General features: G+C 45.4%; 1 protein-coding gene across 4 annotated transcripts; it reads right to left on the minus strand.

Annotated features, from left to right (window-relative positions):
- Positions 1-21,182: 21,182 nt before the first annotated feature.
- On the minus strand, positions 21,183-48,276 carry DPY30 (dpy-30 histone methyltransferase complex regulatory subunit). 4 transcript variants are annotated; one of them, XM_077486313.1, is made up of 5 exons: positions 48,160-48,276; positions 48,031-48,081; positions 47,910-47,957; positions 28,445-28,587; positions 21,183-21,437 (listed from the first exon to the last, which is right to left on the minus strand). In XM_077486313.1, exons 2-5 carry the CDS (start codon positions 48,067-48,069, stop codon positions 21,365-21,367), a joined length of 303 nt encoding a protein of 100 aa, XP_077342439.1. In that variant the 5' UTR covers positions 48,070-48,081; positions 48,160-48,276; the 3' UTR covers positions 21,183-21,364. The 4 variants fall into 4 exon arrangements, with proteins under 4 accessions (XP_077342439.1, XP_077342441.1, XP_077342442.1 ...); XM_077486315.1 differs by lacking the exon at positions 47,910-47,957 and having other exon boundaries at positions 48,160-48,259; XM_077486316.1 differs by lacking the exons at positions 47,910-47,957; positions 48,031-48,081 and having other exon boundaries at positions 48,160-48,201.
- Between the last annotated feature and the right edge of the window lie 15,660 nt (positions 48,277-63,936).

The following is a 63,936-nucleotide window of genomic DNA, read 5'->3' on the forward strand; positions in this document are numbered from 1 at the left end:
CCATAAGATATACTTGAGCTGTGATGACAGGGAGAAAGTCATGCCAAATGCATGTGTTGATGAACCCGATGCTAGGTGTGCAGGTGGTGGTAAATGCGATAGTGTGGGGACCTGGATCAGTGAAGTCAAAAATCCTACTGGGACTATACCAGGGACAGCATGCAGCCTGTATCCGAATACCGGTGATGTATCAAATAGTGTCCCCCATCAGATAGTGTCTGCCCTGTACTGCGCTTGCGCAGTACGGAGGACAAGGACATTCCGAAAGTCTCTGAAGATGCCCTCCATCTAAATGTACATAGAGCTAGAATAAAAAATAGGCAAGCGAAGCAAGCCTGTGCCCGAAGCGTGGCGAGCGAAGGCGCCGTTCTTCTTCTGAGATTTTCGGAGTCTCCTTCTCCTCTGGACACTATCCGATGGGCGACGGGCCGGACACTATCCGATGGCCGGACACTTTTTGACAGAACATCGGTGCCTGAGTGTGGTGTCATCCACTCGGAAGTCATGCCAGCCAGAGCAAAGTCAGCCTGGAGTTGAAACACAAGCATGCACCACCCCCTGCTGCGTCCTCAGCCAATGGGTAGCTTAAGCTGCCTCAATTCCTCCCACAGACATCACCCTGCACTATACCATGTACCGGCCTGCCCGTACAACAAACAGGCCAGAACTCTTATTATACGTGGCTCCTGTCCCGGTCTCACAGCCAAAAGGTTACAATAGCCTAGCTACTTCCCCATGGATGGAGGCTTTGGGGTGGGGTTTTTAACCCCCTAACTCCCCCTTACCTACGCCCCTGATTACAAAGAAGAAACGGGAATCCCCTAAATCTTTTATTTCCCTATGGTGCTGAAATCTCTACATTTACAAAAATTTTTTAACCAAACTAACTATGTAACTATGTAAGTCTACCTTCAATCCAAACAGACTTGCAGAGATGGATAAACGGACTAATTAAAGGGCTGAAATATTAAAAAAAGGGGTATACTACTTTGGGTTCCCCCCAGTGCAGTTATTGTGACCAAAAAATATTTTTTTCTGGTGATCATCGCTGAAGTATGAGATTTGCTAATCTGAATTTTGATCCTCCCTTCAGCTATTGCAAGGGTCTCCAAACAATGACCCGTTGGCCACATTCGACCCAATACAAGATTGTATCCAGCCCACAGCTAGGGTCGGTGGCATGTCCTTAATGTACACAGATTGAGAGTTAAGGTCAGCAGAGGCTGCCAATGGTCTCTGTTTCAACCTCCCCCTATGCAACAGGGGACTCTGATGGGGACGACTTTCATGTAAGGGAGAGCTTTAATGGGGACTTTGTTATAGAGATAGGCTGAATACCCCCTTGCTTAGGGGAAAAGTTTGGCCCTGAATACTGTACCCCAATAAAGTTCCCATTTTGAAGGCTTATATGCAAGTTATTGGGCATAAAAAGGGTATGAGGGCCTGGATACTGCCCTGGGGGTACATGTTTTTGATGAAAAAAAAAAATCAAAAAAATATTGTTTTTAAAGGAACAGTGATTTTGATGATTTTTTTTTTCACCACTCGGGAGAAAATAACTTCTACTGCAGAGGACTTCTCCTATTCAAGCCAGGGGCTGCAACCTGGAAGGGGTAAACCCCTAGTTACTAAAGACACTTTGCGAAGATACCTTGCTAAAAAATACTTTGCCAAGATCCTTTGGGCCATTACAGTTGCTAAAGTAAACTTGAGTTAAAGAAACTTTGCGAAGATACTTCATTGGGTAAACCCCTAGTTACTAAAGACACTTTGCGAAGATACCTTGCTAAAGACACTTTGCCAAGATCCTTTGGGCCGTGGGCCATTACAGTTGCTAAAGTAAACTTGAGTTAAAGACACTTTGCGAAGATACTTCATTAAGGACACTTTGCGAAGATTCTTTTGGGCCAGTGGGCCACTACAGTGTTGAGAGAAATTGGGCAGTGGCTCATTGTCTCTTCAAAGAATGGGGCACCAGAAACAAGGGCTTCCTTGAAGAGTTTTTACAAAAGCCTACAAGTAGGTAAACTGTTGCTAATGCCACGTACACACAACCAGACTTTCTGGCAGACTAGGTCCGACGGTCTTCCCGACGGACTTTCGGCGGAGTTCCGACAGACTTCCGAATGAACGGACTTGGACACACACGAATGCACTAAGTCCGTTGGAAAGTCCGTTCATTTTGAACGTGATAACGTAAGATGGGACTAAAAAAGAAAGTTCAATAGCCAGTAGCTAATAGCTTCCCTTGCATTGTATTTGGTCCGTCGGACCAGCATACAAACGGTTTTCCCGATAGGAGTTGAGTCCGTCAGACAGATTTGAAACATGTTCTATTTCTAGGTCGGTCTGATTTTTTTAAATGAAAAAAGATCGGATTAGCCCACACACGATCGGAATGTCAGACGGACTGATTCCGTCGGACCTAGTCTGCCGGAAAGTCCGGTCGTGTGTATGCGGCATAAGGCTCCAGCAATGACAGCTGGCCGCCAGTAGAAGATGTGTTGCCCCGGTGCTGCAGAAAGAGGGTCACTGAGCACCTCTTCATCCTAACTAATGGGTTTGGCTAATAGGAAAGTCAGTACCCTGGTATGTAAGAGGGACTTTGCCTATTATTAGCCATGTGGTTCCCATGGGAACAAATGCAGGATGTATTTAATTAGCTAGACTGATAGGTTGTTCTGTTTGTCTTTTACAGGAACACAACGGGACAACAGGTCAAGACTGAGTTGCTCTTAGCGGGCTGGACGCATCCACTATTTCTACGTGAAAGTTATTGATAGGTGTCTGTTTAGGTGAGAAAGTCACCTCTGCGTAGAGGACAGTCTCACTGTAAGTATGATAGACTGTACATTTGCTATACATTTGTGTTTTCTTTGCAGGCTTGCAAGGAGTCGTCATGCCTCAGCGGAGGTTGCCTATGGAAACATTATTGTACATATGTAAAAATGTTATTTCTAACGGAGTGTGTCAGGGGGCGTGTCCTATACCTACATACGTTTGCAAGTAGGTGTCCCTCATTCCCATCTCAAAATGTTGGGAGGTATGTATACACCCCTGATATGCACTCAACCCTACAAAAATATACGGGCCATTACAGGCATCAGATTAACTCCCCTTCTACTTCCAGCCCTCCAGGTTCTCCAGATGATCCCTCTCCGCTCCTCCATACACTCATATACCACAAATTCAGGTCCTACAATAACAAAGTGTGGAGAAAACAGGTATCCAAGTGTCCAAAGCTGAACAATTTGACAGAAGCTGTTGCGATTAAGTAAGTGAATGCAATATTGCAGAGAGAGCTGTCATAATGCTGGAGATCTACAAGAGCAAGATGTAAACAGCATTGCACAAAAACCCAGGACCTGACGGACCTTACACACGATGGAACTCTTCTCAGTCAATAGGTATTGGATAACCATGTAACGCATTTTGGGGGTCAAGCCCCCATTCTTATCATACTGCAGTCTGTGTGTATTGTTCTGTGCTTTGGTTCAGAGGACCGACACAGCACAGTATTGAACAAAATATCAATGTATGACAAAATAGGCAGCACTACAGGTATCTCAGTGGGTAATGACAAAAGCTGTAATCTCTAAAACTGCAAAGGTGTACAATGTTAGTAAGAAAATTGTAACTGCACTATAAATTATTATTAAAAACGTACCCAAAACCAATATTTACCTACGCTTACCTCAACATTCATCAATAGGTGGTAAGAAAATTGTTACCGCGCTATAAATGATTAAAAACATAACGAAAAATATACAGTATATGAAACCAGTATTTACCTATTCTGACCTCAAAAATCATCAATGGGCAGAGCTTTGTTGAGTGAAATCACTCCTCACAAGCCCATTCGCTCACAGTCATCGTTGCGGCTGGTGTCGGCGAAATGTATCAATACACGCACTATCATTCCTAGTATTGGGCATGACACTGGGGGGTTTATTTACTAAAGGCAATCCACTTTGCACTACAAGTTCACTGCAAGTACACTTGGAAGTGCCGTCGCTGTATATCTGAGGGGGCATGAAAGTAAAATAAAAAACTGCATTTTTGCTTGTACATGATTGGATGATAAAATCAGCAGAGCTTCCCCTCATTTCAGATCTTCCTCTCAGATCTAAAACGACTGCACTTCCAAGTGCACTTGCAGTGCACTTGTAGTGCAAAGTGGATTTGCCTTTAGTGAATCAAACCCATAACATGAGATGTAAGTGTGAATCTGTTTTAATTGAATAAATGGTAAAATATGATTTTTAATACAGCTTACCTGTAAAATCCTTTTCTTTGAAGTACATCACGGGACACAGAGCCATAGTAGTTACTATGTGGGTTATAGGCCACCTTCAGGTGATGGACACTGGCACGCCTTAAATTAAAAAGTGCACTTCCTATATAACCCCTCCCACTGGTAGGAATACCTCAGTTTTGTAGCAAAGCAATACACGTGTATACCAAAGAAGCGAGGAACCTCTGTGTCCCATGATGTACTTCAAAGAAAAGGATTTTACAGGTATAGTAAGCTGTATTAAAAATCATATTTTCTTATCGTACATTACGGGACACAGAGCCATAGTAGTTACTATGTGGGATATCCCATAGCAATGCCAAATGAAGGGAGGGAGACACAACAAAGTAGGACACCAAGAGACTAGAGGACTCATACTGCAGCCTGCAGTACACCGCACCCAAAGGCGATATCCTCACGCCTTTTAAATCTACTTGATAGAATCTGGTAAATCTATGGACTGAAGACCAAGTTGCGGCCTTGCATATCTGAGCCATGGAGGCTTGGTGATGCAATGCCCAAGAAGCACTAACAGCCCTGGTGGAGTGTGCTTTAACATGAAAAGGAGGAATTTTCCTCTTTAAACCATAAGCTTGAACAATTGCTTGAGGAATCCATTTAGAAATAGTAGATTTCAATGCTGCCTATCCTCTTTTAGGACTGTCTGGCAAACAACTACTCCTTGTTCTTGGCCACCATACAGTCCATGCACAGCAGATGAACGAAGCAGTAGGGGTGCAGCCAGGTGGACATAGCCAGGCTGCGGGACGCTCCAATTACAGACTGCCTCTGCACTGCATATGTCACAGCCAGAGATTGCATGCTCATTGGCTGCCGCCAGCTCCCCCCACCACCTCCTATGCTCCTTTTATCTGCCTTCTTATCCACTCCAACCATAGCCGCACACGTCACACAAGTAGGTGGGCTCACTTCGTCCCGAGCCCACTCTTTTTGAACCCAATTAGAGCCTCAGGCTCCAATCATGTGCTTCAAAAAAAAACTTGAAATCCATGTGTCCGGTGCCCTGCATGGAGATTAGGGGCCAGGCCCATGGAATAGGGGGGTGTATCCCCTGCTCCCCTAATGAGCGGGCCGCCACTGCTTAGTCCGTAGGGTTCAATATTGAGTTGGTCCACTCTTTGCAGCTAAAACAGCTTCAACTCTTCTGGGAAGGCAGTCCACAAGGTTTAGAAGTGCATACGTGCCAACAGTCCTGATTTTCCCGGGACAATCGCGATTTTGGGACCCTCATCCCGATTGGAGCTCGCCCCAATTAGATTCCTGGGATTTTGCTTTTGTCCTGGGAAAATTGGGAATGTTTTAGCAAAACGGTCGATGGGCTACAAAAGATGGCCCCCGCTGCCGCGAGGACTAATTCCTGTGTGTTCAGTGGAGAAAGGAGGGGCAGCCAATCGCTTCTTTCTTCAGTGTACAAGTAGATAATTCTCTTGTACGTTGAAGGCGATTGGTTTCATGGCTCGAAGGCCCCTCCCCTCTCCACTGAACAAGAAAGCCGGGAACTGAGTAGCTGTGGCGGAAGGAGACAGATGCGGCATGAAGGGCTTACGCTGCTGGGGGACACACAGATGGAGGGGCTCTGCTGCTGGGGGACATAGATGGAGGGGCTCCTCTGCTGGGTGACACACAGATGGAGGGGCTCCACTGCTGGGGTCACACAGATGCTAGGGAATACTGATGTAAGGAGGGGCTCCGCTGCTGGGGGACACGGATGTAGGGGGGACTCCACTGCTGGAAGACACTAATGTAAGGAGGGACTCCACTGCTGGGGGACACTGATGTAAGAAGGGACTCTACTGCTGGGGGACACTGATGTAAGGAGGGACTCTGCTGCTGGAGGACACTGATGTAAGGAGGGACTCCGCTGCTGAGGGACACACAGGTGTAAGGAGGGCTTAGCTTCTGGTGGACACTGATGTAAGGAGGGTCTCCACTGCTGGGGGACACTGATGTAAGGAGGGACTCATCCTGCTGGAGGACACTGATGTAAGGAGGGACTCCCATACTGGAGGACACTGATGTAAGGAGGGACTCCGCTGCTGGGGGACACACAGATGTAAGAAGGGGTTCCGCTGCTGGGGGACACTGATGTAAGAAGGGACTCCGCTGCTGGGGGACACACAGATGTAAGGAGGGGCTCTGCTGCTGGAGGACATTGATGTAAGGAGGGACTCTGCTGCTGGGGGACACAGATGGAGGGGCTCCACTGCTGGGGGACTTTGATGTAAGGAGTCAGATGCGGCATGAAGGGCTTACGCTGCTGGGGGACACACAGATGGAGGGGCTCTGCTGCTGGGGGACATAGATGGAGGGGCTCCTCTGCTGGGTGACACACAGATGGAGGGGCTCCACTGCTGGGGTCACACAGATGCTAGGGAATACTGATGTAAGGAGGGGCTTAGCTGCTGGGGGACATTGATGTAAGGAGGGACTCTACTGCTGGGGGACACTGATGTAAGGAGGGACTCTGCTGCTGGAGGACACTGATGTAAGGAGGGACTCCGCTGCTGAGGGACACACAGGTGTAAGGAGGGCTTAGCTGCTGGTGGACACTGATGTAAGGAGGGTCTCCACTGCTGGGGGACACTGATGTAAGGAGGGACTCATCCTGCTGGAGGACACTGATGTAAGGAGGGACTCCCATACTGGAGGACACTGATGTAAGGAGGGACTCCGCTGCTGGGGGACAAACAGATGTAAGAAGGGGTTCCGCTGCTGGGGGACACTGATGTAAGAAGGGACTCCGCTGCTGGGGGACACACAGATGTAAGGAGGGGCTCTGCTGCTGGAGGACATTGATGTAAGGAGGGACTCTGCTGCTGGGGGACACAGATGGAGGGGCTCCACTGCTGGGGGACTTTGATGTAAGGAGGGGCTCCCCTGCTGTAAGGAGGGACTCCGCTGCTGACGGACACACAGGTGTAAGGAGGGCTTAGCTGCTGGGGGACACTGATATAAGGAGGGTCTCCGCTGCTGGGGGACACTGATGTAAGGAGGAACTCATCCTGCTGGAGGACACTGATGTAAGGAGGGACTCCCATGCTGGAGGACACTGTTGTAAGGAGGGACTCCGCTGCTGGGGGAGACACAGATGTAAGAAGGGGCTCCGCTGCTGGGGGACACTGATGTAAGGAGGGACTCTGCTGCTGGGGGACACACAGATGTAAGGAGGGGCTCTGCTGCTGGAGGACATTGATGTAAGGAGGGACTCTGCTGCTGGGGGACACAAATGGAGGGGCTCCACTGCTGGGGGACTTTGATGTAAGGAGGGGCTCTGCTGCTGGAGACACAGATGTGAGGAGGGGCTCCGCTGATGGGGACACCAGATGTAAAGGAGTGCTCCACTGCCGGGGACACCAAATTTAAAGGATGGCTCTGCTGCCAGGGACACCAGATGTAAAGGAGGGCTCCGCTGCCAGAGACACCAGATGTAAAGGAGAGCTCCGCTTCCGGGGACACCAGATGTAAGGAGGGGCTCCGCTGCCAGGGACACAGACCTTTAAGGAGGGCCTCTGCTTCTGGGGACACCTGATGTAAGGACAGACTCTGTTGGGGGCACCTGATGTAAGGACGGACTCTGCTGGGGGCACCTGATGTAAGGACAGACTCTGCTGAGGGCACCTGATGCAAGGACGGACTCTGGTGCAGGCACCTGATGGCATCTGGTGGCAGTCGACCTGGCAGGTGACACACTCAGGGGTCCCACTGATTCTGGATTATAGTGAGTTGAATGATTTCATTCTATATTACCATGTAATAATACGCTTCAATCATCCTGACACCACAACAACCATGATGTTGGGATGATTGAAGCGCTAACACCAGGTGTTTGGAGTATCTTTATCTGCTGATTTGTTAAACTCTGGAATACATATTTCTATTGTGGTGTAGGATCTGGGCCTGCTGTCCCTCCATCCCTCTTTCCTTCCTTCTCTCTCCTTTCCTCCTTCTTTTACTCTCCCTCCCTCTTTTCCCCTTTCTTTCTCCATCTTTCATTCATCTCAGACTCTAACCACACCCCCATTTGAACCATGCCCATATAAGCCACGCTGGCAAAGCTGCTAGGCTGGCAGGGCTGTACTCTGAAGTACCTCAGAGGTGGGCAATCCAGCCCCATACTGTATAGGTCTCTCACTCCTGGTCACACACACAGACCGCCTGCTGGCAGGTTTTGAATGGCCTCCAGAGAGGCTGAAAAATGTCCACGCTGATCCTTCTATTACTGCTCCCAGCATGCAGTGCTGCACGCTTTGCATTGTCTGTATTGTAGCTCAGGGCTCATTCAGCTAACAGTCACTTCCTCCTCCAAACTATATCTCCCACAATGCTTTGCTGTGTTGCTTCTCAGGAATTAGAAGAAAATCCTAACAACATAGAGAAGACACTAGAGGGAGCCAAACTCATTTGAAATAATAACCGCTGTAATAACTATAGTAGCATAGATGCACTGTGACATCACATAGTGTTTTCCATGGAGATATACTGTACCTTTTTGTGTGTGTCATCACCAAATGTTGCCGTTTGGCTGCTGTTTTATTTTTTGAGTGTGAATGAAATACTTGTATAGCGCACAATGCAAACTGAATCGCCTCTAGTGTGCTTTTTTATTTATATATGAAAGGGTAAAGAGAGCACAGCCTAAACATACCAGTGCTAAAAGCGTACAGGAGAGGAGGCGAGAGCTGGGAGGAGGTGCAGAATGTGTACCCCCAATCCAGCTCCTCCTTCCTGCCTGTGCAAAGCTCCTGTACTGATGTTAAACAGCTGCTGGCTAGTTGAAACAGGATCACTGTCAGATCAGGACTGTGCTGGGATTTGGTTAACAATCCTTTGCTTTCATCTATGTTCTGTGAGTTTACACCCCTGACCACCTCGTCCCCAGTCAGCTCCTCTCCAGCAGAAAATGAAAGGTAAGGGGCTATTAAACAAACCCTGCAAAGTCCCAATATGACAGTGCACCCGTATTACCAAGGTGGTAGCACTCCCTGGTATGAATGGCTTTGAATATCTTTAGACCCACTGATCATGTATCGATAGGTTTGAAAAAAAAAAAAAAAATATATATATATATATATATATATATACACTTTCCAAAAGAATTGAGAAACCTGCCTTTACATGCACATGAACTTTAATGGTATCACAGTCTTAGACTGTAGGGTTCGGTATTGAGTTGGCCCACCCTTTGCAGCTATAACAGCTTCAACTCTTCTGGGACGGTTGTCCACAAGGTTTAGTAGTGTGTCTATGGGAATGAAAGTGAAAATCAAACAGATGGTGTTGCGCTACCTGAACTAGATATAAATATAAATATAAAGAGCCTAGTACTGGAAAAATTAAAATCTAGCTATAAATCAACTAGCCTATCTTAAATAGAAATTAAGGTGCCTTGTGCTAGTGTATTATAAAACTTAAATTCCAGAAATCATGTGTTTATATATCAACATAAGTAACTAAGTAAAAGGAAAAAATATTCCATAAAGTGCAAATGTTAAAACGTGCAATTCATAGTGCATGAACAAAATGATAAAATACAGTCTTTAGTGAAATTAAATAAAGTGCCAGTGATAGTTGGTTCCGTAATCTTCTTAAAAAATATAAAAAAGTTGTTAAATATGTATATAAGACAGTCTATATAAAAGCTGAAATAGGTGCTCAGTGACTTGTTCAGTGCTTCTCAAAAAGAAAAACAGGTGCCAGCAATCGTGTTGTAATTTCTGTGTCTCCAGTATACACGGCACACTAGGTGAAATGGCCCCTTACCTTACTGCTGTAAGGTAAACAGCAAATCAAGCAGCAAAAACAAGGGTCCAGGGATTCTATCCCAATTCCTAGCAGGTGGATATTGGTCCCCTCAGGTAGGTATTTTTCCTCTCAGATAGTTTCCATATAGATCTTTGGCTTCAGTATAACTCCCAGAGGTCTCATAGGAAAGATAGAGGTACACTCGGATGGTGAAGTACGTTCGTAAAATTTATTGTAACGATATATAAAAAGAGGTACTCACAAACATACGATAAAATACAGCTTTAAAAACGGACGAGCAATCCGCTCGTGTATGCGAACGTCACTTCCTATGGGAATGTTTGACCTACCCTCCAGAAGCACATTTGTGAGGTCAGGCACTGATGTTGGACGAGAAGGCCTGGTTAGCAGTCTCCACTGTAATTCATCCCAAAGGTGTTCTATCAGGTTGAGGTCAGGCCAGTCAAGTTTCTCCACCCCAAACTTGCTCATCTATGTCTTTATCAGACCTTGCTTTCTGTACTGGTCCAAATCATTTGGTGCAGGGGGGATTTACGGTGTGGGGTTGTTTTTGGCCCCTTAGTTCCAGTGAAGGGAACTCTTATGCTGTGTACACACGAGCGGAATGTCCGACAGAAAAAGTCAGACGGAATCTTTTCATTGTATATTCCGATCATGTGTATGCCTCATCAGGCTTTTTTTACGAAAATTCTGAGGGACCTAGAAATAGAACATGTTTTAAATCTTTCCGATGGAACCAATTCCTATCGGGAAAGCCGTTTGTCTGTATGCTGTTCTGACGGACCAAAAATAGAGCATGTGTGATAAAACTAGCGTTCGTATTGGAGCTAGCGCATTCCTCACGCTGCTAATTCTGTTATCTTTTAATGCAGAGTTTTCTTTTCTTCTTTAGAATGCTGGAAGTATGAAGTTGTTTTGCTGCTCCTATTCACACAGAGTTCTCAGAAACTTCTTTCTTAATCATTTATCCTCATAGCCCGATCTCCATAATAATGTTTACAATTATTTTTTATACTCATCATTTATAATTTTTTTATTTCACCAAGATTTATTTTACAATTACTAAAAATTATTTTCTAGTGATCTCCATATAATTAGTTTTTTTTTGGAGTGTCAAGTTACCACAATAACATTATTATCTTGTATTTTTTATTAACCTCAAGGAGGTTGTTGTTCCTTGTTAAGTTGACATTGTCTTTTTTAAATGTACCTGCCTACTCACAAACAAACTCTCCTTTTTTAATAAAAACACATAAGAAAGTATTTTGTGAAAATAAAACATCCATCTATTCTGGGTAACAAAATAAAGAGGAAGTCAACGCTAGACAAACTTTTGTAATTTGCGAAGCCTTTTGGCCCCCAGGGCACACATCAATAAGTCTGTGGAAAAGAAAATTGCAAGCTTGAGGAGTCCATATAATAGGGAGCACAATCTGGTCCAGGAATCCCAGAGACCAGGACCAGCAGCAGATGACATATCTGTCACCAGTTTGTGGTACTACAACAGCCTGCGTCTTCTATCAGACCAGACTGAACCCAGGCCATCACTTTCTTCTCTTCCCTGCAGCCTTCATTGAAGGCTGTGGCTCTGGTGGTGTACTTGTGGCAGGAGGAGGAGGAGGATGGGTGAGCTCACATATGTGGCTGTTCTCAGTCAGATGGCCCCTCAACTCCTTCTAAAGGGCATCAGAAAAAAAAATCCTCACAGAGGAGGCGTTGGCCCTTCTCCAATTCCAGCAACCTGGTGGCTAGATAGCAGCCATAGGCCTCTTTAGCGTTGGGGGGTGGGGGGCTCCTCAGGAAATGGCTGCCTTCCCTAATGAGGCTCCATCATTGTCCCCTTCCTGGGCCTTTTGGTGGTGGTAAGGCAGAGGGGAGGCACCTGGGATTGGGCGAGGCTCCTACTGGGCCCAGGCATCTCCTGGCAGACACTGGGCATGGCCTCCTCCTGGCTGACGCTTTCCAGACCCTCCTTTTGGCTGAGCTCATCCTGTGTATAAAAAAGGGACATAGTTGTAGTCTTTACTTCATCAATCACACACAACAAGGAGGAAAGCCCGGAGAACAGTGGCCAGTTTAACGCCATGTACTTCCATGTGCGTTACTGCCAGTTTAACACCATATAGTTCTGTGTGTGTTACTGCCAGTTTAACGCCATATCGTTTTGTGTGCATTAATGTTAGTTTAACGCCATATAGTTCTGCGTGTTACTGCCAGTTTAACCACTTCAATACAGGGCACTTAAACACCTTCCTGCCCAGACCAATTTTGAGCTTTCAGCGCTGTCGCACTTTGAATAACAATTGCGTGGTCATGCAACACTGTACCCAAATGAAATTTTTATCATTTTTTTCCCACAAATAGAGCTTTCTTTTAGTGGTATTTGATCACCTCTACGGTTTTTATTTTTTGCGCTACAAATAAAAAAATACCAAAAATGTTGAAAAAAAAAATGTTTTTTTTTTGTTTCAGTTTCAAAACTTTGTAAATAAGTACGTTTTCTCCTTCACTGATGGGGCTACACTGATGGGCACCGATAAGGCGGCACTGATGGGCACCAATGAAGTGGCACTGATGAGGTGGCATTGATGGGCACTGATAGGCAGCACTGATGGGCGACACGGATGGACACTGATAGGTGGCACAAATTGGCACTGATAGCTGGCACAGATGGGCCTGGATAGGCGGCACAGATGGGCATGGATAGGCGGCACAGGTGGGCATGGATAGGCGGCACAGGTGGGCACTCATAGGCGGCACAGGTGGGCACTCATAGGCGGCATTGGTGTTATACTGTACTAATGGATGCCAATCAGTGCCAAACAATAATGCATGCCAATCAGTGATGCCCATTGTGGGCACTGATTGGCATCCATTATGGGCACTGATTGGCATCCATTGTGCTGACTGGCATCCCTGGTGGTCTAGGGAGGATTACCTTTTCCCTGGTGGTCTGGTGGCGTCCCTGGTGGTCCAGTGTGGGCATCCTCGGAGGGGCTGTGCTGATAATCGATCAGCACAGACCCCCCCTGTCAGAGGAGCAGCCGATCGGCTCTCCTCTACTCTCGTCTGACAGACGCGAGTGAGGAAAAGCCGATCACCGGCTCTTCCCATTTACACTGTGATCAGCCGTGATTGGACACGGCTGATCACATGGTAAAGAGTCTCCGTCGGAGACTCTTTACCGAGATCGTAGTTGCCGGGTGTCAGACTGACACCCCTCGAAAACGATCGCCACGATGCGCGCCCCCGGGGGCGCGCAGTGGCTCATAATCCTGATCACGTCATATGACGTCCGATCAGGATTATGAAACCACTTTGCCACCGTCAATTGCCTATAGGGCGGGCGGCAAGTGGTTAATGCCATATGGTTTTGTGTGCATTACTGCCAGTTTAATGCCATATAATTGTGTACATCACTGTATGTGTGGTGCATTATATTGCAGTATATTATAGTGTATGCGTGGAGTGTGTCTGTGTAGTGTGAGTACTCAAATTAAAGTGCACCAAACAACTCTTTACATTGATTAAAGTGCATCCACGTACAGATTTCAACTTCTTCTTTATATTTGCATGTAAGCACCACCCCCTCCCTCCCAATAATGTCTGGGAAGACAACAAGGAGAGGCAGACATTCCCCTGGCACTGTAAGGGGGCCATCAACAAATGTGTCCACAGCCAAAGGTGGACATGATTGTCAGTCCTCAGGCAGGGCATCATTTCCTCTGTTTAGGGAGTTTGCCCATGGTATCAAGCCACAGCATGCAGAGGAGGTGGTGGACTGGCTTACTAAACCTGTCACACAAGAAGACAAGTGTGCAGTCCCCTGCAGTTGCCAGAGTGGATAAGCCTGCCTCCTTGTCCACATATATTCCTGCCATAGCCCCAACATCAGCGATTAAGGAATCAGCTGAGTTGACCACATCATCAGCCACTTGTTCCTTGATGATGCCCAGCCATTACTGGATTCAGATGTTGATTCTGAGGTTGAGAGTGACAGGAACATGAGCCTAGAGAGAGGGAGGAACACTGGTAGACAAATTGGCATTGATGTTTCCCAAGCCGCAGCATATTGCCAAGTTGTCTCCAGTGGTAATGATGAAGATGGAGATGATGATGTCACTGATGCAACCTGGGTGACAGATAGAACAGAGGAGAAAACTGAAGGTGAGGCAGCACAACCCCAAGGAGGCCTACATCAAGAAAGAGTAGAGGGCAGCCACCCTATTCCATCACATTCTGCAGCTGTTATCTCCCAGCCCACTCACCAAAGCTCAGCTATCTGGGCCTTTTTCAGCACATCTGCAGCAGATTGCACTGTTGCTATCTGCAAACTGTGACTCAGGCACATCAAATGTGGCAAAAACACCAACCATCTGCATATCATTGCAATATTTTTTTTGCCTTCAAGAGCACCTCTAAGAGTTACGATGGGAAGGCGCCCCCGACACCCAAAGAGTATTTTTTTTATCAAGAGTACCTCTATAGCAGTGATGGTGAACCTTGGCACCCCAGATGTTTTGGAACTACATTTGCCATGATGCTCAGGCACTCTGCAGTGTAGTTGAGCTTCATGGGAAATGTAGTTCCAAAACATATGGGGTGCCAAGGTTCGCCATCCCTGCTTTATAGGGTTTTTAGGCTGGGAAGGCGCCACAACACACAAAGACCAATTTTTACGCACCCGTTACTTCTATACAAATTCAAAGCGACACCAGAATGTATCCAAAAAATCTCTAATCTTGTTCCCAGTGCACTACATTGTGGCCTCATCACACACTGGCTCCCCAGCTGTTGCTGAGCAAAATAAAGGCAGCTTGCCGGGAAAATTACATTGTTCTGTCTTTATAAATGCAATTATTGCTGCAACAGATTCTAGACATGGTACAGATCTGCCACTTTGCAGGTAGACCAAGGGGCCCCCCAGGTACTATATTGGAAGGATTTTTTCATTTTTAGGCTTACACTTTAAAAATCCAAAAAAATCACTGCTCATTTAAAAATTACGTTTTCCACAAACTTTTCTTTGATTGATACATGTCCCCCAGGGCAGGACCCAGACCCCTATAACCACTGTATGCCCAATTACTTACATATATGCCTTCAAAATGGAAACTTTTGATTTTTGAGGTTCGGGCCCCATTGACTTTAATGGGGTTCGTTATTCAGGTCCAAACTTTTGCAGTGTTCGAAAGTTCTGGTGTCCGTTCGGCCCATCCCTACTCCTGAGACTGGTCATACTGTTCTAAAAATGCACACCACAAGACCACCAGATGTCAAACCTTCAGCTTTACTAAGTCCATCTGCTACTCCATAATTTGATCAAAGATTGTATGGCTCATAGCAGTGGGAAAAAGTTTGCAGTCAGGGTGTCCAAGCTGAGGTGTCCTCCCACACACCAATAGACAGTCATCAAAGAAGAGTGCTGTAAACAAGGCTTATCGCTGAAACTAGTGTGCTGCCGATTGTACTCACTGTGAAGGCTTGAAAATTAAATACGCTTGATGTTATGGAGTTGCCGGCTGCTTCTTTTATTCAATAACCATCTGCTACTTCAATCCCTCCTCCAGGTATTGGATACCACCACTTCTAGGAACAGTGAAGGAACACCTGGCACAAAACCTTAAAAACTGATGTCGGACCTTGCTAAGTACACAACCCACAGAGAACTAATAACACTAGTTTTATGAAGTTTGACGATTGCACAGAGGACTCTAGAAGCTGGAGATCCACCTCTAAAGGCAGTAGCCCAGGACCTTAGCATCCCACCTATGCATGAACTAGATTTGTTAATCAGATGGTTAGGTCCCCAGTCCTCAGACTGTTAGAAGACTTAACCGGAACAACCAGAGAAATCTTTCTGGATGTGCGCTGTTTTTGATGACCAAAGCAGTCATTTGCCATTTCAGAGTTTTTTGACATGTTCAAAATAAGAGGAGAAGTACTGCCCTACTTCCTGCACACATGTCCTGGCATGGTAGAACCACAGGCCTCTGCCTCGGAATGCATCATCTCAGACATAAAAGGAAGGAATTTATCTTTCTACACTCACCGAGTGCACTCAATGAGCCAGTAAATATCCATACATCAGAAGACACATTATTTATTATTATTATACAGGTTTTATATAGCGCCAACAGTTTGCTCACATGTTACACATGTTACATGTATGACTTTAAAGTGTTAAAAGGTTATAACCCGCAAGGTTTTTTTCTTTTGCCAGTTGTGTCCCATTTCGGAGATCTCCACTTCCTGTCCAACAGCCAAAACAAAAGAAGAGAGGAAATCACTGTGAAAGAATGCTGAGGTGTCACCAGTTTAACCAGAACTAGTGTGCCTATTGGACGATTTCTTCTCTATTCCTGTTCTAAAGTTAACCCACAATTTGGGATGTTCTTTTACTTTCTTTTTTGATAATAGTAAAACAGGACAATAGGGCACAGATAGTAATAAAACCTGACAGATGTTCTAATCCTTCTCCACTCCATCCAACAATGAAAAGAAAAAAAAATGCCTTTAGTGACACTTTAGGGTTCTAGACAAGTCCATATATACCACCATTTGAAGATATCTCCAAAAATGAGGCAAGTCAACACATTAAGCTGTATTTTAAACAGAACAGGGAGTGTGGAGTTGTGGATCTGAAGTGTTTTGGTGCACTCAGGAGTCATACCCACAACTACCTAAAAGCAAACAAAATATTTTACTGGCTATAATAAATCAAATTAGGGTGTGGCTGCAATATAAAAGTACAAACATGTATTACACATAAGAATTACGTGCTTCAAGCATGTAATTAAAAGGATTGATGTTTTTATCAGCGTTACTCTCAAAACCAAATAGAAAAGTATAACCCCTTCCCCACTGAGTAGTTTGTTGTGCATTATTATATGTCACTCGTGGTAATGCCTAGCTCTCCATGCCCTTTGTTTGAAAATGACCAGAACTGATTTTCCTCCTATTAACTCCTGGGGTTTTAGTATGAGGTTGTTGAACAGGCCAGGAGTTAGGCCCAGGTCAGTGTGTGTGTGTGTGTGTGTGTGTGTGTGTGTGTGTGTGTGTGTGTTAGAATATAGAATTAGAGACATTTTTGAGGCTCCCATGGAAAAATAGAGTATCAAACAAACTATTTATTCATATCCACAAACTGTATAGCCACCCACGCTCAAAACCTCAATTTGACTTACTCGCTTTGGGCAGTTGTGTGCAAGGTCCAAATCAACAGCATGTGATCTCAAATATCTAAACTCATAGTAGCGTTGCCTGATTGCCCTGGAAAAACATGTACAGTATATTTGTTAAAAATGGGAATAGATATATTACAGAGAGCTACTGTGTGCCATACCCTTTAAGAAGAATCTGGGACAATGCATAAAATCTTCCATTTGTTCAAAAACACAATATAAATTTCTTATGTTTCGGTACAGAACACCTGCCACACTACATACCTATAATCCACCTAAGGTGATGCAAAAAACCCTGAAGACAAATTATATCATATTGCTAATGTCCCAAGATTCAAATCACATTTGGGGATGATGGCAGGTGTTCTGTCCCAAAATAATAAGGATCTGTTTATCTCTATTAAGGTTGGTTAGTTAGAGACAAATAAGGAAGACAGGATTGATAAAGCTTTATTGAACCCATTAACTTATACTGTATATGGATCAATATATTTGGTAAGTTTAGAAAAGTGACATTTTTGGAAGAACCTTTTGGATATATTTACCTGCTGGGGATAGAGGTGTTTCATTTATATTTGGAGAGCTGGACAGTTTGGGATTGCAACCCTCCAGGGGGTGGGGGTATATTGTTCTGGCTGCTGTGACACTTGGTATAGAGACACTTGTGTGCTGGGAAATATTTGATCAAGTTTCAAACCTCCATTGCATTTAGGTTTACCACTGTACCAAAAATCACCCTAATGTTATAGATTGGCTGCTCAATGAGTTAAGAGAAGGATGGGTGGGAGACTTGCTGCTCATTCTCCATGGTTGTACTTTCTATAAAACAGCTTTTAAAAATATTTCTTATGTTTTACAAAAACAATAGACCATGGCATGAAAGACTACAGTAAAAATAAAAAGGTCAAGAAATTCTGTCTTTATCTAGCAGTGAGTGAATTTCCCTAATCAAATCTTTTGACAGTGATAAATAATGTAAAAAATTTTACACCGAATGGCATCCACTCATGAGCCATTGTGTACTATTGTGATTACTGTGACCAGTGATCACAAGGACGACAAGCCACCATTTGTTTACAACTGACATGTGATCCCTGTTATTGGTCACAGCAATCACACAGGATCTAGGCTGTGCATATCGGCCCCATACGATGATCTGCATTACACTGTGGGGCCCCTAGGGCACATACGAGGCGTGCGAGCTGGAGGACGACATATGACATCCACCCGGGATAACAGAGCCCCCGCCAGACCATATTATCACAATAGGCTGGGCAGGAAGGAATTAATAGTTTTGTTTGGGTCAAGAAGGCCCAAACTATTTCACTACTAAGAAATGCAGCCTGGCAGCCGCTACCCCCCCACCCCCCATGGAAGCACATTCAGTCACCAGGACATGTACATGCAGCAAAAGCCTTATTGGCTTCTGATGCTGCTGTTCAGGGGATTTGAGGAGCTTGTGCGTTACAGTTAAAAGTACAACTATAGATTTCATTTGACTTTAAATAGTTAAATTTGAGTCAAGCTGGCACTAACTGTTTCCTTTACATGCAACATCAACCTCTCAACCTTCCAATCAAGATCTTGTACTGATTCATAAAATACAAAACTTCCTGTGAATGAGCAGAGCGCAGGACAATTATAATTTGTTCCTTGAAAAGGGATGGAAAACCTCATATCACTGTCAGAACACAGGGCTGTAAATAGTATATACAGCACTGACAGTGGCCAGGTATTAGTATAGGAAATAGTTAATTTAGGTAACTTAGCTGATACTCGCATAATACCCTGTACAGAAGCAGTAGAAGCCAATCAGGCCTGACAGTAAACATGCCTGTAGGTGGAAAAAAAAAAAGCAGAAAAATTACATCATTATTGGTGGACTTAGGTTTCAGTGCTCTTGAGCAAGCAGCGCTGATGCTCCAATACAGAGTATCTGGCTCTGCCGTCAGACAAGGGTGCCTAGATCATAGCACCAGTTGTGTGAACATACCCCTGGACTGTGTCAGAACAGCATCTTTACTGCATCTGGTAGTTAAAGGGGAAGCTAGTACTGGCAGATTCACCCAGCCCAAAATGGCCTAAAGAGGGAGAAGAGGAAAAAAAAAAAAGTATTGACGAAAAAGAAGAGGTGTAAGCCATTTGACAAAATGACACAAACAGATGGCAGCTAATATTTTCATGTGGGTGTAATCTAAACTAAATGTATGCCCCACATTGTCGAAATTAACCACTTCCCAACCACACATTTACTGCGGCAGGGTGGCCACTCTGTGCCAGATCACATACCTACTGCATGGTAGTCTGGAACATATGCAGCCAGCGACCTGCTCCCACTGATCACACAAAGCGGGTACTGCAAACGCGATGTGAGCCAGCACCAGCAGACTGTTTAGTAGAGGGAGGACGTATGTAAACAAGGGAGACCGCCATTCTGTCCTTAGGGAAGTAAAGCACTTGCTAGGAACACATTAAACCCTTTGATCGCCACTGCTGTAAACCCCTTTTCTGCCAGTGTCATTAGTACAGCGCATAATATATATATATATATTTTTTTTTTTAAGCACCGATAACTGTATTAGTGTCACTGGTCCCCAAAAAGTGTCAGTTAGGTGTCCGATTTGTCTGTCGCAATATCGCAGTTTATAAGTTGACGGTCATCATTACTAGTTAAACAAAACACCCATAGATTGGAAGCGCTTTTACTGTTGTGCGGAAAAAATAAATAAAAAAAAAAAAAAAAAAAGGCCTGGTCATGAAGGGGGGGGGGGGTAAATATTCCAGTGGGTAAGGGCCAGTTGATATGTAAATGAACGTAAACAAAAGGCTTCACACTCTGTACAAGGTTGGTATGCAAGAGTGAATGCACACGTTGGGGGGGGGGGGAATGGGAACTAGTCAAGTAAAGTATGTTCGGCTTGAACTACTCAGTCTTGTATTAATATATAAAATGTATAAACCCCTAAACATTCATATGTACCTTTTTTATAGATTTCCCATATAAAAACTTAACACCCTAGCTTTATTATTGTCATCTTGAACAGGAGATATCCTGCCATCCAAGTAAGTAGTAATATGTCCTATGGAACCAGGTCTATGACAGGCTAGGAATTCTCTTGGGCGTCAATATCTCAATGCTCCCCAGTGGAGCACTGCTCAACTCTAAACCAGACAAGCTTTTCAAACATCAACTTAGACTTGCAACCCATATTTTTATGGCCACACTAATATCGCCATTTACTATTGGGTGGCTGTTGGATTCCCTCTCTGGCAGCAGTACAAACCAAAACATCTGGATGGTCATTAACAAACTGACAGCTAAACTTACTGATGCCTAGCTTTCATAAAAACTTGGGACCTGTTGATAAAAAATTTTTTGAACATAGAATTTTGACGGCTGACGACTGGATTCATGAGACCTAGACACATCAATGAGCTTTAGTCCTAAGAACTTCTGCAATGCTCGTGCCCATACTGCCACTCCTCCCTCATGTCTCTGCTTTTTCTTCCCTCCCTTTCTCTACCACTAGTTATACCTCTAGGAGGTTATGATGGAGCCTTGGAAGGGCCCCAAGATACCTTATCACTCTCCTCTGATCTTACAATAATTATCTAGACATTTGGAAGTTGATCACTTGATAGCTGGCCTGCATGCCAAACAAGTGTCTGTTATCCTTCAATGACTATGTATTAGCTACACTCAAACCAATAAAAATTATTGAACAGAAGTAGTAAAATGTCTGTCACATCCACAAACATACAGTAGCTGCAGCCCTAGGAGACATTTTATTACAGAAAGGTGTCAGAAACGTGAATTTCTAGCAAAAGTGATGGAAAAAAAGCTTGAGAGATGCATCTCTTGGCATTGACCCACATGTAAAATGTTGCAAAAAACCTTGGCCAATCCAGAATCTTGCCCATTAAGCTTTAACATTGATGTTTTATTTTACATATTAAAAGAAAAAAAAAAGAAAAATGCACAGGGGTATGGGGAACAAAATGTAAAAATATCAAATAAAAACAGCTGAAACATAGTTTGGTGGAATTAGTCCTTTGCTGCAGGGCATGATGTACTGTGGTCAGAGTGAATCCCAAAACTTTATTAGCTTCTGTCTTCAAACTGAGTCTTATTCTTTAAGAGGTAAGATGCTAAGAATTCTATTGGATTTGGGGGTCTGTAAAGAAAGAAAAAAAAAAAAAAAAGAAAAATTACATTTGTATACCTTTAACTAAAAGTATAAAACAAACCCACACACACAGAAAGCAAGTTACATTTCAAAACCATAACATTGTGAAGTGTATGTATAGATATTATGGCAATACAGTGATGTAAACTATCATGATTGCTACTAAACTTTATTCAAGGATTATATTTGTTTAGTCAATGAAAGTGTACCAGCCTATAAAAGATCAAGGCAAAGAACACTTTGAGGAGTTTACTAAAACAGGAGTAGACAGAATCTAGGGCAGCTGCGCATTGTAACCAGTTAGCTTCCAAGGTCACCCTGTTCAGTTAAAGTGGATGTAAACCCAATTCATGAAATTTCAGCTGGGTACATATCTGTGTTGTTTTCTTATCTCTCCCCAAGTCTTTTGTGCCGTAGCTCTGTTATGAGCCTAACACCCCTTTCACACTGGGGCGTTTTTCAGGCGCTTGAGCGTTAAAAAAAAAAAAGTGCCTGAAAGAAGTCTCATCTGCAATCTCAATGTGAAAGCCCAAGTGCTTTCACACTAAGCCACTGTGCTGGAAGGGCATCAAAGTCCTGCAAGCAGCTTCTTTGCAGCATTGCAAAGAAGCTGCCTGCAGGACTTTATTTTTTTTTTTTTTTTTTTTTTTTTTTTACGTCCTGCCAGCACAGTGCCTCAGTGTAAAAAGCACTCGGGCTTTCACACTGGGATTGCAGATGAGGCTTTTTCTGGCACTTTAACGCTAAAGCGCCTGAAAAATGCCCCAGTGTGAAAGGGGTCTTATAACTTCACACATTTTCCAAGACAGGAGATAGAAATGTGTGTCAGGGGAGGTTGCTAATCTAAGACCAGACCTCTGCACATTCCTTTCTTCCCCTGCCTGTGAGGAGAGGGGTGTGTGCCTTTCCACCAATCAGCTGTCTTGGCTGTATGTCCAGGCTTCACCGCAGTGTTAACCAGGAAGAGAACATTCCCCAACATGAAGAGCACTTTCTTTCTAAAAGGATATATACAGATGTAGACAGCAGATATACATTTAAAACTTAGAGACGAAACTAATCTCCTGCTATATCATTAAACTTAAAAAAAAAAAACCCCATCAGCTAGAATTACTAGTATTAGGGCACTTTTCCAGGCATCCAGAAGTGTCCTTACCCGAGCAGATTCTTCAATCGGCTGCTGGCGCCGACATCTTGACTAAGGGAAACCGGCCGTGAAGCCTTGCAGCTTCACAGCCGGTTTCCCATTGTGCATGCACAAAATACACTGTGCTTTGCGAATGGGCTGCAGAGCTCCAGGACCTGTGAAGTGTCCCAGAAGACAGCGGAGAAAAGGTGAAGCTCCTCTTTAAAACAAATGTATATGCAATAATCTCACAGGTTCTAGCCCAGACCAAACAGCAGTTTGGCAAAATAAAAAAACCACCACACACACACACACACATCACTGGAGTTGGAAAAAGGATCACCCCCTCCCCCCCAAATTACTTGGAACCTCAATTAGGTGTAGCTAATCACCTTCTCAATGGCACTCAACTGATCCGCTGTGGTTATTTTCATTAGCTCAGCATGAAAAGAGATTTACTGGAGCATTACAGTTCCTGACAGTGCAACTGAAGGAAACAATCAACCATCGGTGGCAAGGCACAGTCAAAAGATCTCCAGAATAAAGTTGTGAACACACGACAGGAGATGGATACAAAAAAAAAAAAAAAGTAAAAGGTTTTAATCGATGCCTTGAAGCACAGTGAAGTCTATTAAGAAGTGGAAGGTATTTGGTACAACACAGACCCTCTCCCTGGATAAGGACGTCACACCAAACTGGAAGAAAGAACCAGGTGGAAATGAGTTAGAGAGGCTACCAAGAGCCCTACAGGAACTCTGAAACAATTGCAGGAATTTGTGACAAGGAGTGGTCATTGTGTGCATGTCACAACAATACCACACTTTCACTACATAAGACTTGCATGGGAGGGTTACAAGAAAAAAAAAAAAAAAGTCACTTTGAGAAAGCCCACATACAGTCATGGCTGAGCTTTACCAAAATGTACATTGAAGATTTTGAGGCCACGTGGAAAAAAAGTTATGGTCAGGACACTAAAATTGAATTATTTGGCCTCAACACCAAATGATAGGGCTGGCAAAAATACTATACAGCTCGCCATCCAAATAACCTCATTCCTATAGTAAAGCATGGAGGTGGCAATATCCCGTTATAGGGGGCGTTTCTCTGCAGCAGAGAAAAGCACTTATCAGGATAGAAGGAAAAACAGGATTTTTTTTTTTTTATAACCGCTTACCTGTAAAACTGCTCTCACTACATCAAGAGAATATAGTGACCTCTCTTCCACCGACCAAGCTTCTTTAGCCATGAATGGATAGGAAAAGCAACAGATTGGGGAGGCTTTATAACCACAAACCAGAGGTGGGCTCATCAACTGCAGTAAAAAAGTTGAGCAGACCAATTTAGTGAGGGAGTGTACCAACAGTCTCTCCTGGGAAGCCGATCCTTCCATATTAGGAGCTTCAGAAGATTAGTCATCAGCCTCTTTCTGATCCTTTAAAAGAAATTCATTATCTCTCGTCCCTTGTTCCTCAGCATGAGGGTCTTGAGCAGTGGACAGAGATCTGCTACACTTCGGCCCACTCTGGGACGCGATGAAAGCACCAATCTTTTGCTCCAAACTTAAAATGGTAGAAGAAAAAAACCTACTTAGTGATATATACAGGGGCTGCAGTGTCAAGAGCTGCTGCAACACCAGCCCCTCCTAATGGCTCACTCTCACTGTCCACATCACTCTCAGGAGGAGGAAGCCATCTTTTTTGAGATGGACCTAGGCTGTAATGCAACAGACCCTCTAGAGCCCTTTGGGGTGTTTCTTACCCCCCCTTCCGCTCATAACCCGATGCACAAAGTAGAGGTACTACCAGAAGGAATGCATACACTGCTTGAGCGATAGTCCAGTACAGTTGCTGCTATTAATGCCCAGCCTGATGAAACAGTAAAATGTGTCAAAGAAAATGTCTGTGTCACCAAACCACTTAACGTCACCTTTGCTCTTGTGTCCCTCCACAGCCTGCAACAGAAATGGTGCTTTTAAAACCTTGCCTCCTCATGTTGGATGTCACCGCCACACTAAGCCCCCCCCCTTTTCTTTTTAAAATAAATCTTTCCCACACGAGCAGCGGGCTACAGGTCCTATGGGACCCACAGGATGGAGCGGGATGGAGCAGAATGGAGCGGGGGGTGTCTGTAAGCCACCGATCAGCATGCCGTTTGCGACATTTTTTTCCAAAAAGCGATTCTTCCCCAATGAAGAGGGGAAGACAGTCAGCATAGGGGGGCCATTGGTGGGGAGAAGAACCCCCCCCCCCCCCCAAGCTTACCAGAGGTCCTGTTGTCTGCCAGAGGAAGAAGCATCTCAACTCCGACACAGCGTGCTCTCAGAGTGAGGCAGTGACATACAGCCGCCAGTGGTGACACATAGGCATGACAGCATTTACTGATCTTAAAGGAGACATTCATAAGAAAAATTCAAAAGAATTTTAGAAAACTCCACTTACCTCTCCCGATGCAGGGTTTTCTGTGGTAAACCAACAGACCCAATCTTCACCCTTCATGGTTGGTTCCGCTAAACCTTCAGGAGCTGGGGATCCTTGAGGAAACCCACTATCCTGGGCCTGCAATAGCACTTCCGCCAGTAAAACTTTAAGGCCTTACTACCAAAAAGTCCAGCTCTCTAAAAAGAGAAGTGTTTACAGGCAAGACCTAATTTCTTCGGATATGAGGCCCGGGTACCATTCAATTTGGCCAAGAAGACACTTTGAATCGATCCGGTCTGCATGGATAGCCCCAGCATGGATTGTTCCAGTGGCGCACAGCACTTTTTTTTGCAAATCTGTTTATTGGGATTTAGACAGTAAACAAGCAACCAAAAGCAAAACAACCAAAAACAAAAACACATACATCGGTCACGATTAGTGTTACAGGCGTGACGTGTATAGAGTTGCAATATAAGACAGTGTGTTACATACAAAACATGTCGGAGAATTCAAGGCATCTCAACGGCCACAGAGAGCCGTCTCCATGTGCAGTAGGACGACTCGGAACTAAACCATGCTACTCAGATATACAACATTTACACTAGTGCATATTCCTATTCATTAACAAACGATAATGCGTTAAGTAGGCTGTGGGTCCGAGGCCGTGGAGGCATCCGCCAGCCAGCTGGACCAGACCTTGTCATATTTTTGCGGGCAACCCCTATTAACATAGCAGTCCTTGTAAAGAGGCAGACTTTCGTTCACCAATTTTTTCCACAGGGAGAGAGGAGGAGGAGTGGGCTTACGCCAGCTGAGTGCAATGGCCTTGCGGCCATAGAAGAGAAGTAGCCCAGCTAGGGTGCGCCGCGCCACAGTGGGAATTAGATGGTCTATCAGGCCCAGTATGCAAGTTTCTATTGAGAGTTGGAGCGATATGGAGGTGACCTGTGTAATGACCCCTAGTATCTCCTTCCAATAGTCAATGGCTGGGCAGGTCCAAAAAATATGAATGAAGTCCCCCGGTATTGTCCCACAACGCCAACATCCCGGGGGGGAGGCGGGGTTCATTTTGTGCAATCTGTATGGGGTGAAATATGCTCGGTGGGCCATCTTAAACTGTATTGGCCGATCTCTCAGGGAGACCAGGGATCTGAAGGGGAAGTCCCACATGTCATCCCAATCATCATTATCAAAGGTGGGAATGTCTCGCACCCACTTATCTCCGAGTTTTCCCAAAGTAGGGAGGGAGGTCATTATCAAATGGGAGTAAAGTTTTGAGGTGGGTTAATCGTCACAGCTGGACTTGAGGAGGCCCTCCAGTGCGGATTGGACGCACAGCACTTCTTTACTCGTTACCAACACCTTAGACACTGGCAAAAAAAAAAAAAAAAAAAACTGGGAGGTACTCAGTAGTGGGAGCAGTTATATAGGGAGTGCAATTTTTGTCTTAGGGCATGCCAGTGTCCATCACCTGAAGGTGGTCTAGAACCCACATAGTAACTACTATGGATCTGTATCCCGCGATGTATGATAAGAAAAATGGATGGGGCAAAACACTGTAAAATTTAGGAAAATCTGCTGCCCTCTGCTAGAAAGTTGTCAATGGGAAGAAAGTTTACCTTCCAACATGACAATGACCCAAAGCACACAGCAAAATTGACCACACAGTGGTTGAAGGAGAAAAAGAAAGGTTAATGTCCTTGCATGGCCTAGTCAGAGCTCAGACTTGAACCCCATTGAAAATTTGTGGAAGGACTTGAAGACTGCAGTCTACAAACAGTCACCATCAAATTTAACTGAATTTGAGCGTTTCTGCAAAGAATAGTGGACAAATATTGCAAATACTAGATGTGCAAAGTTAGTGGACATATCCCAACAGACTAAAGGCTGTAATTAAACCAAAATGAGGTTCAACAAAATACGGACACAAGGGGCGATTCCTTTTTCCAACTCAGTGATTCTGTTTGACATGTTGGTGTTATAGCTTTCACTTGGATGCCAAGGACTCCTGCACACTGGACGTTTTTATAGCAGCCGTTTTTGTCTTCAGAACAACAAAACTAGTGGGCTCTGAGAGGAGTTTTTCAGTTGTAAAAACGCTCTAATGTGAAAAACGTTGATAAAAGCTCAAAAACGCAGCTCACCAGTGTTTGACGTTTTTCTATCCATTGGAAAATAAATAAAATTAAACGCACAAAAAAAAATTCTAATGTGGAAAAACGCTAAAGAGCGCAAATAAAACACTAAAAAAGCTATTGCAAAAAAACTTTGAAAAACGTTGGAAAATTCACTGCCAAGCTACTGGGAGTTTTTACAACATTATTTTAACGTCCAGTGTGCATGAGGCCTAAAAGTTGACTCAGTAAATACAGCTGGATAATAAAAAATAAATAAAAATTGTTGGTCTTCTTTCAAGCTGAAAAGCAACAGAATATGGAAAAACAAAAGGCAGAGGGTCTAAGGCAACCGTGGACTCATGGTATGGTAAGGACTTACATACACATTTGTATAAGAAAATATAACGTTTATTAGCACAAAGACATGATTAAAAGAGGAAGTAAACTCTCCCACTATGATGCTTCTTTTAATTTGGTGCATTATAATAAGTAATTATCAAACTATAGCCACTGTAATCCGGCCCAAATTGCATATTACTTACTGTTTAAAGAAACTTTAAAAAATAAAATAAAAACTTTTTCCAGGGGTAAGGCAGCGCCACCTTAAGTCTTGTTTTCCGAGTCCACAGTGGAGTGCATTTCCGCCCTTACATTGAGCACTTCCTGTACTGTTAACCAAGCCTCCTTCTTAATCCAAATGTTTCTATGGCAACCCTGCTTCCCTGTTCATAGCCGACTTGTTTTATTTCATAGTATTTACTTGTGCTGATTATATAGTGTTTGTGTGAGTCTTATCAGCTTCAGCTAATAGACTGCAGTAATGCTGTCCCATGCCCTGCATGTGATGTCACATGGTGTGTAGGAGGAAGCTCTGAGTGATTATGCAGCCTCCTGGGAGTTCAGTGTTGTGTGCCGTAGGAAGTTCTGATAAGAGATAGATAAGCACAAAGAGTGCGCCATAAATCAGGGTAGATCTGGGCATGCTCAGTGACATCATTCTAAAGAACAAAAAAGGATTACAACAATACTAAGTAAGGAGATATCCACAAGCAGTGTTCATTAGGTTTTTTTTTGCTGATTTACATGGAGAAAACTGAACCGTTGGACATGCAGCCATCCAGGGGAAGGAATCAATTGCCTTAGACACTCTGCCTTGTATTTCCAAAATGTATAAGACAACAGTACATTATCATATCATATCATACAATATGTAGCGTTAATTAAAAGCAACAGAATGTGGTTTAAAAAGGGGGGGCAATTCTTTTCTATACCCACTGTATATATCAAACGGTCTTGTTTAAAATATAATGAAACCCATTTAGTTAAAAAGCTTACCTTTCTTTTGCCAGCACTGAAAGACCCTGTAAAAGTATTGGAACCACAGTTTGGTCAAGATATGCTCGTGTGGGCAAGGCTTGTAAATCCACCTTTTGCTTGGAGGCTTTTTCTGTGCTTGCCTTTTCATTTTCTACTATTCTCTACAATAGAAGCGCAACACTCAAATTAACAAGGTTACCGTTATTTTCAACTGATAAACTACAAATATGTTCAACTATCTAATTAAAACCAACATTTACAGACTGAGGCAGATGTATTACAGTTGAAAATCTTTACACAGTAAAATTGTGTAAATATTCACTTCAATTATACAACTATGCGAAAAGTAAATACATTTTTACTTATTTCTTCTGCACAATTGGATAACTTAAGTGAACATTCACACATTTTACTGTAAGAAGATTCTCGTATTCCAATGATAAAATCAGTTACTATGTATCAGTGCAGTGAACACAACACACACCTAAAGTTAAAACATGCAAATGCCCAAAAATGAAAAACCGTCAAAAAGGATCCAACACAACAAAAACAAAGACTTCAAAAAAAGTAGCATCATGTCATATATGCCAATCAAAACTACCAAAAAAAAAAAAAAAGCGCATGTTTATATTTAACTAGAGAAAAGCATTTAGTGGACCTTTATTAATTCTGAATGTCACAGCCATGATAAGCAGATTAAGACCAAGCAGTCTTGGAAAAAAAGACTAGAGAGCACTTGTTATAGCAACAGAAAAGCATATCACTGGTATATGAGCGAAATAAAATATGGCACCCACATGGCATGTCAGTATTCTACAACTATCTCAGTGCATGTGCCGGTTAGAAAATTCAATGTAGTCAGCATGGTTGTGGGCAAAAAAAAAAAAAAAAAAAACTCAGCATACGTATTGCTGACAGAATATCCTACACTACATGTACAGCATTATTACAGACCCAAGAAAAGTGGTGACTGCTTCACATACATGGAATTCTTTGCCAACGCTGCCTAGGAGGATTGATTACGCCATACATCCAAAAAGGCAATCAAAGTTTTGGCACATGTGCATACATGCTGCTGGGCATTTACCAGAGTCCCAAGGCATGTCTGCATATATGGAGGGCCACCACCCTTGCCCGAAACGGGATTTAGCAAGGAAAAAAAATGTTTTTTGTTAATGTGCAAGAAGGTTGGGGGAGTTAGGGGAGAGGACCTTGTAAAAATGGGTAAAGTTACAATCTTCCGATAAAATGGCATTAATACTAACCATGTATGGGTGTGTTTGGGATGAGTTAGAGTTGACGAATGCATGCCCAGTAGCGGGTAGGCAGGACTTTGAGGTGAACAGAAAAGTGCTCCTACATTTGCTTCCCTTTTCGGCATCACAGAACATTCTCTAGGTTTGCATTGGTTCCCATGTATTATATCTGAGCCTCCCAGGTCCATGCTGGGATTATTTACAGCATTAGTATGTGTAAACCAGGCAGAATGTGTATGTGTGGGGGCAGCCCAAGTGGGCTCCAGGTCACCCTCCCTGACAAGACAGGAGTGGTCACATCAGCACTTTCTATATATCATACTTCACCTTCAGGTCACCTCAGGTTTTTCAGCATTATACTGCCTCGCTTCCAAAAAGGGACGCAACTACAATTCTCTGTATTATAGGCCTTTTTGGAGGGGGAAAATCATTCAGTTAAGAGTACCCGTTTCTGTGATGTCACTACTAATAAGCACTTTGTGCAATATACAATATACCTTCAGCTGCCATTTGTTTAAAATCGCCCAACAGCAAAAAAATCTCCACCTCCATTTATTTACACTGTAGCGGTTAACATCAACTTCACTAAAGTCCACTTTAGGATGTTGGTAAAGTGGAAAACCACCTACCCTTAAAACAGTCCCCTCCCAGCAGATCTGTATACTTGACTATTTTAAGGCAACACCAGTCTGGTCCCATGATCCTGCTCCCGTGTCAACTAGTGCTACTATAAGGTAGAGGAGGAAGCACCAACAGATGTTCCATTGAAGCCTATGATGACGTCACCGCCTTAAACTTCACTAGCCATTGTCACGGGCTCTCTTTTCCCCTGCAGCCACAGGGGAGAGTACGTGACCTGAAAATTGTCAAGTATGCACATCTTTGTTATGCCGTGTACACACGATCAGAGTTTGTCTGAAAAATCTTGGATGGTTTTTCTGACGGAATTTCGCTCAAGCTTGGCTTGCATATACATGGTCACACAAGTTCTCTGAACTTTCGACCGTCAAGAATGCGGTGACGTACACTACGTCAAGCCGAGAAAATGAAGTTCAATGCTTCCGAGCATGTGAATTGTTTCCAAGTGTGCGTAGGAATTTTGCACATCAGAATTGGTACAGACGATCGGAATTTCCGATCTGAATTTTTTCCCTTGGAAAAATAGAGAGCCTGCTCTCAATCTTGCTGGTGGGAATTCCGAAAGTCTGATGGAGCATACACATGGTCGCAATTTCCAACCAAAACCTCACATTGGACTTTTGCTGGTGGAGTTTCCGATCGTGTGTATGGGGCATTACTCTGGTTAAAAAGCATAGGTGTTGAGAGGGGAGGGTTTATTATGGAATTCCATTTTAAATGTACCATGGAGCAGGGTGCGACACCACTTTTCATGGGTTAAATACATTATGTCTGGCTAGGGGTGGCAAAGAAATAAGTACAAAACCCCATTTCTTGTTCCAGCAGGCTGTCTCCTCTTGGTGTGACTGGTCCCCCTAAAGCTGCTGCACTTTCTTGCCCATCTGGTCGATGCTCTCATATCACGTACAATACAGGACTAGCAGTCCTGCAATGTACGGGTAGATGGCAAGAGCCTGCTAGGTCTGGAGCATCAGACATTGGAGGACAGCGACAGCTGCTGGGGGAGAAATAAATAAGAAAGCATTTGTAACCTTCCCAGCTAGACGATCACTTAACCCATGCAGTGGCGAAACAAAATGAAAGACTTACCAACAATCAAATCATATCACATTCATACAGAAGTACTTTTAAAAATTAAAAAGGATGAGAGGTACAGCCAAAGCTCATTTGGCTGTACTTCTGTGGATCACAGGAGTGCAGATTGGTCTGCACTCCTGTGACCTATTTTGAGCAGACAGCAGGCTTAAAAGAGAAAGTAAACCCTGATGGGTTTTACTTCCTTTGTTCCCCTGCAAAGAAAAGGGGAAAAAAAAAATAAAAATAAAAAGCATAATGGGCTAGTATGCGTCGCATGTGTCCCTTTCTGCCCTCTTCCTTCTGGGGCTGCAGACTCCGGCTGTCACTGGCTGGAGCCAAGTGAAGAAACGGCATTGGAGGTCCATTTCTTCAATGTGCATGTGCCTAGGACATCGGTGCAGTGTACAGGAAACCTCTCCTAAACAGCACACGTTTAGGAGACATTTCCACTAACTATAGGTAAGCCTTACCGATTGGTTAAAGGGGCGGAATAAAAAAAAAAATAAAAAATAAAAAAAAAAACACACACACACACACACACCACCACACACTTCCAAATGGTTTACAACCGCCTTAATCTTGCTGTCAGCTGACATCACAGAGCTAGTCCAGGCTTGGAAAAGATCACGCCCATATGGTCAGCCACTCCAGCAAGCCGTCAACAGCTCTGCTCAGGGAATACTGGAGGAGTTTGATCCCTCAGTTCTCAGCCTTAGAGTCAGAAGTGGGACAGATGCAGCATCGGAGCAATGCTTCATCCACCTAGGCAAGTACAATTGAAAATATATATATAGATATATTTTCAAATGACGGAGCAATCACTTGTAAACAAACCGGTGTCATGTCGCCGGTTCCTCTCTCCATTCTGAACTGATTTGTACAGTGGAGGGGAGAAATTAGATGGCAGCAGCGCTGTGGGCTGTATCTGTAGTGCCCACAGTGCTGCTCTGTGACAATTGCAGTCCCTCCATAACGGGCACACCCTGCCATACTCGGCCAATATTACAGTGGGGGGGGGGGGGGGGGAGATTGTGGATATTACACTGGGGACTATATGGTGGTGGAATTTTCACAGGTTTTTGCCAATTCCATTTGCTGATCCGAAAAATGCAATCAGATACTCGATCCATGAGTTTTTTTGATCCGTTGCACCCCTACTCAATATATGGCAAAAAAAAAAAAAGTCTATCGTACCATATTATTAATTTAGAAAAAAGTATTTATATAGTGTCAACAATTTTACACAGTGCTTTACATATATATATTGTACATTCACATCAGTCTCTGCCTTCAAGGAGCTTACAAGCCAAGGTCCCCACCTCACATAGGTACAACTGCATTAATAGAGGTATATTATGATAATTTGATATTTAGCAAGCATTTTTTTTTTTTTGATTGTATGAAGATCAAAAAGGTGAAATTTTTTAATTTTATCACCGGTCCCAGTTGTGCTGAGTTAAAGAATAGAGCACTTAATTTGAAACATAAAATGTTGCTTTAGATGTCGGTTTGCCTGTGCATCTTTTATAAAATAAAAAAAGGTTAAGCAGATTCAAATCAGTTGGTTATTGACTTCATGCTTTGATCACTTGTTTACAACTGCAAATATTTTAGAAAAAAAAAAAAAAAAAGCTGCAACTAAATATTCTCAGTAGCTTTTTGCAAGGGTGGGGATTTGTGAGCAGGTCACTTTCCAATAAACCAACCCTTGTGTACCATTTAACAGGGTTGTCATGTGCTCATTGCTATAAAAGTTTTCAGCAGAGAAGGAAAAAAAAAAAAATTGCAATGTGAAAAAAAAAAAAAACACACTACAAAAACTGCATTTCTTTGTAGTATTCGAGCTGCTAAATTGGTAAAAATCAATCATATTGTAACTAATGTTAAGAAAGTAAAGTCTCAATAAGAATACAGACAAAGCAAACAAAGTCCCCGCCTGACATTATACAAGGTTTATATAGTGCCAACAGTTTGCACAGCGCTTTACAATATAAAAAGGGAGATCACTTTAATCTTGGAAGTCTACCTATTCTAACACTAGCACAGTGGCTAAATGTTCTGCCTGGCAGCACTAGGGTTATTGGTTCAAATCCCAACCACAACCCTACCTGCTTGGAGTTCACATGTTCTCCCTGTGCTTGTGTGGGTTTGGCTCTTGTCCAAATTGTGTTAGGGACCTTAGATTGTAAGCAACTTGAGGGCAGGGACTGATGTGAATGTACAATATACCGTATTTAATCGCCGTATAACACGCACATTCATTTTAAAATTTTTAAATAGGGAACTCCGAAGCAAAATAAGTCTCAGTGCCCATCGGCAACCTCCCGATTGCCATCAATGCAGCCCGATTGATGCCCATCTGCAGCCTAGAGAGGACAGGGAGGTGGGTGGGATGAGCGCCGACAGATTACATACAGCGAGACTCCCCTAAAGATAGACAGAACAGAGGTCCAACGGCGGCCCAGGAGACGGGACTTCCTATTACAGAGGCCGCCAAGTAAACTGGAGATTCTCACTGTATGTAATCTGATGGTGCTCGTCCCTCACCCCTCCCTGTCCCCTCTGAGGCAACTTAAATTGAAGTACTGGCGTATAAGACGCACACGCTATTTGCACAGGGTGAAAAGGTGCGTGTTATACGCCAATATACATTATATGCAAATTTCTGCAGAAACTGATGCTATGCAAGTACTTGAAATACATGATACAACTACTTCAGCATTTGAAATAAGCAAAGTTGAGGATCTTTTAATAAAAGCGATCTGGGCAAATGTGGAGACCGCCCAGTCGATTTCACGTGACTTTCAAGGCAAAACTCCCTCCCCATTTCAAAGCGATTCCTGTGCTCCACTGCTCCTCCTCCAGTAAACAATGTCAAGATGGTGAGCTGGATGACATCAAGGAACATCCATTTCTCTATATCCACTGCAGAGCATGAACATGGAAACACTCAGCTGAGCACTTCTGGGTTCAAAGCTCTCAAAATCCTGGCTGTAAAGCACAGTAAACAGCCAAACACAATCTGTGTCGGATCAGCTGAGGAAGAGGGCAGGGAAGACACTGGTGCAATTTGTCATGCGATTTGATAGTTCCAAATTGCATCACAAGTCAGCAGTGGAGCTGGTCAAATTGGTGCGATGTCAACTTTGCGTGCCACACCGATTTGAAAAAAGGCCCTGCAATATTTTTGCGATTTAAGGTGCGACTTGCATAGATATCTGTACATGAAGTTGCACTGACCTGCGGCTTAGAAATTGTGCAATTTCAAGAACAGTCACGAGATTTCAAGCAACATTAAGTGTTAACGGGGGCTAAGGGGTTCAATGGACCCCCCAACATCTCCACAGAGTACCTGGATAACTTTTCACATCAGGACTAAAGATAAAAAAAAAAAAAAAAAAAGTAAGCGGCTGTAGTATGAGGCTGCAACATAACAATTGAAGAAAGGGAAGGGGTCTGAATACTTTATGAATGCACTGTAGGTCATGATTATGTTATTGTTGGAGGAAAAAAAAAAAGTAGTTTTAAGTCAGTTTGCCTAACAAAAAAGAAAGACATCCAACAAGAGACCCAAGACCTAAAAAGGCCCAACAAGACGCATCGTGAACCTAACAAAAAGCAGAGTCAATACGCACAAACCAAGGTAAATCCATTCACTGGACACTTACCTGTGAAGCCAATACGAAAGCATGTTACAGAAAAATAAATATAATTAAAATTCACAACAGGGTACAATATATGTAAAACACCAAGGCCAAATCAACACAGCAAAGCTACTCGATTTCATGTCAAAGCTCAGTTTGCCAAGCTTTAAAGATTAATTTTAGATTTATTTTTAGAATGACCATTAGGGAAAATAATGCCAGTGTTATAAACTTTGAGCCCGAAAGATTCCAAAACATTTCCGAGGAGATAAACAGATTAGGCTGAATAGATTTCGTCTTAAAGTAGACCCATTAGTACATATAAAATCAAAAACCAACCTTACAGGTGCTAATCGGTACCAATGACCTTAGAATGTATTGCAACTGGGTGAACTCAGGAGGTCTGATATCCAGAGGGGGTTGTCTCCAGCTAGTTTTAGGTGTTGACACCAAGCTCATGGCTCATTTCACAAAGTAATGCAGATGGCCTCCATAGATTGAGGATGACTCACATTTAGTTGCAAGATGTGCTGGGAGCCTTCCTAAGTGTTACAGGTCAGGATATGCATTATACATATACAGTATATGATGCAAACATTTGAGAAACATGGGGTGTCTTGCAGCAATGGATTTTTACATCCTTGCTGTTGTGCAGCTCCCGGACATGCCTACTTTCCAAGTGAAGCTTGGGAAATACAAGCCTGTCAGTTGCAGGCCTCAGATGGACTAAAGTTTAGCCAATGCAATAGGGGTGGCTGAATGCTGATCAATTTAGGGCCATTCCTGTCCAAGAGGAGTCGACCTAGATGCTAAGACTTGCAGATCTTGTCACTCACCCCAGATGGTGGCTAGGTAGGGGAATGAGAACCCCACCACTCCTCTTATTCTGCTCTCTCCTCCTATTAGCATGCTCCCTGTGAGCACCACAGAACAACCAGTCAGATCCTTTTGCTGCCTATCCCTCTCCCAATCTAATTATGTAGGCTGATTTAGGCCTCTTTCAAACAGGCTGTCCAATCAGGTTCGCCTGTCAGTTTTTCAGGTGGACCTGATCGGACCCTTCGATTTCTCTTCTATGGAGCGGCGGATGTTAGCAGACACATGTCCACTGACACCCGCCACCATCCAATCTGCCAAAAACAGACATATCCCCTGCTGAGCAAGCAGATTATGCTTAGCGGAGGCACCCATGTGAAAAGGGGCCTTAGATCAAAGTCACTACTTCCATTTACACAAAAAAAAAAAAAAAAAAAAAAAAATTTATAAATAAAACACACCTCTACTACCTCTTGCAGTGGGGACTGGTCTGGGGGTCTGGCTGAATAGTGCCACAAAATCAGTGGTAAAGCGCCACTAAAAATAGGGGCGTTTTACCACTGCGCACCCACCGCCCCAGTGTGAAAGGGGCCTTATTCAAATGTGACAGGTTAATTTTAAGACAAAAGATAAATCATTCAATTGTGTCAACTATTGCTACTCCTTAACCACTCAGATGTTTCCTCTCTAGTTTCTACCACTCAAATCTGGTTAGCGGATATGGGGAGAACAAAAAACAGTCCGTGCTTTGGACACTTTGATAAATGACTTACAGTGTATTTTATTGCACAAGAAGAGAAACTGAATCAATGAGGCAACTATTCTACATTAAACAAGAAGTTTTAAAGCTGAACTCCAGTAAACAGTAAGACATCAATGCTTGCCTTCCCCCAGAACTGCAAGGGTTAAAGTTCACATATAGTAACTTTTTACAAACATTCCACCTATAGTACACTTTTCTAGATTCCATTAGTACATCACAGCGGTCTTCATTTTAAAATGTTCCTCTTCCTTTACCTATGCAGCCCTGGCGGGCCTCTCCACAGAAACTGATCCCCTGCTGCAACTAGAGAGCACACTACACGTGCCCAGTTTGAACAAAATGCAAGCACTGGCAGCATCCATCCCGTCCCGCAGCTGGCAGGAAGGAGTGGGATCAATAGGCCAGCAGTTTCTGTAAAGAGGCCCACAAAAGCTGTATATGTAAAGGAAAGCAGGGGCAGCATTTTTAAATGAGGACCGCTGTGATGTACTACGTATGGAATCTACTAACGTATATGTGGAATAATTTGGAAAGTTACTAAAAAGGTAAACTTACACTATAAATGCTCATTTTTGTCTAGGTGAAAAATAGTGATAAACTGCACACCCTACTGATTTGTAAGAACATTTGTCATCATAAAGTGCAAGAAAAACAAAGTTACTCACTGGTAACATTCTTTCCAGGAGTCTCAGGACAGCCACAAGAGAGACCTTAATGCCTCCCCTCTGTAGGAAACACCAACGCAACCATCTAAAGTTTCCTCCTCCCCGCTGGCTCCTCAGTTATTTTTTAAAGAGTTCCTCCAGTCCGCTGGGGAGACACAAGAACATATGATACACAGTCACCTATATCACATTTCCTGTAAGGAAACCTCAAGTAGTTTATACATTTGGGTGGGTATCGGTGCTGTCCTAAAAGACTCTGGGAATTTTTTTTTTTACCAGTAAGTAACTTAGTTTCCCCTCCCAATCGTCTTTCAGGACAGCCACCTGAGAGGATAATTGTGCACTTACAAGCCGTAGTGCCACCCTAGGGGTAAGACCTTGCACCCAAAAGGTCTGATCCTTTGCAGACAAAAAATAAGTCCACCCTATAGTGTTTTACAAAAGGAAAAGCTGGACCAAGTTGCCACTTTCCAAAATTTGTTCCGGCGTTCCTCCAGCTCTCTCCCCGCGACGCTGCCCCTGATCTCAGAGTTTACCCCGATACCCTCTGGGATCTGCATATCTCCCAATGTATAGGCTTGGCCAACAGCCTCTCTAAGCCACCTGGCTATGATACACTTTGAGGCCTTGTGCCCTTTCTTGGCCCCTGAAATTAACATAAATAAGGAATCTGTCTTCCTAAAGGATTTAGTTTCATCTAAATGTAGAACACATCTCCTGACGTCTAACATATGTAACTTAATTTCTTGTTCCCTGGAAGGATTTGCACAAAAAAAAAAAAAATATATATATAATATCTTGGCCTCTGAAATTTTGAGGCTACTTTAGGCAAAAAGGCTGGATCCATCTTAAGAACAATGCAATCCGAGAACTTTAAAATAAAGGGGGGGGGGGGGGGTTAAATGATAGGTTTTCTAGCTCAGAGACTCTCCTGGCTGTAGTAACAGTCACAAAAAAGCACCGCTTTAAGGTGTCAGCATTTTCAATGTGCAATTTTCCTGTGGTTCAAAAGGGTCCGCTGTCAGTTTGTAGCACCAATGACCGGTCCCATTTTGGGAAGGCCGGACGTTGTATCAGTCTTTGCCTGCTCAAAGATTTAAAGTCTAATTATACATGGATTGGATGCTAGCTTTCTTTCACGATATATACGGACAGTGCTGAAACCTTACTTTTCAATGTGCTGAGGCTCAGACCCTTATCTGCTCCACTCTGCAGGAACTCTAGGACAGCCACTCTTAAAGGAGTTTTCTGTAAACCATTTGTTAAAACATTTCCACACCCTTTGGTAAATGGTGCAAGTTTCCATTTACCCGCTTTTCAGCAGTGTATCAATTAAGCAGTTTGAGGAGCCATTAGCTTTCAGCAGCTGCTCAGAAACCAAGCGGCCAGGTTCCACCTTTCCACTTGGTGACAACATATTGGTCCCCTGATGAAGTCACGTGTTGTGACGTAATGCGTAGGGCGTGCCCAGAGACAGACCAGAAGTGAAGCGAGAAGGCGATCAAACACTATTTCTATGCATTTTTTTAAAGCTTATTTGATGTAAGAGTCAACTTATTTGCAATAAATATCCCTTTATTCAAATTTACTACACTATGGAGTGCATTTTTTTCATTTTTATTTTCTATTCCAACTGGAGCCTATAGAGATTTGGTAGCAGTTTAAAGTGTGGGTTTCAGGAAGGCGTGAATATACCAGTAAGAGGATCCTGGAGTGATATTTGATGGCTGGATATTCACTGGTTTAAGGTCAGAGTTCTGAGGGCATGAAGTGAATACATATTAGGAGACACACCTCTAGCATGAAGAACTACATAGGATTAGATGTATTTGGAACTTTATTTAGTACACTTTTTGCACATTCATATTACATTGTTTGTAATAATTACTGTGCAAGATCACTTGTTTATTATAAACATACTGGGCCCTGGGACAGGAGATCCTCTTGGATTGGTAATAACCAAGGCTCTGCAGAAAGTTTTTAGAATAGAGAACCACGGTCTTCTGGGCCAGTGTGGTGCATTGAGAATCAGTGAAGTGTTCCCTGTATGGAATTTTCTTAGCACTGGTAGTAGGAGCACTGGTGGGGGAAAGGCATAGAACTTGTTGAATGTCCACTTCTGTGCTAAAACGTCTACCACAAGAGTTCCATCTTCGCTCTTCAGGGAGAAGGAGGAACGTTCTTCCTGCTTTCTTTTGAGGCAAATAAGTCCACTTGAGGTGTTCCCCATTTTTGCGTGATCAGCTTGAAGACTTCCTGATTTAATACCCAGTTGCCGTCTCTCAAATTCTTTCTTCTGCCAAGTTCCGCTCATTGTTCCCCCCATTTGTTGTTGTAGGCGACTACTGATGAATTGTCAGACCTGATCTGTAAGGGAAGACCGCTTAGTTCTTTGTGGAAGGATTAGAGTGCTAAAAGTACTGCCTTCAACTCCTTCCAATTGGATGGTATCTTCCCTGTTCCAAGTTCCCTGTGTTACCCGGGAGCCTAGATGTGCTCCACACCCTACGCTGCTTGCATCTATAGTTACCGTATTATTCGGGTGACTTGTCCGTCCTTTGTTTAAATTTTCTGATCTCCTCCACCACCACCACCACATGGATCTTTTTACTTGCGTTGGTATCAGAACTTCTGCATCTAAGGACTCTTGTTTGCAGTCCCATATTTTTAAGATGAACATCTGTAGGGGCCGAAAATGCAAACCTGCCCATTGTACTGCCAGGATTGCAGAGGTCAGTAATCCCAACGTTGACATTGTCCCTCTTATTGAGCACGGTTGATTGGCCTGCAATGTTTTCATTGCCTCTCGAATTTTTTTTTGTACCTTCTCCCTGGGTAGAAGCACCACGTTATTTGCCAAGTGGGATTTGGGTTGGATTTTCTATGTTCACCAACCAACCTAGGTTTTCTAGGAAGGCCTGTGTGTACTTCAGGTTCTCCAGTAATTTCATGGGAGAGGTTGCAAAGAGTAGTAGATCGCCTACATAGACAATGATGGATATGCACTTGATTAAAAGTGTCGCCAGGGCTTCCGCCAAAACTTTTGTAAAAATCTTGGGTGATTAGGAAAGGCCGAAGGGAAGGGCCTAAAATTGACGGTGTATGGTTTCCTTCTTTGGTTTTTATTGCTAACCTTAATTTTTGGTAGCTTTGAGCTATCGGGATGTGCAAGTACACATCCTTTAGAGCCAAAGAAGCCATATAGCAGTTTGGAGGTAATAGTGCCTTTACTGAACATAAGAAGTCCATCCTGAATCTTTTGTAGGTTCTAGATAGATTTAGAGGTTTGAGGTTGAGTATCGGCCTGAACTTTCCCGAGGGTTTTCGTACCCCAAATATGTGGGAGTAGAAGCCCTGACCTTTCTTCTTGTGGTACTTTGGTTATGACTTTCTGTTCTTTGAGTTCTTTTATGGCTTTCAATAATCCTCTGGCTTCTTTGTTTTTAGGAGTTCTGGGATGCAAAACCTGTTGGGGGGGGGGGGGGGGGGTGATCTCGAGAACTCTAACTGATACCCAGTCCCTGTCGTTCTCAATATGAACTGGTTGGAGGATATATCTTTTTCCATTGTGGGAGGAAGGCCCAAAGTCTTCCCCCCACCTTGACTGGTTTGTCATTGCGGGCTTGCTCAGAAGAATGAAAAATAGCCCCTCCTTTGCCCTTTCCTCTGTGCCCACGGTCTTTTTTGGTTTTCGACCTTGGGGTGCTCAAAAGCAGGATCTTGTGTCCCCTTTGTCTTTTTTGCTGTAGCTGTCCCCAGGCTGGTTTATGCTTCGACATTAAGAGGGAGTCCATCCTCTTGTCCATTGCACCGGGCAGGAGCCCCACGTCCTTGAAGGCCATGTCTGTGTGCCTCGAGACTTGGGAGAAAGCTGCATCTAGCTTTGGGGTCTTATTCCAAACTGACACTGGATCATCCACAAATGGAACTCTTCAATGCTTTTGAAAAAAGAAAGGTTCTGCCATTCTTTCTTTGCTGCCTCTACTAAAACCTCATGGACTGGAAAATGTTTTCTTGTTCTCCCAGGCGCTCATACATTTGGTCATTTAGAGATAGGGGTTTCTTCTCAGTTTGCATACCTAGTGTGCTATAAATGCCCCCCCCCCCCCCCCCCAAGAGGTTTTCCACCTGTTCAAGTGACAGTTTGTACTGGGATGTTTTTCTGGAATCTCCTTCCAAAGCTTCTCCCTCTGACTCTTGGGAGCCAGAGGCTGTGCTGTCTGGCTCTTCCTCAGCCTCTTCCCTGGAGTCCGCTGGAAGGCCTGCACTAGTGGATGGTAAGACCTGTGTTTTTGGTAACGCCACTGGAAGAGGAGCAGTCTGAGGCTGCAGGATCTGAAACCCCACAAAGAAGAAGATTTTAAAGGATTCAAAACGTATTACAAAGTTCCTTTACTGATGTATTGCATTTGTTAATACATTCTCTACAGTGTTTTTCCCCAGGAGTCCCCAAGTGTAGTTTTACATGAGAGACACCTCTTTGAGCTATGAGGGGGTCTGGGTTTGTCCGTTTTGTTCTGAAAGACAAAAAACCCACAGGCATTAAAGGGATTGCTTTTCAAAACCCCCCTGCAGGTGCACAGCCTCTCTCATGCGGGCTTGCCTCTCCAGGAGCCCCATGAACACTTTCCCTCTCTGCCTGTTGGGGGGGGGGGGGTACTGGCAAGGGGAGCTCCACCCTAGGTTCCCTTACCTTAGCATGGCTGGAGCTGGCCTCAGCTGGAACAGTCTGGTCCCTTCCTTCTGCTTCCAACAGGCTGGTGCTACCACAGAAATTGCAGCTCCTCTACAGCCCATGCCTAGCTCCTTTTCAATGTCCCACAGTTAAAACCGGAAGCTGTGGGTCAAACAGAAGTGCCCGCCCCTTCCGCCAGACATGACTTTACCCGCCACCCAGCTCTGCGTGGTCCCAAAGCCCGGCAAGGCTTCCCTGCTGCAGGATGCCAAATCCTACACCTGCCTTCAGAGATGTGGGGGTGGCGATCTTCACCAGGTAACTTCCCTGGCCATGTCCAAGGCACCTCTTTCAGGACTTTCTGCCTGAGACTCCCTGGCTCTCCTGACTTGGTTTCAAGTGGTGCCTCCCTTCTGGAGGAAACAAAAATAACTTTAGGAGCCAGCAGGAGAGGAGGAAATTTAAAGATGGCTGGTGTGGGGTTTTCTACAGAGGGGAGGAGCCAAGGTCTCAGGTGGCTGTCCTGAAAGAAGATTAAGGGAAAAGTGGAATATCAAAAACAACCACTAGATGTCACTAGCGAATTACATTAAATACCATTAGTTAAAAGTGGCATTAGACCAAAAAAAAAAAAAAAAAGAAATGCATGAATGTGCCCATTTACAAAAAAAATAAAAAAAATTGGAATTTTTTTTTTTTTTACTCACCTCTAAAATCGCTGTTGCTAGGGGGTCCCTCATAGTTTGCTTCCTTCAGTGTCTGGGTTCTTGAAGTCACTTCCCCTCAGCTCTGCCCCCTCCCTCTTGTCAATCATCTGGGTCCCAGATGATTGCGCAGCCAATCACGGCGCACAGCTCCACTCGCGCATGCGCAGTGGGGGGTGCCCATAGTTACAATGCTGGCTCCACCGAACGGAGGGGGGAGACAAGTGGGGTTTCAATCCCCTGCATCGTTGGACCCTGGGACAGGCAAGTGTCCGATTATTAAAAGTTAGCAGCTGCAGTATTTATAGCTGCTGACTTAATTTTTTTTTTACTGACTTAAAGAGGGAGTCCACCCGAAAAAAAAAAAATTTTATTATTACAAATACTACAGCTTCTGACTTTTAATAAATTAACACTTACCTTTCCTGGAGTCCAGCGATGTCGGCAGCCGAGGCCGATCAATCGCTCAGCTCTCGGCTGCTAGCGCCGCCATTCTCAGTGAGGGAATCAGGAAGTGAGCTATGAGTAAGCACTCTTGGTAGTGTGAAATGCGTTAGCTATTGTGTTTTGCTGTGACCCACTTGTGTGATTCTGCTTCACGAATAAAAGGCATTTGAATTTATCTTGGAGGAGTGTGGCCGTCCAGAGTTCTTCAAATATTTGCAACAAGTATATGACATGCCTGCACCTGGGTTTCTCCATTCCTGGAGGGTCTACTTTCTTGGATTTGTGGACTTACCTGGAGCGGTGGTTCTCTCACATTTGGAATCAGGAAGTGAAGCGTTGCGGCTTCACTTCCCGGTTCCTTAGTGCGCATGCGCGAGTCGCACAACGCAATGAGAATGCTCCGCGCCGTCTCTGGGACCCGTGTGTGTCCCAGCAGACAGCGCAGCAGGACAGGAAGAGGCAGAGACTCCCGTGGGAGTCTATGCCCAGAAGTCTTAGACAGGTATCTGCACCCCCCTCCCCCCTGAAAGGTGCCAACTGTGGCACTGGAGGGGGGGGGGGGTGTTCTGATGAGCGGAAGTTCCACTTTAGGGTGGAACTCCGCATTAACTCATGCTAATTCCTGTAATCCGCTAGTGACATCTAGTGGTTGTTTGAGATTTCACTTTTCTTGCACTCTATGACAAATATTCTTACAAATCAGTAGGGTGAGACCAGCTCCTAAAAACTAAAATTTGGTGATACGAACATTTGCACAGGTAAATGAATAATAATTTACATACCCCAATTTTTGCAAAAAGGGAATTTTGTTACCTCCCAGCTGCACCAATTTGCTGCTGTCACTGGCAGGCTCTCGGACAAAAAAGAAGAGCCGGTTGCTGTGGGATACAGGAAGGAATATTACCGTATATACTCGAGTATAAGCCGAGATTTTCAGCCTCTTTTTTGAGGCTGAAAGTGCCCCCTCGGCTTATACTCGAGTCACCGCTGTCTGACTGCTCGATCAGCGTATGGAGCAGACAGACGGCGGACATTAAAATTCAAAAGCCGCGCCTCCTTCTCCGCCTCCGCCTGTGATAGGCGGAACACTGAATTTCCCAGCAGTCAGTGTTCCGCCTATCACGGACATCCGCTCATTCTCATACTACGGACGAGTATGAGAGGATGTCCGTGATAGGCGGAACACAGGCTGCTGGGAAATTGAGTGTTCCGCCTATCACAGGCGGAGGCGGAATTTTGAATTGTAGAATGGCCGCCGAGAAGAGCGGCGATCCATCGGCACGGCACGGGACGGAGGAGGCACGGGACGGAGGAGGCACGGGACGACGGCGGCTCGGGACGGAGGCTTGGGACACAGGTAGGCTGGACACACACACACACAAGGCTGCACGGACACACACACACACACACACACACACACACACACACACACAGGGATGGATGGATGGATGGATGGATACACACACACACACACACAGGGATGGATGGATGGATGGATACACACACACACACACACACAGGGATGGATGGATGGATGGATGAATACACACACACACACACACACACACACACACACACAGGGATGGATGGATACACACACAGGGATGGATGGACGGACACACACACAGGGATGGATGGATGGATGGACACACACAGGGATGGATGGACGGACACACACACAAGGATGGACGGACACACAGGGATGGACAGCCATGTCTCACCCTCGGCTTATACACGAGTCAATAAGTTTTCCAGTTTTTTGGGGGTAAATTGGGGGCCTCGGCTTATATTCGGGTCGGCCTATACTCGAGTATATACGGTACTTTTTTTTGTCCCCTCCCCAGACAAAAAAAAAATAGCCTTTGACCCATGTAGTGCTGCGTGGTAATCTATTTTTTTCTTTAACTAGAGTTCAGCTTTAAAGTGGTATTAAAATCAAAACCAGCAATGTAATATATTGCAGCTTCCCAATTATAAGATGTGGTGGCTGCATTAGTTCCTTTTGAGGCCTTCTGTCCTCTGTTTTCACCTGGCCAGTAACAGACCTCCTGCATTAGAGTGCCCCCACACTGGATGGAGAGGGCAACAGAGACACCTTTGGAGAGGACTGTTAGTTAAACTAACAGGTTTAGATACACTTACGGTCGGTTCGTCCTGATCTGCTGCCTGTACAGCATTTGAGGCTGGAGAGCAGTGTGATGCTCGTTTTATCACATCATTTTTTTTTTTTTTTTTTTTTTTAAAGGAACTTTATTTGAAGTGTACAGACACTTCATTCAGATTGATGTACTTCAATGAGGGACCAAGCAGAGTGATACTATGCAAACATGTGGCATATTATTACTCTGCTCTGGAACGCAGTAGAACACTTTGTTATGGAATGACACACGTGTTATGTTCAGTACTGGAGGAACATCGCAGCTAACTGCAGATAGTGTGAGCGGGCGCTAAAAAATTTAAGCCAAACTCCAGCTAATACTTTATAAGTGGGTACAGGAACAGTTTGTCACTTTAGGGATAAATGTTTTACATAAACAAAATGTCGATCATTGTAAGCACCCAACAAATGGTAAATGGTTTGTCTAAACACGCTGATACTGATCTGCAGGACAGCTTCTCCCCAGAACAGAAAGAGACCACTGGCTAGATCACCAGGTGAAAAAAGAAAGAAAGCAAAAAAAAATAAAAAATAATAATAATAAATAATAATAATAATAATAATTAAAACAATGCAGCCAATAAACCTAATTTGTAAAGCTGCAATATAATAAATATTTGCTTTTGGGTTTAAGCCTCCATTCACACTTGAGACTTTGGACACAAAGTTGCAGCCCATGTATTTCAAGGAAAGCCAATCAAATCTATGCAACTTAGAATCCTTTCACAATGGGGCGGTGCGGGTGCTTTTAACCCCAACTAGCAGCCGAAGAAATGGTCAATAGCGCCCATGTTGCAAGTGTTTCGGCAGCGCTGCCCGTTGATTTCACCACCCCAAAGATACTGCTTGCAGGGCTTTTTTCCCCCTCGCCCTGCCAGCCCACCACCCCAGTGTGAAAGCATTTGAGCTTTCACACTGGGGTTTCTCGAGAGGGGTGATTTTCAGGTGCTATTTTTAGCGCTAAAATGCCTGCAAAGCGACCCAGTATGAAAGAGGCCTTGAAGGTGCAGTGACTTAAAAAGAAAAAAAATGTCCTGCACTACTTTGATGTGATGAGTGCCAGACTGCAATGTAAATTCTCAAAAGTCGAAACTTAATGTTAGCAATGCGACAGCTGTGCAACAGTCAAACTTCCATCCAAGCTGCAGTGCAAATCGCACAGCTTTGGAGTCGCTGAAGTGTGAACGGAGCCTAATACCAATTAAAAGCATTATTAGGCCCAAAAGCAAACATTTATAAGACCCCTTTCAGATGGAGTGGCATCCGCCCAAGCAAATCCATCTGTTCAGCAGGGCAGATCTCTCAGCTGATCAGGTGGATGACAGGTTCGTGACCTCGCCGCAAAGGGGACACCACTTGCTGTTTTCCATCCGATGAAAACTGGCTGCATGTCCATTTCCATCAAATCCACTGGACGGATAGCGAACGTACCCCCATCCCTCTGTTTTTAGTGGACCAGATAGGATGCCAGTGGGTGACAGCAGACACATGTCGGCTGACATGTGCTGCCGCATAGAACACAATGGGTGGTCCGATCGGGTAAGCCTGAAAAACGGACAGGCAGACCCGATCAGACCACTGATGTGAAAGGGGACTTATATTACAGCTTACCAATTCCTACATGCGATGGCTGCATTTGTTCTCATTTCCATCTGTTGGTCCAGTTAGCAAGTTTGTTTTTCAAAAGCATAAGCTCACCAGCAGAATGTATCAGTTTACAGGGATGAGACAAACCACTTAAAGTGGCTGTATTCCCCATTTGGTGATTTTGCCATACACGGTTTAGGAGATAATTACCCTGCATGCAGCGGCTGACGTCAGTGACGCATGCGCTCTAAAAAGGTCCAGTGTTTCGTGCTGGAGCTTCTTGACAGAACGGAGGGCTCCCGCATGCACGCGGGGGTGAGGTCATCGTGGCTCTGGCCGTTCACGGCGCCGGAACCCACAAACCCAGAATGCTGGGGACGGGGACCATGATCACGAACCACTGCTGAGGCTTCGTACTAAGGTAAGTATTACATAATGTGCTAGAATGCAAAGCATACTAGAACATTATGCCATTGTCTTGCACGTTTTTTTTGTGGTTTACTATCGCTTTAACATTGGCAGGGGTGATTAAAATTAGCAACTTTTATTTATTCACATAAAACCTTTATCCCAAAAAAGAAAAGAAAAACCTGCTGTAACTTGATTCTAAAAGGGTGAGCTGGAGTTTGGCTTCAAATTTGTCAGTGTATCTAGATCTGCTAATACATTAAACACTCCCCTCCCCCCAGACTAACAATGCTACTGTGCCTCCTGTGCTCCTTTGTCCAGTTGTGTTTTACTAATACAGGAAGTGTGTTACAGGTCCAGATAGCGAGCCAACAACCGAGCAGAAAAAGCCAAAAGAAAAATGAATGCAGCCGCCACATCTAACGATTGGTGAGCTGCAATATATTACGTTTGGGTTTAACCCGGCTTTACCTGGGATCACAGGATTTGCAGGGAAGGGTTAATCACAACAACAAGGTAGAGCGTTGCTAACCACACAACTACAACACCAAGTAGGCCATGCATGATTGGAGGGTGTCTGGGGACTACAAGGAGTACACACAGGGACTGCTAAGGGATATCAGAAGGCAGCTCTGGCCTGGTACCTCAACATTCTCAGTGAGCCCATATTCTGAATGGGGGTTTTCCGAAACCTGTAAAACAAAAGAGCGGTCAGCAGTGTTCAGGGAACACGGCGGGTGAGCTCTGCTCTCTACACACACTTACCTGGCTCTGTCCGCTCTCTGTGCTCTGATCGGCTTCCATCGCTTGTCACACCTGTACGACACACAACGACAACACTTCACTACCGGCACACCGGACTGTGTGAGAGACAGCAAGCGGCTCTATACATACCTCACTACCGCGGGCAGCACAGCGCATGCACCGGAAGCTGCTCGGAGATATGGCAACCTAACAGTACACTTCCTAATCCCCGCCCTCTTGCCAAGGGGCCATTATCGACAAGCGCCGAACGCCTGGCCAATAGCAGAGCAGCTTCGAGTCACGTTTTGGAAGAAGAACTGTTATAGGAAGCTGGATTTTCCATTTTTGTTGTGGGAAGCTTGGGCTCGATTCAAGTATCATATTTTGGTCACAACTTAGATCATCCATTCTCTAGCACAGTGGTCTCCAAACTGCGGACCGGGGAACAGATGTGGCCCTTTGGTTGCTTCTATTCGGGCCTTGGGGCCTTCCTCCCAATGACCCCAGCAATTGGGCACAGTGCCTCCCAATGACCCCAACAGTGGGGCACAGTGCCTCCCAATGACCCCAAACATGGGGCACAGTGCCTCCCAATGACCCCAACCGTGGGGCGCAGTGCCTCACAATGACCACAAACATGGGGCACAGTGCCTCCCAATGACCCCAAACGTGGGGCACAGTGCCTCCCAATGACCCCAAACGTGGGGCACAGTGCCTCCCAATGACCCCAAACGTGGGGCACAGTGCCTCCCAATGACCCCAACTGTGAGGCACAATGCTTCCCAATGACCCCAACCGTGGGACACAGTGCTTTCCAATGACCCCAAATGTGGGGCACAGTGCTTCCCAATGACCCCAAATGTGGGGAACAGTGCCTTCCAATGACCCAAACCGTGGGGCACAGTGCCTCCCAATGATCCCAACCGTGGGGCACAATGACCCCAACCGTGGGGCACAGTGCTTCCCAATGACCCCAACCGTGGGACACAGTGCCTCCCAATGAACCCAACCACAGTGCTTGTACAGAGTACACATGACAGTTGCTGCTGTTCGCACACAGTGTGTGCAGGCAGCATTTAGTACCACCGGTGAGAATCAGTAGATTCATAAAGTAGCCATCCCTGCCTGCTGCTGTGCAGCCATGTGAATGCAGTCTAATGCCGCGTACACACGACCAGACTTAGGTCCGACAGACTTTCGACGGAGTTCTGACAGAGTTCTGACGGACTTTCTGAATGAACGGACTTGGCCACACATAATCACACCAAAGTCCGACGGATTCGAATGTGATGACGTACGACCAGACTAGAATAAGGAAGTTCATAGCCAATAGCTGCCCTCGCATCGGTTTTTGTCCGTCAGACTAGCACACACACGAGCGGATTTCTCGGTAGGAACTGGGTCCGGCGGAAAAATTTAAAACATGTTCCATTTCTAAAGTCTGTCAGACTTTTGCAAATCAAAAGTCCGCTGCAGCCCACACACGATCGAATAGTCTGCCGGAATCATTCTGTCAGACTTTTGATGTTGAAAAGTCTGGTCGTGTGTACGCGGCATTACAGTTAAAGTACTGTATGCTGTGAATCATATCTGTCACAGTTGCTTGTGCTCTCAACCAAGCCGCCAACTATCAAAAGCACGCAAGATGTCACAACAAAGCAAAAGTGCAGCACAATGGCATCTGCAGATCTCCTGTTGCTTCTTTGTTTAGAAGGGTTTAGTTCTGCCTTAACTTCCAGCAGGGCAGTTAGAGGGGGGTAAAATTGCAGCCCAGCTGCCTATATTTACTACCTACCTGGCAGCCCGTGTAAACAAGGCTAAAAGGTAACATTCCAACCACCAGTATAAGGGCAGCATTCTTTCCAGTGGCCACCAATGTAAGGGGCATTTGTTCCACTAACCTCCAACAAATTCACTTTAGTAGCAGTTCCCTGAGACCTTTCAAGCATTTCCCTAGGGTAGTGGTCTCCAAACTGTGGCCCAGGGGCAGGATGCGGCCCTTTGCTTGCCTTTATCTGGCCCTTGGGGCTTTATTTCTCCCACTAACACCAAGAATGAGGCACTATTCCTCCCACTGGCACAGAGAAGGAGGCACGATTGAACTTTTATTGAAAAGAATCAAGCAACCAATTTTATACAAAAGTAAAAAAAAAGCCATAGTACAATACTTCAACAGAAATCAAAGCAATACACATCCATATACAGAATATATACAATATATACATAGTAAACTACCAAAACATTTTTATAAAACTACTTACATAAAGCAGCAGAGGGCCTAATGCTCTGTACACACGATCAGTCTATACGGCGGACCAGAGTCCACCGGACAATTCGATCTTGTGTGGGCTCCAGCAGACTTTTTGTTCCCAAAAGTCCGGCGGACTTAGAAAGAAGACTTGCTTCAAAATATGTCTAGCGGACAATCCTCTCATCTGTTTACTGGTCTGCCGGACTTTCCAAATGAATGGACTTGCCCACACACGGACTAAAGTCCGTTAATTTTGAACGTGACTTCAGGTACGATGGGACTAGAGAAGGAAGTCAATCTCGTCGCTTCCATTGGCGAGATTGACACCTTGCGAGCCCCGTCTCCTGATATGGGTTTTAAGGGTAACACCTAAGCCGAAAAACTGTATGGGGGGTCCCCCCAAAGTTCATACCAGACCCTTATCCAGCACACAGCCCGGCCAGTCAGGAAAGGGGGTGGGGACAAGCAAGCACCCCCCCTCCTGAACCGTACCAGGCCGCATACCCTCAACATGGGGGGGGTGGGTGCTTTGAGGAAGGGGCGCCCTGCGGCCTCCCCACCTTCCTGATGACGCAATAGAATTAGCAAAACGCATAGAGGCTGCTGGGAACTCCGTTTCATCACTTCCGGTATTACAAAAAACGAGGCTTGGAACGCACTCGGAGGCTGTGGGACGCACGCCGCTACTTGGAGGGGATAGGAGTGATAGTGTGATAGACCTGAACCCCATCCCCACGTACACGGCTGGACATGCTTGGTGCATATCTTTATGAGAAACAATTAGTGCAAGAGGCTCCTATATACTGCTTGGAAAGGCTGTTGGTGAAATCCTTAACGGAGTGGTTATCCTAAATGAACTAAAGGCGCATATACAGATTTAATCTGGTAAGTGGCCATTGTGGCAGGTGGTGGTGAAGTCACTCATTTGGTGGATAAAAGAAGCACTTTATAAAAGAAGCACTTTACACAGGAGGAATTTATTGGCACTGGAGTGATCATTCACTTAGGACATTCATTCTGCACTGGAACTAATTGTAAAAAGTGTATCCAAACAAAAAACTCCACCAGTATTGAATGCTCCGTACATCCACTCAGCAATAACCCAGCCTGGAGAGGAAAGGAACACCGAGTGCCATCTAACCTGTTTGTACACCTCTTTGTTAAAAAGGCAACAAAGCAAAAAATGGTCCATAGTCTCCTCCTCACTTGCACACTGCTCCCGAGGACAGCTACGATCCATCTCACTGCGGAATTTCAAATTGCCCCAAACATAGAGCCACCCATGGAAGCACAACCAGGCCAGATCCCTAAATTTAAGGGGGGCTCTATTCAAATTATTCAATCAGTCTTAACCCTGCCCTCAAAACTGGGCCTGGGCAATCCCTTAAGGCCAGTGGGTCATGAAAGACTTCACTCAAGACTTGACTCATAAGGACTTTCCTCGGAACTAATCAGAGATCTTGAGCTGACAATCGCCACTGCCGCAGTAACTTTAAGCATGGAGCGACATAGTCTAGTAGCTGACCAAGATGACCCCTCAGATTCTTCACTTGGCCACCATCTTCCCAAAGTAGTAAAAAAAGCCTAAACCAAGATCTAAATATGCCTACCCATCCAGGAGTTTCCACTGCAAGCATATTACCAATGTTAAACCTGAGAAAAAGCAGCGAAAAGAAAAGAACTGGGTTGACCATACCTAAGCCACCCTCCCTCCTGGATAGATAGGTGACATTCCTCTTGATGGGGTTCAGTCTGTTCCCCCACAGCATCTGGAAGAACACATTACTGACTCTAGCATAGAGAGACACTGGCAAGATGCAGACAATGCTGATATACACAAGAAGATCGGAATAAGGTAAGTCTTCATCAGATCAACCCTTTCCCTCAGAGATAACTTTCATCTTTCCCAGCTGACCACCTTAGTATTGGCAATTTCCAATCTGCCGTCCCAGTTTTTGAGGCCATAATCGTCGAGTCCAAATTCAATGCCTAGTATCTTCATTTTTTCCTGGGGCACCGGAAAGGTGTCCGGGGGAATCAAACCCCTCACTTTCCTTTCCCATCCAGAAAACTTCACTCTTTTGCTGATTGATCTTGGAGCCTGATGCTTCAGAGTAACGTGATGTCAGAGAGACCACCACCCCCGCTTCATCCATCCCAGTGACAATCACCAACACATTGTCCGCATAGGCAACAACCCTCAATGGCAGCTCACATGGGAGCCCCACTGGTACTCCACACAACATGCTGCTCTCTAGGCTCCTGATGAAGGGGACAATTGCAAATACATAGAGCAGGGGACTCAGGGGACAACCCTGAAGCACCCCACAGCCAACCTCAAAGGACTGCCCAACCATTGACAAGAGGAAAACTTTCTGCCCCCTTATACAAGACTTTCATCCAATCAACAAAACCACTCTGCAGACCATACTTACTAAGCAGCAACCACAGGTACTCATGGTTAACACAATCAAAAGCCTTTTCTTGATCCAAAGTCAGCAAATACTTTACTCAGCCTGCAGCCCTGCACTGCTTCAAGTCCTCCCTGGACCGAACAGTCGTGATGGCGAGAAATCAAAGACTCTGCTACTGACGATAGGAGCCTGAAAAATATCTTTGCCAGGACCTTTCTATTGACATTGAGAAGGCTGATGGAGTGCCAATTCTCAATCATCAAAGGATCTTTACCTTTTCAAAGAAGAATCACAGCCGAGTGCCTCAGGGAAGGAGAAAGCACCCCCTCAGCAAGGCAACTGTTAAAAGCCTCTACAAATGTGGGGCCAGAATAGACTTAAATACTTTGTAAAACTCAGCCGTCAAGCCTTCCGGACCAGGTGACTTTTTGATAGCAAGCTGTTCAATCACCCTCATCACCTCTTCAACTGTGATCTCCTCTGCCAAATTCATCAATTGGGCATCTCCATCATTTAGACCTGGAGTAGAGTCCAAAAAGTTTTCCATCCCTTCACGGTCAAACTTTTTCCTCCCAAGAAGGTCAGCATAAAAGCACCTCACGACCCCCAGGATCCCTGACCTGGACTTTGTCAAGGAACCTGTACTATCCTTAAGGCAAACAAATGTTTTAACAGCTATACCTTGTTTGCAGTTCTGGTAAGGGTCAGGCGAGTGGTATTTCCCATAGTACTTCTCCAGAACCAGAGAGGCATGCCAGTCATATTGACACTTCCTGAGAAGGAGTTTGGAGATTGCCCAAGGATCTTCTCCTCTGGAGACAAGAATATCCAGCTTCCTCCATAAACGTTGGTAGGTCATGTATTTATTAAGCTGTTTTTTATTGGCTAGGCCCCTGAAGAATCCAGCAATCCTCATTTTGGTCAGCTCCCACCACTCAGCCTTGCTGATAAAAAAGAATGGTCGCCTCTGCCTTAAAGAATTCCTCAAAGGATTGTCTAACATGTTCTTCCTTTACAAGAGCCGGATTAGATCTCCAGATGCCCTTGCGCCTCTGAGGGTCGTCCGAAGCATTAAGGACCACAAATAACAAACAGTGATCAGGGATCACTACTGCCTGCACCACTGGGGATGAGAAAGCAGAGGTCTCCTTCAAAAAAAACTATCTATCCTACTCTGACTACTACCTTGATGAAAGGTGAACCCGATGTTATCCGGGAGGTGCTTAATGTGCACATCCACAAGACCAGCATCCTTAACCACACTATTTAAAAAAACACTATCATATCCCAGCTTGTCCTTGAAGTCCTTCCTGTCTAGGGATGAGCTTCGTGTTCGAGTCGAACGGAACGTTATGGGCCGTTCGCGCCAAATTCGTGTGGTGCTCACGGCCCACAATGCACTGCGTCATCGCAGTGCATTGCTGGCTCATGATTGGCCAAGCATGCACTGTGACCCCGCATGCTTGGCCAATCACAGCGCCAGCAGCGAGGAGAGCCATGATTGGCCACAGGCAGGATGCCTGTGGCCAATCATAGCTCAGGCTGTGTAGTACACGCCCCACACTATATAAGGCCGCCAGCGCGGCGGCCTTGTGTAGTGTGTTGGCGTCTGAAGCAGTTAGTGGGTGTTCTGTGTACCTTCAACACAGTACACACCGATCGTTATCGGCCGATTTTCGATCTTGCTGTTGTGTAGTGGTTGTTGTCTGCGTGCCCTGACCGCAGTATACACCGCTATATTCACCTCACCTATATAGCTAGTGATCTATCTTTTATAATAGAGCTTGCAGTCAGTAGTGTTAGGAGCTTGTGCGTGCTGTCTGCGTGCTCTGTACCCAGTACACACTGCTATATCCACCTACATAGCTCTTCTCTATTTGAGCCCACTTGCCATCTGCAGGAGTTATTGGAAGTTGTGTGTGCCTCCAGCACAGCACAGTATACATCTGTATATACCCCTTTATCTCTGGTGTTCTATAATAAAGGCATCTGCAGGAGTTAGTGGGTGTTTTGTGCCTCTAGCACAATATACACCTGTATCTACCCTTTATTGCTGTTCTCTAATAGAGCCATCTGCAGGGCTTAGTGGGTGTTGTGTCACTCCATTACAGTATACCCCTTTATCTCTGGTGTTCTATAATAAAGGCATCTGCAGGAGTTAGTGGGTGTTGTGTGCCTCCAGCACAATATACACTATCCAACTGCTGTTTTACCCAACTCCCTTCAGGCCATTACCATGTCTGGAAGGCCAGCAAGGAGAGGCAGACAGGCGCGAGCCGATAAAAGAGGGCAAGCAGGCTCTGTGTCTAGAGACAACAGTGCTGGTCGTGGACGCGGTGCATTGTCATCAGCACGTGGCCATGGGACACGCTTGTCCTTCTTTTCGGCAGCTGGACATGTTGAACCGCAACATGCCAATGACTTGGTAGAGTGGATGACCAAGCCCTCTTCATACTCCTCATCCTCTCTCACCAAGTCTCAGGGTACTAGCAAAGCAGCTGCCAACGCATCGTCTTCCCTCGTTTCAATGTCATCATCAGTGACTCCTTCCCTAGACCCACCACGTCCTCCTGAGGAGTCTCCTGAACTCTTTGAGCACAGTGTTGGGTACATGCTCCAGGAGGATGCCCAGTGTTTTGTAGCCTCTGATGATGACACTCAGCTAGAGGAAGGCAGTAGCGTGAATGCAGAGAGAGGGGATGCTCAAGAAGGACAGCAATCTGGCAGTCATGTTCCACAAGCTGCAGCATATTGCCAGGTTTGCTACAGCGATGAAGAGGGAGGGGATGATGAGGGCACTGACTCCACGTGGGTGCCTGGTAGGAGAGAGGAGGAGGAGGAGGAGGCACATGTCCAACGAGGCAGGATGCCCTCCGGGGGCCAGCTTAGGGGCAGCACACCGACTGAATCACACCGCAGAGCTCCGCCTGTGCAGGGCGCTGCCTCTGCGTGTTATTCTAAAAGTTCTTTGGTGTGGGCCTTTTTTGAGACGAGTGCATAAGATCGCACCGCTGCTATTTGCAACATATGTCTCAAGCGTATCTCGCGTGACCAAAACATCAGCCGCTTGGGCACCACATGCTTGACCAGACATATGTTGACCTGCCATGCAGCTCGTTGGCAAGCGTACCTCAAAGACCCACACCAAAGAACAAAGCGGACCTCTCCTTGCTCCTCATCAGCTGGCATCTCCAACCCCACTAGACCTTCAGTCCTCTCTGAAACCTGCTCTGAGAGGAATGAAGGTGTAGAATTAGGTGTGTCACAGCCAAGTGCTTCCGGGCACTCTGCTAGCAGTACACCCACGTCCGATTATAGCAGGCAAATGTCCCTGCCCCAGCTGCTGGACCGGCGAAAGAAGTTCACTCCCAGCCATCCACATGCCCAGCGGTTGAATGCTAGCTTGGCTAAATTGCTAGCACTTCAACTGCTGCCTTTTCAGTTGGTAGACTCGCCCCCCTTCCGTGAGTTTGTACAATGTGCGGTTCCTCAGTGGCAGGTCCCCAAACTCCACTTTTTCTCACCGAAGGCGATTCCGGCTCTCTACCGGCATGTGGAAGGCAATGTCCTTGCCTCGCTGGACAGGGCAGTCAGCGGTAAGGTGCATATTACCGCTGACTCATGGTCCAGCAGGCATGGACAGGGATGTTACCTGTCTTTCACGGGCCATTGGGTCACTCTTCTGGCAGCTGGGAAGGATGCAGGACAAGGTGCAGTAGTGTTGGAGGTTGTTCCGCCATCACGCCTCCAAAATGCTACTATTGGTTGTGACACACCTCTCTCCTCCACCCCCTCCTGTTCTTCCTCCTCCATGGCCTCTTCCAGTGCTCTGCCCTCAGAACCAGTGGTGCTCCGTAGGCGTTCCAGGGGCTACGCAAGTACGCAGGCAAAACGATGCCATGCCGTGCTTGCGCTGGTTTGTTTGGGGGACAGGAGCCACACTGGGGCGGATGTTTTGTCAGCTCTGCAGGGGCAGGCCGAGAGGTGGTTGACGCCACGCCAGCTTAAGCCAGGAATGGTGGTTTGCGACAATGGCACCAACCTCCTCTGCGCCCTCCGACAGGGACAACTGACCCATGTGCCCTTTGTAGCTCACATCCGTAACCTGGTGGTGCAGCGGTCCTTGGGCAGGTACCCCGGCTTACAGAATGTCCTGAAGCAGGCCAGGAAAGTCTGTGTGCATTTCCGCCGATCATTTAATGCCTGTGCTCAGCTGGCTGAGCTCCAAAAGGAGTTGAACCTGCCCAAGAACCGCCTTATATGTGACATGCCCACCAGGTGGAACTCAACGTTGGCCATGCTGCAGCGGCTGCACACGCAGCAGAGGGCCATCAATGAGTACCTGTGCGACTACGGCACCAGGACAGTGTCAGGGGAGCTTGGTATTTTCTCACCACGCCAGTGGGGCATGATCAGGGATGCATGCACTGTCCTGTCACCGTTTCAGGAGGCCACAAGGATGGTGAGCAGTGACAGTGCATGCATCAGTGACACTGTACCTCTTGTTCACCTCTTGGAGCATACGCTGCGTGGAATAATGGACAGGGCACTTGAGGCAGAACAGAGGCAGGAAGAGGAGGACTTCCTTGCCTCTCAAGGCCCCCTTTATCCAGACAGTGTTCCTGCTGTGCCACCCATCACACAGGAAAAGGACGAGGAGGAGGAAGAGGAGGATGATTGTGTCAGCATGGAGGTGGAGGCTGGCAGTCTTGTAGGGATGATTTACAGTCCCAAGAAACACGAGGACTTGTACGTGGCTGGGAGGAGGTAGCTGCGGATCATGTTGTCCTTAGTGACCCAGAGGACTCCGGACCGAATGCCTCAGCTAACCTACGCTGCATGACCTCCCTGATCCTGCAAAGCCTGCGGAAGGATCCTCGTATTCTTCGGATCAAGGAGAGGGACCATTACTGGCTGGCCACTCTCCTTAATCCACGGTACAAGGGTAAGGTTGCCGACCTTATCTTGCCATCGCAGAGGGAGCAGAGGATGAGACATCTCCGGGAGGCCTTGCAGAAAGGTCTGTGCAACGCGTTCCCAGAGACTGGGAGGTTACAAACTCCTGGTCCTGGACAACGTGTTGCTGAGGCATCGGTCAGAAGGAGCGGTGGAGAAGGTGGCCGTCTGACTGATGCTTTCAGACAATTTTTTAGTCCGCAGCCCCAAGGTATGATCGGTTCCAGCAATCATCGCCAGTGTCTGATTTACATGGTGCAGGAATACCTAGGGGCAAGGACAGACTTGGACACCTTTCCCACCGAAAATCCTCTGGCTTACTGGGTCTTGAGGATGGATCACTGGCCAGAGCTTGCACAGTATGCAATTGAGCTACTGGCCTGTCCTGCATCCAGCGTTCTTTCGGAACACACCTTCAGTGCTGCTGGTGGCTTTGTTACCGATCACAGAGTGCGCCTGTCCACCGAATCAGTTGATCGACTGACCTTCATCAAGATGAATCAGTCTTGGATCACCCACAGCTACCAAGCACCTGAAGCTGATGTAACCGAATAATTTTTTTTGAAATATCACATCCCTTCAAGACTGCCTATGCTGATGCTGAGTGACTGTCCTGTTATGTTGATTGTCTATCCTCTTCCTCCTCCGCTGATATGTTGGAAGAACATTTCTGGTTCTGGGTGATGCCATCAGCCCAATTTTTCTGCCCCTGTTTAACAGGGGCATTTAATTACAATTTTTGATGCAATGCTTTGCAGCAGGGCTAATTCCTGCAATAAAAATAGAGTATATGGGAGAGGTTGCAGTGTGGTGGCACCAGCACCAGTGCCTAAGGCCCAATTTTTCTGCCCCTGTTTAACAGGGGCGTTTAATTACAATTTTTGATGCAATGCTTTGCAGCAGGGCTAATTCCTGCAATAAAACTAGAGTATATGGGAGAGGTTGCAGTGTCGTGGCACCAGCACCAGTGCCTAAGGCCCAATTTTTCTGCCCCTGTTTAACAGGGACATGTAATTACAATTCTTGATATAATATTTCACAGGAGGGCCCGTTCCTGTGCCCACCCAGAGTAACTGTGAGGACTTATAGTGTTGTGGCACCAGCACCACAACCACCAAAGGTCAATTTTTCTACCACTGTTCAACAATGGCATGTAATTACAATTCTTGATATAATCGTTCACAGCAGGGCGCTCCAGCGACCACCAAGAGTCACTTTCAGGGCTTACAATGTTGTGGCAAAACCAACACCTTGTTCCGCCATTTCTGCAGAGCATATAAGGCAGGCCCCTACTTCCAAACATCCAACTTACAAACATCTCCTACTTGCAAACGGAAGGAGACAACAGCAAGTGAGATGAAAAAAGATGTACGACAAAACAAATTATACAGGGGTGATAACCCTTCCCTATGTTTTCCAAAAAGCTTAAAAATAGTTTTTTTGACTGGAGCTACACTTTAAAAATGTACCAGTTGAAAATTACAAACAGATTCAACTTAACACAACAAACCTACACAGTCCCTGTCTTGTTTGCACCGCCTGTATACTGCTGTTCTGAGTATATGGGGCCTGGGGGCCACACGCATTTCCTTTTTTTAATATGGGTACGGGGTTCCCCTTAATATGCGTACAAGACCCAAAGGGGCTGGTAATGGGCAGGGAGGGCTACCCATGCCATTTTTCTCAATGATTTTCAACCATATTGCAGGAACCAGATATAACATTAAAACCGCAAGCAGCTTTAAATGACGTTATTTCCGTTAAATGTAATTTTGTGCAGGGACTGTTCTAAACACGGGAAACACATGGCACTTCACAGGCATACTACAGACACCCCCCAGGCACCATATTTAAAGGAATATTTCACTTGTTTTTTCCACTTTAATCGTCATTAAAATCAGTGCTCCCGCCAAAACTGCCATTTTAAAAAACATTTTAGGCATTGACCCATGTCCCCTGGGGCAGGAGCCAGGTCCCCAAACCCTTTTTAGGACAGTATCTTGCATATTAGCCGTTAAAATTAGCACTTTTAATTTCGAACGTTCGAGTCCCATAGACTTCAATGGGGTTCTAACGTTCGTACGAATTTGGGGTCCGTTCGAAAGTTCTGGTGCGAACCGAACCGGGGGGTGTTCAGCTCATCCCTATTCCTGTCCTTGAGCCTAGTTACTGTATTAAAGTCACCTCCAAAGACCACTTGCCGGGATATAAAAAGAAATGGCTTGATCCTTGAAAAAAGGCATTTCCTCTCCATCTTTGTGTGCGGCCCATAAACATTAATTAGGCACAGGTCCTGCCCTCCCCCAAAGACATCTAAGACCATACATCTCCCTTTATATTTTTTATTTTTACTTCTTTGATACCCTAACGGATTGTTGATTTTTGTAAGTGTAAAAATTTAATAAAATTTAAATAAAAAATAAAAAAGACCATACATCTCCCAATCTCCACCTCAATAACCCACCAGACAGTTACCATGCCGGTTTTAAACAACACCGCCATACTGCCCTAAGGCTCAGCCGCAATAGACCAGTAAGATGGACCATACCTCCACTCCCTCTTGGCCATATGAATATCTGCCAAGCAGGTGAGCCTAGTCTCTTGCAAAAATAAAATTTCAGCATCTAATTGGCTGAACAAAAAGAAGGCCATAGAACAAGCTCTTACTGACTTAATGCTGGCGACATTTATTGTCACCACTTTTAACGGAGGGAGAAGCGCCATTTGGGTTATTTGGTGGATTGCTTCTTAGCTCCCCTCTGCTGCTCATCACCAGAAGTCTTTCTCTTTCTTGAGGCCGCCTCCAACTCTATTTCAGAATCTGAACTTTGCTCCAAAGAAGCCCCAGATGAGAAAATATCTAACTTAGAGGTCGTATGATGGTTGGTGACAGGCACTGGAGCTTCCCGTCCCTGCTCTGTTCGCACTGCCTGCCACTTCCACCGCCCAACCTTCCTTCTCTCCTCCAGGTACTGCAAGTCAGCTTCAGAGATGCTCTCATCTCTTGCTTTTTTCTTAGAAGTCTTCACAGAAGACTCCTTTACAGAGGAAGAAGAAGCACCCATTTTAGTACTCAGACTAAGGTTCTGACACAAAAGGAGCGGGTACATTAGGCTGGGGGGACACAGAGACAGATACAGAAGGAATAATTACAGACACAGGAGGGATGGCCACAGGAATTTGGGAGGGATCCTTAACCAGACCAGGTTAGTCGGTCACCACAGAGGAGGATGGTACACCAGGGTCTTCACACTCCAACCTGCCCAGCCTCAACAGGTCATCTATTACCTCCTTCACCATATTGTGCCAGGCCTCAGGACATCGGCTGTAGGGGTGACCAAGGCGCTGGCACAGGTTGCACCTTATCATCTCAGTGCAGTTCTTAGCCACATGACCCTGACACACTGAACATATCTAGGCTGAACAGGAGGAGCTCAAATGCCCCTTTTCTCCACATTGGTGACACAGCTTCGGCTGACCAGGGTAAAAAATAGTCATCCTATCCCTCCTGTGGCAGAGTGTTGCCCTGCCAGGGTCTAAAAGGATGTGACCCAGAATTCTCAACCAGATGGGTTGAGGGGCTCCAGGGAGCATGTAACTTGAAGAGAAAACTGGTCTTTCAGTTTCCTCAGTGTTTTGCGAAGTCCACTTTGGGACCTGGAGCTCAGGGATTTCTGAGAGATCGGGGTGGGATGAAATCCCTAGTCCTGAGTCCTGATTTTGAGAACAGCCAGCATACTGATTGGTCAGGTGTGTGCTGGGCTTTTAGTAGTAACCTGACCATAGTTCTGGGCTCCACCCCAGCAGACAGGAAGTCTGAGTACCAGGTTTAAGGATGAGCTCGGGCGTGTTCACACACTCCATGTGCAGAGCCTGCCAGGAAGTTGGCACGGCGCTGCGCTAATCACAGGCAGTGAGACATTTCCCGATGTGTGGCTGCAAAGATCAGGAAATGTTTCACTGCCTGTTATTAGGGCAGCACTGTGCCGACTTCTTGGCGGGCTCTGCACATGGAGTGTGTGAACACGCCCAAGCTCATCCCTAACCAGGAGTCAGGAGGGCTTCACGGGGGAGCTAGTGTAGCAAGAGGCTGTTAGCTGTGTGCACCAAGGTGGTCGCTGAAACAGTCTGTAGGAGACAGACAAGGGCCTGGTGTGTAAGGCCAGAGCAGTAGTGCTGCAAGTGAGAGCCAACTAGGCTGAATGTAGTTTTGTTGATGAAAAGGAATGCTAAAACCCCTGCGAGGGAAACCTATCTTTGTTTGTTGAACTTTCTTTTAATAAAAATGGGCAAACAAAGCCCTTAAAAAGAAGAACCAGCGAGTGGTGGCATCTTTAAAGCTCTACATTTGATGCTAGTTCTTTACACTCCCTATAAAAGCTGATGAGGGCAGGTGACGGACAACATTCCAAACCCTGGCCAACCTGACTGTTACTGACCAACCCCCTGTCCAGATGTTACATTCATTAAGGATTTTATGGGGCTTAGTCAAAACCTTACCATAATTCTTTAACCAGACCTCTAAATCTCCAGCAGGGACACACTCATTAGTGAGAATAATTGTGATCTTTTTCACTGTTGACTTTTGTGAAACTGCAACTGGGGCCAGACCTTCCCATTCGGGTCTTGACCTGCACCAAGCCTCATATCACTCCAAGAACAGGTCAAGACCCCCTGGCCTGGTGAAGCTTAAGCCCCGTACACACGAGAGGACTTATGTCCGACAGACTTCCGAAGGAGTTCCGTCGGAGTTCTGCTGGAATTCCGACGGAGTTCTGACAGACTTTTCGGCTGAGCGGACTTGGCCACACACGATCACACTAAACTCCGACGGATTCGAACGTGATGACGTACGACTCGGCTCGAATAAGGAAGTTCATAGCCAGTAGCCAATAGTTGCCCTAGCGTCGGTTTTAGTTCGTCGGAGTAGCATACACACGAGCGGATTTTTCGAAGGGGACCGGGTCCGGCGGAGTTCCTTCGGAAAAATTTGAAGCATGTTCCATATTCTAAAGTCCTTCGGACTTTGGCGAGTCAAAAGTCCGTTGCAGCCCACACACGATCGGATAGTCTGACGGACTCAGTCCTTCGGACTTTGGATGTTGAAAAGTCCGCTCGTGTGTACGCGGCATAATAGTATATTCCTGGCTCAAGCTTCATTTATTAGGGCATACAGATCGTTTGCCCCAAAACCCTTCTCCAAAATCATGTCCACCACCGCACGCTGTGCTGGATGGATTGCACCACCACCCCATTTAAGAATCACTACATTTTGTCTTGGACCCCCAGCAGAAGCCAGAGACCCAAGACCAGATCCTGGGGTGCGTAAAGTGGTAGCTTGTAGGGGGAAAAGCCGATTGGAAGTGGAGGTACCAGGAGCACAGCGTACCACCTGGGCAAACATAGGCCTATCAGGGCCAAGGTCCCACACTGATGTCACAGTAGTCTGTATATTATCATTAGTTGCTTGGAAAATTGTCCATCACACTTGTACTAGGAGGACTGCTATCAGTCACACACGCATTCAATTTCCCATCAGGAATAGTCAGGTTCTGCTGCAATATCAGCTGTCTCCTGAAGCTGCGCTGTAGAGTCTTCAACAGCTGTGGGGCAAACAGCTTTGGACTCAGTTAAAGGAGGGTTAATTGGTTGGGCTGACACTTGTGGTTCCTCTACATGAATCGGAATTACATTTTTTAAATGTAACTTTTGCTGCACTGCAGCATTAGCAGGCACAGCATTGCTGCACACAGGACTAGCAACCTGATTGTCTCTGGGCACACTTTCAGCATTACTGATGGTGTTAATTGGAATAAAAACAGTTTTACCCCCTGCTTGGGGCTTGACATTATCAGACACATCATCAGTAATGTCCTCATCACAAAACGCCAGCTGACCCCCCCCCCCCACATAGGAGACTCCTTTGCTCAGATGGCCCCCAGCATGCCTCCTGAGTCCTGGGAAGGCATGGGGCTGCTTACCTCTCCCTGAGGGGGCAGGGGGTTAGAACAGGGGATCTCCTTCTCCACATCCACCTTTGCCATCCTTGTAAACCTTTGATCATTGCCAAACTTCTCCTTGAAGGGCCCATCTCTTCCTTCATGGACACAATGGTCTCCTGGTGTTCAACCCAGACTTAAGCCAGTTGGATTTCCGAATCTATCAATCCACGGTTCTGACTGTACAAGCCCTCACACTGCCTTCATAAAAGCTTCAGTTCTGCTCTCAGTTTAAAAAGCTTGTCTATCTCCCTATTCAGGACTTTAATCCCGGCCATCACTCTATCCCGAATGGCCTCAGAGCCTT

This window comes from Lithobates pipiens, unplaced genomic scaffold (genome assembly GCF_037356315.1).
Source record: "Lithobates pipiens isolate NorthernLeopardFrog02 unplaced genomic scaffold, aLitPip1_a1.2 Scaffold_18, whole genome shotgun sequence".
In the NCBI taxonomy this organism is placed as follows: domain Eukaryota; kingdom Metazoa; phylum Chordata; class Amphibia; order Anura; family Ranidae; genus Lithobates; species Lithobates pipiens.

Coding starts and splice junctions, on each gene's coding strand:
- DPY30 (XM_077486313.1), bottom strand. CDS start 48,069: ATGGAAGCCGATCAGAGCACAGAGAGCGGACAGAGCCAG. Junction 47,958..48,030: donor CAGAGAGCGGACAGAGCCAG/GTAAGTGTGTGT, acceptor TTTGTTTTACAG/GTTTCGGAAAACCCCCATTC. Junction 21,438..28,444: donor TCAGTGCTGGCAAAAGAAAG/GTAAGCTTTTTA, acceptor CTTTCTTTACAG/ACCCCCAAATCCAATAGAAT.